General features: G+C 34.4%; 2 protein-coding genes and 1 long non-coding RNA gene across 5 annotated transcripts; 2 read left to right on the top strand and 1 right to left on the bottom strand.

Annotated features, from left to right (window-relative positions):
• Window positions 1–4,617: 4,617 nt before the first annotated feature.
• On the top strand, window positions 4,618–10,404 carry LOC125828371 (probable glucuronoxylan glucuronosyltransferase F8H). 2 transcript variants are annotated; one of them, XM_049507684.1, is made up of 14 exons: window positions 4,618–4,962; window positions 5,133–5,226; window positions 5,626–5,812; window positions 5,905–6,160; window positions 6,386–6,601; window positions 6,687–6,773; window positions 6,859–6,993; window positions 7,787–7,906; window positions 8,068–8,315; window positions 8,442–8,522; window positions 8,742–8,973; window positions 9,223–9,321; window positions 9,413–9,598; window positions 9,897–10,404. In XM_049507684.1, the coding sequence occupies exons 1-14, from the start codon at window positions 4,633–4,635 to the stop codon at window positions 9,996–9,998; spliced, it is 2,373 nt and encodes a 790-aa protein (XP_049363641.1). In that variant the 5' UTR covers window positions 4,618–4,632; the 3' UTR covers window positions 9,999–10,404. The 2 variants fall into 2 exon arrangements, with proteins under 2 accessions (XP_049363641.1, XP_049363643.1); XM_049507686.1 differs by having other exon boundaries at window positions 4,834–4,962; window positions 5,133–5,230.
• A 7,061-nt stretch (window positions 10,405–17,465) lies between these two features.
• Window positions 17,466–41,075, bottom strand: LOC125828374 (uncharacterized). 2 transcript variants are annotated; one of them, XM_049507689.1, is made up of 15 exons: window positions 40,893–41,075; window positions 40,052–40,156; window positions 39,891–39,959; window positions 38,954–39,043; window positions 33,222–33,305; window positions 32,605–32,769; window positions 30,659–30,846; window positions 28,312–28,384; window positions 25,944–25,997; window positions 25,443–25,700; window positions 18,855–19,061; window positions 18,607–18,710; window positions 18,252–18,396; window positions 18,045–18,179; window positions 17,466–17,947 (listed from the first exon to the last, which is right to left on the bottom strand). In XM_049507689.1, the coding sequence occupies exons 1-15, from the start codon at window positions 41,001–41,003 to the stop codon at window positions 17,771–17,773; spliced, it is 1,965 nt and encodes a 654-aa protein (XP_049363646.1). In that variant the 5' UTR covers window positions 41,004–41,075; the 3' UTR covers window positions 17,466–17,770. The 2 variants fall into 2 exon arrangements, with proteins under 2 accessions (XP_049363646.1, XP_049363647.1); XM_049507690.1 differs by lacking the exon at window positions 32,605–32,769 and having other exon boundaries at window positions 40,893–41,029.
• Window positions 37,684–38,446, top strand: LOC125828381 (uncharacterized). Its single transcript, XR_007443046.1, has 3 exons — window positions 37,684–37,792; window positions 37,897–37,994; window positions 38,072–38,446. It is a non-coding gene; the product is annotated as an uncharacterized LOC125828381 (long non-coding RNA).
• Window positions 41,076–72,089: the final 31,014 nt, after the last annotated feature.

Genomic DNA, 72,089 nt, shown 5'->3' with positions numbered 1-72,089 from the left:
ATTAAAAAGCAATTTTGTTCCCCCTTTTTTGTGTTTATTTTCTTTATTCATCAGTTAATGTTTTCTTTTATTTGAACAGAGAAAAAGCTATAGTTTATTTAATTAATATATTTTTTGAAAAAAAAATCAAGTTTCTATACATACATTAATTATTATTTTTAAAATAACATCAACATTCAAAGGTTGATATCTTTAGCGCAAAAAAAATGAGAAGTGCAAATTGACACTTTGGAGGTTGATTTTTTTTGCGAAAAACAAATTGAATTTGAAGAGTATTATAAAATTATATAAATTCTCTTGACTAATAATTATAATAAGTACGGTATTGTGGGTGAGTCAGGTGTAAAATATGAATTTTCTTTAATTTATTTTTTTGTGAGGTCCATGTGCAACGTGACAGAAAAATTTATTTTATATTTATCATATAGATTTATTTTACTAAATTGAGTGATTTTATTAATATAAAATAAAGATAAATGACTTTATAAGATAATTTCTCGATTAACCTTTCAAAAATTTACTCTATTTTCAATAGATAGAAGATATTGTAAGAAAGACAAAGCATGTACAATTACTCAATTACTACCAAATAATAAGAAAAATAAAATAAAAGAGGTTTCAAATAAAAAGGAAAAAACTTTAGGTAATTGATTACTTTTGGTAGTTGAACTAGTAAACCATACCAGCTATTTGTATATAATTTCACATTTAAATCATTTAACACTAACATTTTGCAAAACTGATTAAAGCCAACTCCAAAATCATTTCAAAATGATGGATATTCCTATGATAGAATATCACATTCACTACAACAAAAACAATCTTTAGCAACAATAAATATACACTTTAACAAAATCTGATAAAGTTTTTACTGGCATTAGTTAATTGTCATTGGATCCAGTGTCGCTAAAAGCTTTAGAAACATTAACAAAGAATACTAAATGCCGCTAAAAATACAATTTTAGTGACAATTAAGCTATTGTCATTAATTAATTACCGCTAAAGATCATTTTTTATGTAGTGATTGTTTATCACTGGTTTAACTTGCTCTAAATAAGTTGGAAGTACTTGGACCGTGTTTGAGATTGTTGTTGGAAGGCAAAAATATTTAGTTTGAAAAAAAGGAGTATTTATTTTTTTGAAAAAATAAGACGTTTGGCAAATTTTTAATGTTTTTAAATGGAAGCATAAGCAGTTTTTATGTTATTGGAAAATAAGCTAAAAATTCTTGATTTTAGAAAAAGCAGGAGCATAGAATTAATTTTTTTCAAGACCAAAACATCTCTTTCATATATCCCTTATTAATTAATTAGCATATATCATAAGTTTGATTAAATTCATTTAAGAATTTTATTTTTGTATGATAAATTTTTATTTTATTTTATATTTATTATTATTATTATTATTTTATATTTGATATTTTTAATTATATTTAAATCATCATGTTAGTTTTATATCAATATTTAATTTTTTTAATTAAACTATGTATTATATTGATTTAAAAATTGAATATGTATTTTAATTTAATAAAAATAAAAGTTCGATCAATTTTTTTATCATAGAAATTTAAAATTATAAAATAATCTTAATATTAAAAGTACAACGATACTTGTCCTTTTTGTAATTTGACTATTAAAAGCACTTTTTTTTAAAAAAATTTAGTCAAACACGTCATGCTTATCAAAAGCACTTTTCAAATGAATTAACCAAATACAAATTATTATTTTTTGTCAAATGCACTTCTCTAAAAAAATATTTTTAAAAAATCTTTTTAGAAATAAACAATTTTTTGCAATAATGTCAAACAGACTCTTAGACTACCTAGAACATCTATGATAGTATAGTAAAAATTGATAGATGTTAGAGATTTAAAAACAAATTTTAATATATCTTAAAAGATGCTATATTTTATACTCCTTCCATTCATTTTTACTTGTTATTGTTTGACTTGACACATTCATTAAGAAAACAATTATTGATATATGTTTTTCCCACACAATCTCTATTAAATGATATTTAATTAGGTTTTGAAAAATCTCAATAATTTCCAACTTAGGACCTCAAATCCTCAAAAAGACACCAAATCTTGAACCAACAACTCTCTTAGACCAATTTTCACATTGATGGAATCAACGGAATTCCATTCCTACACTTGAAACTCCAAAAAGACACCGAAAACTATTTTTTTAACAACTTTAGCCATTCAAAGATGAAAATCATAAAGTGCTTAATTTTTTCTCAAAGTTCGAAACCAACTTTCAAAACTCAATCTGAAATGCTTTGGGGTCGATATCGGGAGGGGAAAACAATATTTTTATGGAAATTTCCAAAAATAACCTTCCGGTTCATTGCAGAATACATAAATGAAAATAGAGAAGAGGAAGAAAAAAGTAAAGGGATAAAATTACTATAATAATAATTTATTGTAAGACTCTACGTCATCTTCTTCCAAAATTCATTTTCTCTACTTTTCTATCTTCCACAGCTTTCTTCTTCATCCCTACAAGCACAAATTAAGAATATACTTATACGATATTGTTAGTTACGTACTCCATGATTTCGTTGATCTTGAGTTTATTCAATTTAGTTTCAAAGATTAGAAAAATAAATAGTATCACATAAATTAAAATTAAAAAAGTATAATTTTAAAAATTAAAAGAAACATTCTTACTCGTAGATTATTTACGTCTTTGATGAAAGAAACCATATGATGTGATGATTAACATTTTCCTCTCACCCTTGTGTATGCTATGGTGATGGAGAAGTGAAAGAATTAACCATAATGAAAATTTTCTTGATACAAAATATGAATTTGTATAGATAAAGAAGAGGAATATTAAATGGTGTCATAAACTAACAAATTAAATTTTGGGGATTATGAAAATTAAGAAAATGAAGTTATGAATATTATTAAGAGTATATGTTGAAGAGGTGTGAGTAATTCTATGTAAACTTTTTGAGATGTTAAAAATAAAATAAATAATTAAATAAAAAAATGGTCAAAAAAGAAGAAAAAAGATAAATATGAATAGAGGCCATAGGGAAGTGTCACTTGGATGTGTTTGGTATGGAAAGTGTTTTCAATGGAAAATGTTTTCCTAAAAAATAAGTGAATTTCTGACTTATTTTCTAATGTTTGATTGATGGGTAGAAAAAAATTTCTGAAATATTTTTAGTGTTTGTTTTGTGAGTAAAAAACAATTTTCAGAAAATATATTTTATTTTTTACTAGAGAGTAGAAAATACTTTTTAGGAAAATAATTTCTAATTCAGAAACCAATCTCAATAATCAATCTAGGGCATGACCCTGACACGCGAACTAGGACACAACCCCGATGACCGATTAATCTGACCTAGGACCTGACCCTGACTTTCGATCCAAGATTCGACATTGGAATTGAGACCGGATATCCGACCCAGGATCTCACTCCGATACTCTAACTTAAACACGATCGACTAATCCGAATTTCGACTTCGACACTCGAATCAAGACTCGACTTCCAAATCAGGACCCAACCTCGGCCAACATCGATGTGAGACCCATGATTCGACTTCCTAATCAAGATTTTGACCCCAACTTCTGAATCGGGATCCAACCACACCCGACTCGGGACCTAACTTTCAAATTGAATTTTTTTTAATAAAAGAAAATTTTAAATTTCTTTTGTGTGTTGGGATGGGGGTGGGGGAGCAGGGCTAGTAAGGGGGGAGGGGTAATAAAATAAAAATCTTTAAATTTTTTTTTGGGAGTGGTTGGGGGTCGGGGTAAAAAGTTAATTTTTTCAAAAACAAAATTTTAAATTATTTCATTTTGGTGGGGGATCTGGTAGGGGGGGGGGGTCAGGGTAAAGTGGGGTAAAAAAAATATAAATCTAAAAATTTGAAAAAAAAAAAAATCAAAAACAAACTTTTAAATTATATTTTTTGGAGGGATGGTAGGAGGGTCAGGGTAGGGGCGTGGGGTAAAAAAAATTAAAAATTAAAGGAGTTTTGAAAAAATAAAATTTTATTTTTTTGGGGGGGGGGGTGGGGGATGGGGGTTGGGAGGTGTGGGTTAAAGAAAATGAAAATTTTAAATGTTTTTCATAAACAATTTTTTTAAAAAAAAAATTGGGGGTGGGGGTGTGGGGTTGGTGTAGGTGTTAGTTAAAGAAAATGAAAATTTTTATATTCTTTTCATAAAAAAACTTTTTTTTTTCAAAAATAAAGTTATAAATTGTTAATATTTTTCGGATGTGGGAGGGGCTGGTTTGGGGGTGGGGAGCCGAGGTAGGGGTAAAATAAATTGATTTTTTTTTTTGAATGGAGAGGGCCACTTACGGGGTGGAGTGATAAAAACAAATTTTAATTTGAGGTCGGAGGAGAGTTTTGGAAAATGTTATTAATTTTTGAAGAAAAGTTTTGTGGTTAACTGGTGTTGACTAAAAGCACTATAAATATGTTAGAATCTACTTCAATCTTCATCTTCATTGCAGATCCCAAACTGCTTACTTATTCTCTCTCTCTCTCTCTCTCTCTGGACATGTTTGTTGGTTAAAATTGTCGAATTGATTTGCTTTGTTATTCAAAGTTAGTTTTTCATACTTCTGGCTTTGGTTTGACTGCAATTAAATATAAAGATTTGAAGAGAAAATGATGTGGTTTAAGCAGAAACGAATGTGTTCATGGTCCAGTGTGACAATAATTGCTTCAATTGTGACATTGGTTTCAGTTGTTCATTTGTTCTTGTATCCTGTTGTGCCTTCCTTGGATTACTTTAGGCAGTATAAGAACTCTTGTATCCCTATCAATTCTACTAAGTCAACTCAACCTACCCACAACAATATTATAATATCAAATCAAACCAAATTTCCTCTTGATTTACACAATGGTGTTGTATATCGCGGTGCTCCATGGAAGAATCAGGTTGGTCAGTGGTTAGCTGGTTGCGATTCAATTACTTCTCCACTTAAAGTCATTGAGGTATGTGTGTGTACATAGTAAAATATGAAACTGTCAACTGCTTTCTTCTGAATACTTACTTATCTAAACCTGTTACCCCCTCTTTTAATATAATGGAGTAAAATCTGTATGTAATATCTAATCCAACAAAATACTGTTTCTTGAGATGATTTAGCTTATTATAAGTGCAGCATATCGGTGGCAAGAGCTGCAGGAATGATTGCAGCGGTCAAGGCATCTGCAATCGCGAATTGGGTCAATGCCAATGCTTTCATGGTTTCACTGGTTCGTAAACCTTCACTCTTTTTATATCACTGGAAATGTATTAATTCTGATTAGTGTGGTCCATGAAATGGAATGTTAAACTTGTTAAAGAGTGTGGCACATGGCATGATACAGTGGATAAGAACAAGCAAGAAAACACACCAAATATTTGGTTATATTGATATCACAAATTCTGGGCTATTGTAAAGTCATACCTCCTGTTTGATCTACAAAGATAAATAGGATTTTGTTATCTGTGGGGAGAGGAGGAGGATATCTAACAACTTCTGACACTAAGAATATCAGCTGGAAACTCTTTTTTTTCCTAGGCTGAAACACAATCAAACTTATGTCAAATTAGGCAATAGCTGAAATCTCTCATCTGATTTTCTTCATTACTAGCATGCTATATCTTTTCAGGTGAAGAATGTGCTGAGAGGCAGGAGTTGAGCTGCAACTACCCTAGATCAAAGGAGAAACCTTTTGGGCACTGGGTTGTCTCAATTTGTCCTGCTTATTGTGACACAACTAGAGCAATGTGCTTTTGTGGGGAAGGCACAAAATACCCAAATCGTCCTGTTCCTGAGACATGTGGCTTTACAATCAAGTAAGCCAATATATTTCTCATTTAACCTTTATTTGCATCTATTCCATCACAAGAACCCTGGCAGTACATAATTGCTTGTGTATGTGATTTAGTCCTCCATCCAAACCTGGTGGTGCTCCTGTGACTGACTTCACAAAAGCTGATCTCGATGTCTTTACAACAAATGGTAGCAAACGAGGATGGTGTAATGTGGATCCGGAAGAAGCATATGCCTCCAAGGTGCTTTTCAAGGAGGAGTGTGATTGCAAGTATGATGGTCTTTGGGGTCGATTCTGTGAGGTGTCTGTGCTAAGCACTTGTATAAATCAATGCTCGGGCCACGGGTTGTGTCGTGGTGGATTTTGTCAGGTAAAGTCAGTCCTCATTGTCTTTCCTGTACGGAAAGTTTAAAAAGTATTTCATTAATATTTAGAGGTTGATTGCAGAATTTAGCTGTAATCATTCATCTTCCCATTTTCACCAATATCTAGTTTCCTTCTGATAACTTTATCCTCTCCGAGAAAGTATGTTGAGAGTAACAGAGCTTTAACATGGTTTATTATAACACAAGTTCTTTTTATTTACATATTGCAGTGTGACAGTGGTTGGTTTGGAACAGATTGCAGTGTACCCTCCGTTTTGTCATCCATTAGAGAGTGGCCTCTCTGGCTACGACCAGCGCAGGTTACTGTCCCTGAGAATGTGAACAGCAACGGAAATCTTATCAATCTAGATGCTATTGTGGAGAAGAAAAGGCCCCTGATATATGTTTATGACTTACCCCCAGACTTCAACAGCCTTCTTCTGGAGGTTAGAACGATTTCTTCTTGCCACATCCTATCCGTTCACTTGGAGAGTGAAATTCTAATACCTATTAGCTTCCTGGGTATTGTAGGGACGCCATTTTAAATTAGAATGCATAAACAGAATCTATGATCAGATAAATGCTACAGTATGGACTGACCAGCTGTATGGTGCACAGGTATCATCTGACTGTAAGTGTCTCCAACTAAGAAATTGAATGTTTGGGCAGACGTTGATTAACTATGCTTATATTTTTTTTGTAGATGGCACTCTATGAAAGTATGTTAGCTAGCCCTCATCGTACATTGAATGGAGAGGAAGCAGACTTTTTCTTTGTTCCTGTTCTTGATTCATGTATTATAACTCGTGCTGATGATGCTCCACACTTGAGCATGCAGGTATTGATGCATATTATTTTTCTGTATTGTTTGGTCAAACAAATCACCACTAGGATATAAATCTTGTTTCGTTGGAGTAATTCAACAGTTGAGAACCCATGCAATAAGTAGAGTTGTCTGGCTGTTGGCACTTTCACATTGTGTGCCGACATCAAGTTAAACCATGATTTCCATTTCAGGTACCAAAAATGCCCTTTTTACCTAGAAACACCTCTGTTTGATTATCAATTCCTACCATTTTGAATCTTTTGTCAACTTTTACCTGCTTGAAGTTGGGTACTTTCTGACTACATAAAGACTTGCAGGCTGACATATACTGTTCACTCCCACGTCTGTGGGCTTTAGGGTACATGGACATCTTATATGGTCTTGGACAATACTCTGCTCAAAAGCTAGCTTTTGGGGTTGAGTTAAGCAGGAGTCCAATTATTTAAGATGGTATCATTGCCAGGCCCAGCCCAATTTATTGTTTCATCTGATGTTGAGCCCCTTATCTTATATTGTCCACACTCTAGATGTTTAGTACTGGCATGCAGTGGCATGCAGGGGGTGTTGAGTCCCACATCGGTGGGCTTTAGGTTACATGGACTCCTTAAATGGTTGAGTTAGGCTCAATGTCTTTTTTTTTAACATATACCAATGGAGTCTACTTCTACTTTAGAGAATAGATATTTTTCTATTGATTGCAAGATCTTATTTTCAACGTATATATATCTGTGTTTCTGGATCCTTATACCATACATTTCATCATGAACATGCATTTAGGTTACACCTTTCTTATGATCAATTTCAGGAACATATCCATGGTGGGTTGAGAAGTTCTCTGACACTTGAATTCTATAAAAAGGCTTACGATCATCTTATCACACAGTTTCCTTATTGGAGCCGCTCAGCTGGAAAGGATCACATCTGGGTATGTTCTCTATAAAGATGTCCGCATATTAATATTAGAGAACAGTAATTAGAGATGCATAAACTTGCATAGAGATAAAAAAAAAAGTGTACAAGAAAAGAAGCTGTAGTACTTTTATGGTATTGATTTCACCGGTGTCATCTTTTTTTCTGTTAAGGCAGTTCTTCTCATGGGATGAAGGTGCTTGCTATGCTCCTAAAGAGATATGGAACAGCATTATGTTGGTTCATTGGGGTAATACAAACTCAAAGCATAACCATTCAACAACAGCATATTGGGGTGATAATTGGGATCCAATTTCCTCAGATAGAAGAGGAAACCACACCTGTTTTGACCCTGACAAAGATCTCGTACTTCCTGCTTGGAAACGACCTGATGAAGGTTCTCTAAATGCTAAACATTGGTCCAGGTAGTTGTGCCTTTCAGTTGTCATCCATGAATCACATATAATAGGTCTCTATCAAGCTATAGTTATTTTGAAATGCAGCACTAGTTCAGATTTCATTTTATATTGACCAAGACCAAATGTGTGCAGAGCTCGTGAGGAGCGGAAAACATTCTTCTATTTTAATGGAAATCTTGGACCAGCTTATGAAAATGGAAGACCAGAAGCTACGTAAGTGATCTGAAACCTAATAAGATTTGGATTTCTACAGCAAGACGTGAAGCACTCTATGTTTGAGAACCTAACCTCTGGATCTCTGACAGCTCACTTATTAACCGTTATTGGTAGAAGAGAGCATGTTGGCATTTGGATTGTCGGTTTACAAATCATCCTTAGCAGTTAGCATGCAGCTTGTTTAACATTAATTAGGGATGTTGGTGAAATATGCAGGTATAGTATGGGCATAAGGCAAAAAGTGGCTGCAGAATTTGGATCAACCCTTAACAAAGAAGGTAAGCTTGGCAAGCAGCATGCAGAAGATGTGATAGTGACACCACTACGTGCTGGGAACTACCATGAGGAATTGGCAAGTTCCGTCTTTTGTGGGGTTATGCCTGGGGATGGTTGGAGTGGACGAATGGAAGATAGTATTTTGCAAGGATGCATTCCTGTGGTGATTCAGGTACTTTATTATGTCATGCTTTATGCCGGAGGATTGTCACAGGTAAGCGCCTTCATATGAAGCTTTGTAGATGCTATGGGCTGCTTTTGACTTATGGCCTTTTGAAGCTCTTGCATACTTGTTGTACCCTTTAAGAGTGTTTCAAACCTTGTTGAACATACTTCTGATTCATTAGAATCTTTTTCAATCTATGCTTTTGGATTCTTCTCCTATGGCTTGCGTCTCTGACTTCCATTTCTCTACGTTCAGGATGGGATATACCTACCATATGAGAATTTTCTCAACTATGAAAGTTTCGCAGTTAGGATACGTGAAGATGAAATACCCAATCTACTAAACATTCTTCGGGTAACTCAATGTTATCTTCAGTTCAATGTAGAATTCTTTGCTTCATTCATGTTTAGCTAGGATTGCTAAATAATAAATTTACTTCTTGTAGAGTTTTAATGAGACAGAAATTGAATTCAAATTGGAAAATGTGAAGAAAATCTGGCAGAGATTTCTGTATCGCGATTCAGTTGTGCTTGAAGCTGAGAGGCAAAAGGCAGTACGTGGGAGTGTTGAGGACTGGGGCCTAAAGTTTTCGCAGCTAAAGGAAGATGATGTCTTTGCCACATTCATACAGGTATATGTCATGTTTTCTCTAATATTGAGACTGAGTGAACATACTATCTTTGTTTAACTTAACATATTCACCTCGCCATTATTATCCTCCCCTCAAAGCCTTAACATCTTTTTATATTCCAGTATGGTCTTTTTAACTGAGGGATTCTGTTGAGTTTTTTCTTTTGCCAATTTGAAGTTTGACTAAACCCTTTGACCATTATCACATCACTTCTTTAATTGAAAAGAACTCTATTAGCTTCAAGCATGCGTCTTTTGTTTGGGAACGCTATTGAACGGTGTTTCCTTTATTTCGTTAGGTGTTGCATTACAAGTTGCATAATGACACTTGGAGACAACAACTTCTTCTGCAGAAAAAGGAATTTGGATTACCTAAAGAATGCTTGATTAGAAGAGAGTGAGAAACTACTTTTTACTTGGACCTGAAAGAGGATTCAACACATGGAGGGTTTTGCTGTGGATTAAATGCATTGGAAATAGATAGTGTATACAGCTGCAGTAAGGCAAAAATTTTGGTCAGTATACCAATTTTGAGTCAGTATTTTCTTTGGAGGGACAACTTAAGGCAAAAACATGTCTTCTGTTGTTCTTATTCAGACCATATTTTATACATGTAAATGAGTTAGCTTCTCTAGGAGCTATATTTTGTACAAGATCAAAATAGGGTACATGTCTTACCCTTTGTTTCATGTTTATAGAGAAGTCATATATCTGATCGATTCCCAAAGGGGAATATAGTTAGTAAATGAAAGTTGTATGATGAGATTGATGTGAAAATTTCAGGTCATTGTGTTGTCAAAGAAGTAGTATGATGAGATAGGTTCTATATCCAATAAATTTGAAGTGTTGTTTGTGTAAATGAACCTTGTACCTTATACATTTTCAAATATTATCATTTGTCTTCAATTTATTTAGATTCAATTAAGAGCTAATTATGTAAGTTAAATCCGAAGGTAGGATCGTTTGGTCGGGTTTTGAGTCGGAATATGGTCTACTCTTGGGTCCCAAGATATGGTTGGGTCTTAGGTCTCGAGTTAAGGTCAAGTCTCGAGTCTAGTGTCACGAGTGTTAGAATGAGGTTGAGGGTTGAGACTCGCATCCTGGGTTTTGAGTCAGTATTGGGTCATGGTAAGGTCTTTTAGTCTCAGACTAGGGTTGGATCAAGTGGGGTTTGGGATTGTGAGTCAGATTTGAAGGTTTGAGTCTTGATGGATGGTAGGGAAGGGAGGTGGCTCCCCTCCGGTATCTTCTCCCTCTGATCCCTCCAATTCCCTTTTTGATTGGTGACATGTGTCATCTAACAAAATAAACAACTCAGATGCCTCTTCCAAATGAGACTCTATACACATCTCCATAGGGAACCAAACCAAACCAAACCCAATTTTCATTCTTCGTTTTCTCTCAAATCTCACTGGATGAATAAAATAAAGGGTGAAATTCATTTTCACTTTTCAACTTTGTTTTAAAAATTAATTTTCTTCCTCATTTAAATAATAATTAATTTTTTCTCTTTATTTTATGCATTGTCCAATTTACTCTTGTTATATCACCTATATGTAATATTTTTATATTATATATAATTTATTTTTGGGAAAAGGGCTTGATATATCCCTCAACTCTGTCATTTGGAGTTAATATGCCCCTTATTATGAAAGTGGCTCATATATACCCTTACCGTTATACAAACGGCTCACATATACCCCTACCGTTACAAAATGAGCTCACATATATCCTTCATTTAACGGAAGTGAAAAAATTAGTTTTAAATTTTTATTTTTGACTTTTAATTTTCTTAAAAATTATTTAGGGGTATATATGATTCTTCTAGCAAAGTTCAAGGTATATTTTAATCTTTTTCATACATAAATTATTTTTTGACTTTTTGATTATAACTATTTGAGTTTCTTATTCTTATTTTATTTTTAATTTAAAACTATTTTTTTGTGGCTATATTATAATTTAAAATTATTTTTTTTGTCTATATTGTAATTTAATTTTTGTATTTGAAGAAACAAATTTGGTCATCTATAATAAGTTTTACAAGAATATTAGTGAAACATAAATAAATTTGACCATCAAAATAATAAATCTAAATTAGTCATTAAAACAAAAAAAAAGTAAAAAAAAAATGTTTGAGGAGAATTAAATATACTCAATGGGATTATATTATTTTTTTTATAAAAATTAATCTAAAATTATTATTTTTTCATTTTCGTTAGAGGAAAGGGGTATATGTGAGCCATTTGTGTATAAGTAGGGGTATATATGAGCCACTTTCATAACGAGGGGTATATCAGCTCTAAATGACAAAGTTAAGGGGTATATCAGACCCTTTTCCCTTTATTTTTTAACCTAGGTATTTAGAGTTTTTTCTTTAAGTTCATTAACATGATAAGTAGGATAATACTTTTATGAATTTGTCACAAAATTTAATATTATGTTATGACCATTATTTCAATATAATATGCATTAAGGAGAAAAGACATAAATTTCCCCTTGAATTTGTCCCGAAAAGTCAATTACACGCTTAAAGTATCATGATGACCTATTACGCACCTAAATCTTATTCAAAATGATATTAATTCCCCCTTCCGAAGACAATCTCTGTTTTTGTGTGAGAAAATGTTATACACACGTTTTGATGACATAAATAATATTATTTTATATTTTTAAAGATTTTTCCCTTAATATTTTCTCACACTTTTTCAAAATAGCTATTTCTATTCTCTGTGTTCTTCCTCCCCTCACCATCTCTTTACTTTTTTAAATTCATTTCTTCTTCCTTCTTCATAAGTTGAAGGAAAAAAGAGAAATTTGAAGAGAAAATAGGAAATAGTAAGATGATTATGAAGTAAGAAATGTTGGCGGTGGTGATATGCGGTGGGCAACACCATTGTTGCCGGTGAAACAAAAAAAACTCACAGATCTTAAAATTACTTTCAGATCTATAATTTACTTTAATAAAATATTGATAATTATGGATGCAAATTAAGCATTTCATTTGTATTATTTGTGCGTAGTGAATAATAAAATATGTTATTGATGGCAGCTTGAGACAAAATGACATTGTGATTGGTGCTCCGACAAGAATACAAACATAGAGTAGTCATTTTCTTCAATGGATTTTGAAAAATTTAGGCAATATAATCATAAATTTTATGCATAAATAGACATGGAATTTTCAATAGAAGTCATTATCTTTCTAATGATTTTTTTCTCCAATAATCTTCTTTGGTGGATCCTCCGATGAGTTTGAGCAGGAAAATTATGAAGTTTAAATTGAAAAATTATTAACCTTTCGATGAAAATCATCTTCTTTTGCACTCCTTTCTATTTCTTTTTAGAGTTCTTTTGTAAGAGTTTGAATATGTGTCCATGGGTATAAAGTGAAGGAAACAATAATTAATGGTGACAAAGTAAAGAACTGTTGAAGATGAAGATGTCAAAATAAAGAAAAATGTGAAAACATTTAAAAAAAATTGGGGGGCCACAAATAAAAAAACAAAAAAAAATTATTGTTGACATAATTAATATATTAGAAATTATAATACTTAATTATATAATGACCAATAAGATAGTGCCACATGTTCAAATTTGTCATTTTAACATTTTTTTTCTTCTTCTCACGCACCTTAAGAAAGGTGGAGACACTTTCTTTGCCATGTCATCTTCGAAGGGGGCATTAATACCACTTTAAACAAGTTTAGGTGTGTAATAGATCGTCAAGATAGTTAAAATGTGTAATTGACTTTTCGAGACCAGTTCAAGGGGGAATCTGGGCATTAATACCAGTTTAAACAAGTTTAGGTGTGTAATAGATCATCAAGATAGTTAAAATGTGTAACTGACTTTTCGAGATAAGTTCAAGGGGGAATCTATGTCTTTTCCCATGCATTAAGTGTATGTATATATGTATGCATGAATATATTTTATCTTTCTCCACTCTACTCCATGAGTTTCATATTACTTCACCCTTCTTGATATGGCACCCCTTAAATTATTAATTAGAGATGTATTTTACCAAAACTAACATTGTTAATAATGCTTTTAAATTTGACTACTACTAATTTATGTAGTTATTTAATACTAAGGGTAGAAATTAAAAAAATAAAAAATTAATCTATTGGTTTCATAAATTGCACAAATAAATTAAAATAACTATTTTTTTAGAATGAGAATCACGCAATATAAACGGCAGGGTTATCCTCTATCTCTTTTATAAACAAACAAGTTTTGATTGACATTAATGGAGTATTACACAAATTATAGTTAAAATAATTTAAAATCTATGTGGTTTGCGAGCTATTGCATAGGAGCAGGGGTTTTACCTTGTGTGCACCCAAAGAGAAGCGGCTACGGGTTTTCCTTGTCATCAAAAAATAATAATAATTTAAAATCTAACAAATACATTTTTAAAAAAGTTAAACTTAATTATTTTGTATTCCTACATCGAAATATGTTTATACAGTTATTATTCTTTGCTAGATTAGAGTTTTGATTGTTATTAATAAAATTAATTTTCTCATTATGATAATTTACTTCATTATACAACGTTATTAGCTTATATACATGATTAGTATTTTTCACTTTTTTCATCCAAAAGATAATGTTTATGCTTTCATGAAAAATTTGTTACATGAATTCAAAAATAAAATGAAAATATCGTGATTTATAAAGAAATAAAATATTAATAATAGTATAGTATACCACACACTTTAAAATATAATTAGAATAAAAGGAGGAGTTTGATTACTGTACAAAGTTAAAGAGGTAAAAACAATTTTCACCCATAAAATAAGTGACTCAGTTTTTATTATTAATTAAATATATTATTATTGGGAAATTGAGTTTGGGAAGAGAGTTGCAGGAACTTGGCACTGATTCAGTTCCTAAGAGCCAATCTATGAACCGTACAAGGTCCTACGGTATGTAGAAGATAGTTGTAGGAATGGTCTTGAAAGGTGAGGGAATTTTTGGGTTTTTGAAATTTCCTACGGACCACCGAGATGGTCCTTAGAAGATTCTACAATCCGTAGGAAGGGGTCCATAGAAAAGTCTCAAACTTGATAAAATTTTGGTAATACGGGTTCTACGAAAGAGGTTTACGGACCGTAGAAAAATGGACGACTCGTAAAAGGCTCTCGTAGAAGTTTTATAGGATTTTGGCCCCCAGTACTTGGTCCTACGACTGACCAGGATGGTCCATAGGAATTCTTACGGACCGTAGGTCCAAACTGTATACCTGTCCGGTAGAATCTTACGTCATGGAGAAACTTTTTCTTTTAGTGGGATTTGAGGTCATCCGACATTAAATCACAAGTAAGGTTATTAGCAAACTTAGCATATCATGGCATTAGATTATGTGAGACCACCTACACATGTTCATCGGGGAATGGGTCATCAATTTCAATCTCTCTCGAAGGTTTCCATTATCCTCAAGCTGAGAAAGATGGTTTGCCACTTGGTTCTCGCAACCTTTGCGATATTTGACTTCAAAGTCAAATTCTTGTAAAAGTAAAAGTCAATGAATTAATTTTAGTTTGACCTTCTTTTTTGTCATAAGGTATCGAATAGGTGCATGGTCCGTGTGCACAATTACTTTGGTACCCAACAAATAATCTCAAAATCTCTCGAAAGCATAGACAACACCCATCAACTCTTGCTCTATGATCATGTAATTCTTTTAAGCAAGACACTAAATGATTTAGGAACAAGATGTAACACCTCATAATTTAGTAACATTTAAAATAATGAGTCTACAGTTGACGCGCCAAACTATCATGTTTCGCATCATCCATCGAGAAAATGTCAAGAAAATAATCATAAATGGGTGATTATACAAAGAAATATTGATATTGAGAGTGTGTTTGGAATGGAGTGTTTTCCAATTTTCTCATGTTTGGTTGGCTTAAAATGTTCGGAAAATGTTTTCCAAATCAACTCATTTTCCTCAAATTTAAGGAAAATGACTTTCCTTCCAAAATTAGGGAAAACATTTTCCAAAACTCTATTTCATCCTTTAATTTTTTTTCTTACCCTACCCATACCCTGTGGCTGTACCCGACCCTCCCAATTAAAAAAAAATAGAATTTTTAAATTTTCTTATTTTTAAAATTTCAAATATTTATCCCTACCCCCAACCCCCCCCCCCCCCCGGCCCCCCACCCCAAATAAAGGTCACCCCCGTCAATTGTTTTTTTTAAAAAATATATATATATTTTTGGAAAGCATTTCAAATTTGAAATTTTTTACGTCACCCTCACCCCTACACGCTACACCCCCCCTGGTGCCACCCCCACCTAGGCCACCCCGGTCAAAAAAAAATTTTAAAAAATATTGTTTTGAAAAATATTTCAAATTTTATAAAATTTCATTTTTTATTCCACCCCCAAAGGCCATTCTCATCAAATTTTTATATTTTTATTTTTAAAATTGTTTTTGGAAAATATTTCAAATTTAATTTTTTTTCATTTTTACGCCACCCCCTACTCCTACCCCAGCCCCTCCACCCGCCACCCCCACCCAGGCCATTCCTGTCAAATGTGTTTTTAAGAAAAAATTATTTTTGAAAAATATTTCAAATTTAAAAAAAATTATTTTTTACACCACCCCCACCCAGGACACCCCCATAAAAAAAAATTAAAAATTATTTTTGAAAAATATTTCAATTTTTTAAAAAATTGTTTTTGAAAATTATTTTGATTTTTTTAAAAAAATCATTTTTTATGCCGCCCCCTAGCAACCCCCGTCAACAAAATTTCTTAGGAAGATTATTTTTGAAAAAAAAAATCTGGGTCAGGTCCTTGTCAAATCTCAGAGTCGAATTTTGGAACGGTCATCGAGGTCTTGTCCTAGTTTTGTGTCGGGGGCGGGTCCTAGATCAATTATCAGGGTTGATTTTCGAATTGGAAATTATTTTCCTAAAGAGTATTTTTTTTAGTCTCAAGCCAAAAATAATAGACATTTTCTGAAAAATATTTTTTATTCACCAACCAAACATTAAAAAATATTTTCTACTCACCAATCAAACATGAGAAAATAAGTTAGAAATTTACTTGTTTTCCAAGAAAACATTTTGTAGGAAAACATTTTCCATGGTACCAAACACACCCTGAGTCATTTGAAATTTTTTTGATCAAAGTTATAGGTCCAAAAATCTTAATTGATAGATGTATTGATGAAAACTTTTCATATAATCTTATCCATGGGCTGACTTGGGGCGAGCATTTCTCCCAATATATGATGGATTAGAGGAACTGTGACCTATCAAATCACCAGTATACGAGTCTAATTTCTAATACACAAAACCTCATAGTAAAATATTATGACCATTGTACCATGGATTTTTCCTGGCAGAACCAGGTCGGATCAAAGTCACTTTATAAGTGCGTTTTGATGCAATTAGAGTGAGACAATTATCTAGTGAAAAGACACCTAAAGTTATTACGTAATATTCAGCCGCAGAAAGTCATTCTAGTCTGTTTCATATCTATTTGAAATCGTTAAGTTGGATAACTTTTGCCTCAGACATCATGAGCAATCTCTTAGGTTAAGTCATCTGCAACAGTAAAGTGAAGTATGGTGAGTAATTAATTGAGAACTGGAGTGGAATACAAATTGCTTCACATGTATCGACGACAAGATACCTTACAGTGATATTGAAAACATGTCACAATTTGACTTCAACAAGCTAAATAATACCTGACAATATCCCCATGTTTTCTGAGACATCTCAGCAGTCTCACAATTTGTCAATATGCACAATAGAACCACAATCAAAGATTTCCAAATTTTCAAGTTAGTTTCTTGACGACATGCATTGGCATGCCCCTTGTTATTTTCAAGATTATACACTTAAAACTGATCAATAGGTGAAAATAAAAGGATCACTTTCCTCCGAGATAAATCAATGTAGGTACAATCACATAGACATAGTGCATCATCAAGTCAAAAATTGACTTAGATAAGGAATTGAGATTTCAAATCATGATACTGCAGTGCATAGCCAGCACAGATCACAAGAAAGGTGATTTCGGCATTTCATGACAGATCGCCCACTACCAGATGATAACCTACACCTACAAACTATAAGCATCATGGGTTTTGGAGTTCTCTTGACTGTTTGCAGCACTGAAGAACAGGCAACTAATAGTGATGCTTCTAACCAAGATTCCTATTCATTTACGTACTCTGAAGCACTCATATATTCACCATGCTCCTCAAAGTACTCAATCAATCCCTTCAAGAATTTATCACCACTGACTGTCTCAGTATCACATACAAGACAGCATTGTCTCCTTGCTCGTGTCACAGCAACATTCATTCTCCTTCTGTCACTAAGAAATCCCACCTAATCATGAAACGTTTCATATTAGATTCACTGTGCTGTTACCAAAACTGAGCAGTTTAGCTATACATGAGACAGTTTCTACAGTTGTGAAGAGTACCTCCTTCTTTGCGTTTGATCGGACCATAGAAATGATAATAGCTTCTTTTTCTCGACCCTGGAAACCATCAACAGTCGAAATCTCCATTTCTTTTAATTTGTCTACATTGCTTTTGAGTGTTTTCAAGAAAACAACCTGCACAAGCATCTGTCATATAACACTCAAACTTGAAACCAGTTCATTTTTTTATTATTAAATCACACTTACCTGTGCTGCATAAGGAGTGATTAGTCCAATATCAGAAGCCCCGACTCCACTTTCAACTAGTCTCTTTGCATGGGCAATGGCAACCTCAGCTTCACCTTCATTTAATGTGCTATCTTCCTCATCCTTTTTTTCTTCCATGTCACACCTGCAACTTATAGTGTTAAGACCTGGCAGTAACACTAAAAGGAGGTTAAAGGTAGAATTTCTACATGTACACAAACACAATCATTCCAATTTTGTTCTGGTACCCAAACCATCTTGACGTTAACTACAGAACATTCATTTAAGAAGTTATTTGAAATGGGAGAAAGAATGAGTCCAGAAAATGGTAGAGGAGAGATAGTGAGTAACAAACCCAGCTGTGTCTATGAGCAGAAGGGCTTTCTCTGTAGAAGGTGATATCTTCACATCCTCAAGGTGATATAGCAGATGGCTAGCAACACTTGAATGGGCTTCAATCTACAATCATAAATGCAGCTGAAAGGTTTAGATAAAATTAGATGCCAGTATGTTTCACTGATATTGTTATCTTAGAGTATACTGAAATTTAAAGATGGTTGAAAAAAAATTGTTTTCAACCAACAGTTACAAATGACCCAGCACCTTATTTTCATACAGCTCTCCGGATGACCAATTCATTATCAGTTCATGCATGCGGTACTGAACAGTGAGCATTGACATGATTTCATCTCCATATAAATCTGCTAAACGTTCAAAAAGTGTCTTTCCCAGTCCTTTCTTCTCAGCTTCTACACTTTGAATGGTTGGAGGAAGCTGGAGATGATCTCCAGCCAATATACACCTTGAACCCTGTAAGTAAGGAACTACATCATTAGTTTTGCAGTGTTCTCTAGAGTTGATCAACAATTTAACATGATCACTCCTTCATCTGGCTTTCAATTCTTTTATTCTTTTTCAGAAATAAGAAAAAATAAGAGCACACATACCTGCAACATTGATTAGAAACTTGATCCACAATAACCTAAAGTGCAACTCACAAATCCACCAACACAAGCAAGATTACAAAATATAGAAAAAAATTTATAAATAGTGCAAAACATAGAATAACCAATATTATCAGGGGAATTTAACCCATAAGAGCTTTAGTCTAGCCAGTTAAGCTACTTCCAATTAGCTTATTTATCCTCTTCCTCTTCATTCTTAAGGAATCCATACATCTAAACCTCCTCCAGAAAGATAAAGAGAAGCAAGTGGGGTAGGAAGACCATAACATAAGAAGTTTAGAAGTGAATTCCAGCCAGTAAAGCTGCTTCTACAAGAAAAAAATCTTAATTCACAATATATAAGTAATCACTCCGTGACATGGAAGCAAACCACTGCATAATGCTGTCACTCTTATGTACAGAGACGAATTAAAGTTTGGTCTTTGACTTGATACTTTATTCCACAAGGATATTAATGACTTATCTCACATCAGGCTTGTCCTACTAAGTGTAATGACCCTCCTGGTCATTTACTTGCTTTTGTGTGTTTTTGTTATTTGCCCCTTTCCCGTAGCTTCTTTACTGTTGTTGTGACTTGTTGGGATGGGTGGGAACGGTTCTCAAGGTGTTCAGGTGAGTTATGGGAAGGTTTCACTAGTTTTGGAGCTTTTAAGTTCAAAAGGTCGACTTCGGTCAACATTCTTAGTAAACGGGCTCGGATGAGATTTCCGCCGGCGTTGTTAGCTCCGGAATATTGATTTTGATCTAGTGGGACCTTTGGTTCAGGTCCCGGGGTTTCTAGACTCGTTTTGTGCGCTTGGTTGCTTTCTCTAATTTTAGTTAAAGTGTTGACTTCGGTCAATATTTCGTCAAGACGACCTCTGATGGTTGTTCCGTCAATTCCATTGAGTCCGGAATGTCGTTTCCAGTTGGATAGCATATTCGTTTTGAGACCACAGGACTCCGAATGAATCCTGCGCATCGAATCCAAGTTTCTGAAAAACTTGGTTGGGTTGGGCTGGTGTATGGTGCACCCCATTTGCAGTCCCTGGCACTGTGTAGCCTGACCGGTTTGGCGATGACCACATTTGCAGTATCTGGGGCTGTATTTCCAGCCTTGTTCTTCATCTTCTCTAAATGTTCCCCCATTGTTGAGGCCAAATTGGGGTGGTTTCACTCATTTGTTGTTGGGTTCTTCACCTAATAGGTAAATTCTCTTCCCCTCTTCATTCTATAGTTAATTGTAGCTTATCATTGTTTAATCCGTGATTTTAGCTCAAAATCCTTAGAAATTTCCTCATTTGTTCTTGGAACTTTCGGGTATTTGGACTCCAAATTGAGTCTCAAATGTAATGATAGTTATTATGTGATGTTTTGGGATACGTCTTCGCCCAACTTCCCGGTATAGGTTTCTTACCCTATAAGGAAGATTATTGTGACGAGGGCTGATATTTTCGGCCCAATCTTTAAAATATTAATATGGGTACCATTAGTTCCGTATTGACGAGTAAATTCTTCATATGATAGCGTGGCAGCGATCTGAGGATTTATGGGAAGGGAAGACTTTCGTATGACGGTTCATTGATTGTCATTTGGCTGCGAGGTAGGTTGCGATTTCCTTCTTCAGACTTGGCTAATTAGATATCATATTGCATAAGTTTCATGAATTGCTAGAAGTATTGATTCAATAGGATTGGGCATATTGTGAACTTTGTATAATCAGCTGTTGGGAACCTTAGAGTAGCGTTCTTCTCCTTAAGCCTTAGTTTAGGTTGATGATTATTGCCTTGTAATTAGATTAGTAGAATTCATAGTATAATCTAGAAAATGACTTAGTGGTAGAATCATTATTCATCACCTCCACTTTACTTTTTGTATGCATATTTCTCTTTTGTTGAGATTGTGGGTCTGAGGCATTGGATTCAGTCTGACTGACCTCTAGGCCAATTAGATATCATATTGCATAAGTTTCATGAATTGCTAGAAGTATTGATTCAATAGGATTGGGCATATTGTGAACTTTGTATAATCAGCTGTTGGGAACCTTAGAGTAGCGTTCTTCTCCTTAAGCCTTAGTTTAGGTTGATGATTATTGCCTTGTAATTAGATTAGTAGAATTCTTAGTATAATCTAGAAAATGACTTAGTGGTAGAATCATTATTCATCACCTCCACTTTACTTTTTGTATGTATATTTCTCGTGTTAAGATTGTGGGCCTGAGACCTTGGATTCAGTCTGACTGACCTCTAGGGAAGTACGATTATACTATGGAGGATGATTTACCCTATTTGGTGTGTGATATATATACTTAGTCGTATACTTGAGATTGGCATGTATTCATGCACATATGCATACACATTTGATCATGGCATGAACGGGAGGCAAAAAATTGATTTTTGACCTTTTGAACTTAGATGCGTCGGCATTTACTATTTTGGGCTCCGAGAGAGCATATGACTAATATTACTAATTTGGGCTCTTGAGGGAGCTTACTACTGAATTTACTAGATGATTTGGGCTCCGAGGGAGCATACCATTGATTTTACTGACTTGGGGGTTTTACGATGAAATGTATCACTTTTGATGGATTTTCAGGGTTTTTTTTTGGAGAAAGGTAACATTTACTTCTATATATCCATAGGTATACTACATCAAAGTGTAGCCCCCCTCCAAAAAGTTATACTTGCATTAGTCCTAAGATCTTCTAGTTACAACCAGTCAATAGCGTTAGAAACATCTTCAGAATTTCCTATCACTTCTTGCTTACACCAAAAATAGTAAAGACCAAGGCAGTTTTTCTTTATCTTCTGAATAGTGTTGTTCTTTCCTTCAAAACATCTCTGATTCCTTTCCTTCCAAATTGTCCACCAAATGCATGCTGTGACAATCCTCCATATCTCCTCTTTTTTTCCTGCATTTCCATCACTGTTCCAGCATTTTAGAACTTCTGTAATTCCCCCTGGTTTTGTCCACTTGATCTTCCTTTTGTGGATGAACATCTGCATAATTGATCCATCTATTTGTAGTGTAAAAAGAGATGGTTGATTGTCTCCGCCTGTTCTTTCCATAAATAGCATCTAGAGCAAAGGTTGTGTTTCCTCTTGTTCAAGTTTTCATGTGTCAAAACTTCCTCCTTTGCCAAAAGCCATGTGAAATAATTCACCTTGTATGGAATTTTTGTTCTCCAGATCATCCTCCAGGGCCATCCTGTTTGCTGCACTTCAATAGGCCTCAATTCTATATGCAGATCTTACGGTGAACTCTACCATCTCTCCCCTTTCCATATCAGTCTATCTTCCTCTTCTATTAGATTGGTAGCCATAGCCATTGTGTCATGAAATCTTGCTATAGATGTCATTTCCCAGTCATTAAGTTTCTTCTCAGATGTAGGTTCCACCCTTGTCCTGTCCATAAGTCTGCCACTGATGCTTCTTGTGCTTGACTTAGACTATGTAGCTCAGGGAATGCTTGCTTGAGTGTCTCCTGTCCGCACCAAATGTCATTCCAGAAGGCTACTTTTTCTCCATTACCAACCTTACAGTTTGTTCTGTCCTTGACCAGTAGCCATAAGTTCCTGATTGATCTCCATACACTACAATCATAAGGGTTGGTCACCACCTCTGTCATCCACTTGTCCTCCATGCCATAATTTGTTGTTATTACTTCCTTCCGTAAAGATACTTCTGGTGAGGCAAATTTCCACAACCATTTCATCATCAAGCTCTTATTCTGCGTACTCACATCTCTAATGTTGAGTCCACCCCCTCTCTTGCTAACTAGCAACTCCTCCCATTTGACCAAATGATACTTCTTATCTTCATTGCCTTTCCATTGAAAGTTCCTCCTAATTGCATCTAACCTCTTGGTTATTTTGGCTGGTATAGGGAATATTGACATCATGTACGATGGCAAGGCATCCAAGACACTGTTAACTAGAGTTTAGTCTGCCACCTGAGAATAGATATTGACACTTCCAGTTCACAAGCTTCCTTTCACATTTTTAAATTACACCACTCCATATTCCACTTGACTCACTCTTAGCCTCCAAAGGCATTCCCATGTAGGTTGTTGGTAGTTCACCTACTTTCCCTCCTAACTTGCTAGCTAAGTCCTCAATATTTGGTATTGTGTTTACTGTTTACTGGATAAATGAAACTCTAGTTCCAATTTATGTGTGAACCTGACACAGCCTCAAAAATATTTAAAATACCTCTCAAAATCAGCATGTGCTCCTTTACAACTCCACAAAATACTAGAGTGTCATCTGCATATTATTGTAGATGAGTGATCTCTAGATTGTTTCTTGTATTCTCCCCCACTTGGAAACCTTTGATCCAACCATTTGCTCTTGTAGTCTAGAATAGGTTGCTCAACCCCTCCATAGCCAAGATAAAAAGAAAGGAGATAGGGGGTCCCTTGTCTCAGACCCCTGTTTTATGGGAAAAAACCACATGGGTTTTTGTTGATCAGAATAGAGAACTTCACTGAGTTTATGCCCAGTCTGATCCACTTTGACCATCTTTGACCAAAACCCATCCTCTGCATCATCTTCATCAAAAAGTTCCAATTCAGGTGATCATATGCCTTCTGGATATCCAGCTTGCATAGGATCCCTGGCTGGTTATCCCTTTTTCTGGAATCAACACATTCATCGGCTATCAACACTGCATCCATGATCTGCCTGCACTTGATAAAGGCCATTTGTTGCCTATTCACAAGCTTATGCATCACCTTCTTTAATCTTTCGGCCAAAAGTTTTTTGAAGAGATTGTTATCCTTAAACTTACTGTTTTTCTGACTCGGAAAGATGACACTATTTTTACTTACGGTTACTTTTCCATTGATGAGTATGACGCGCTTTTCAGGTGACCCGAGGGAAAATTCTAGGTTTTACTTTTCTACATTGCATACACTATGAGCCTAAGGGCAGTTCAAGGGACCATTTTGAGTTTTACTTTTCTGCATTGCATACATTGATGAGCCTAAGGGCGGCCCGAGGGATGATTTCAGGTTTTACATTTCTACATTTCATACATATTGCATTACATCATTCCATGTTGCACCGCAACATTTATGTTTGTATGTATTTATATCCTATTGAGTAGTACTATTTCGGTTGTTAGATTGTTTCGATTTCGTTATGACTAGATTTCTAGGTGGATCTAGTTTTGTAGTTACTTTTCATGTTCTTTATGCTTTATGTTATCTTCTGAGCTCGGTCGTTCTATGATGCCTATAGAGGATCCCGTGTTTGGCACTCATACTATACTTCTGCATTTATTTTATGCAACGCCTAGTACGAGTCGTTCACTTTGATCTCCACTCGTCTGAGGCCTTCTTCTGATCGGATCATGGTGAGCTCTTGGCGTCCAGAGGCTTGCTTCTTTTCTTCTTGTATTTATTGTCTATATTTTGTATTTTGTCACAGTTATGTATTGTACAACCTTATTCTTGTATTGTTGGTAACTCTGGTATCAGTGACACCAGGTCCAGGGAGTTATCTTGTATATATTTTGTCTTTCCTTGTCCCCTTAGGGCACATGTTGTATATTTTGTACCTGTAATGTATATATCTATGCATGGTGGCCTATTTATCTCCTTTCTGTTTTCCACTTATTCATGTTTAGCACTTACTTTCTGCATTAGTTTTGATTTTTGGCTTTACCTACGGAAGGGTTATAGTAGTTGTCATCACAGCTCGATTGTCGGTCATGACAATAAGTCTTGAACACAATGCAAGAATTACTTGTCCTTGAAAAGAGGCAAGATCTGGCAGCACCGCTGAAAACCCACTTGTTTCCTACGAGCATTTTTTGGTGTACCTTTTCTGGCAACACCAAAGGTCCTTCCAGTTATGCTGGCTGAGTTTTGAAATATTGGCACTCTCATAAGTCATAACACTTGGACTCAAAGTTCTTTTTCATTTTTTGTTCTATCAGATTGGAAAAACCCGCAGATCTGCTATCCAGAACTCCGGATGCCAGCTAATTACATGGATTGACTACTCCTATTATGTAAGAAAAGACTCTTTTTTTCACAAGTAAATTGTGTAAAAAAGCTTTACGACAGAAATTCTCACTCTCCTGCAGCAGTTCGTATATAGACAGGGCGTTGATGTCAGATTCACCAATAGTCTAACAGGAGCTACCTTAAGAGCTGGTTGGCGATTTACTAACATAAACAAAAAAATCTAGCAAAAAAAAATCCATAGAGTGAATTGTTTAAGCATCACAGATAGCATGTTCACCTTCAATAAAGCAATCCAGCACGCTATTTCCAGCGCCTGAGCAGCTTCATCAATAACAACCACATCAAATGATAAGCCATCCAACTTTTTGGTCAATACCCCAGTCAATGTTGTCAGCACTACATCTGCAGTCTTAATAACATCTGTTACTGCTAGCTGCTGCCTTTTACGCTCTTCTCTGGAAAGAGACTTGAGTTCCCTCCGGATGTCCCTCTTTGCATTTCTATCTTTAGCTTTTAATAATTTCCCATTCAATGCCTGCAGAATTCATCATGAAGCAAAGGGACAATGCAATTGTAGAACAGAGAATTATCATGGTAGACATAAAAAAACATTCAAAAGTTACTGAACTGCAGAAGAGGAGAAAGGGTATCAATAGACCTATCTTGAAACTATCTTGAAAATGCGAACTGCCAAAGGAAAACCTTCTACTTAGAATTAACTTCCTCTAAAATGTTGGACAAGCTAAAGATAGAGTGGTAATAAGTAACTACACCATACCTTCATCTCCTTGCGGATGTCATTTGCAAGAGAACTATTATCACCACGTAGAACCTATTGAGAAAGAAGAGATTACAAAACGCATCTTTTAGTCACTAAAAAGAACATTAAGAAACAATACGTGCATAAAAAAAGCAACATCTAATGAATCAAATTATTTTTTCCAAGGCCAAAAAGTCATGTAAAAAGGAAGGGAAAAGCTGAGTATGAACACCGGCCTACCTTACCTAGGGAATCAACAACGTACCCAGTGAAATCTCACAAGTGGGGTTTGGGGAAGGTCAAATGTACGCAGACCTAACCACTACCGCGTGGAGGTAGAGAGGATGTTTTCAAAAAGCCCTCGACAGCAAATCAAGGTACAAAGGAGACAGTGAAGAAAATGTAGCACTAAACAACATACTAAACAATATGTAAGTATTGATAAGTCTACTAGAAAGAAGCAAAACAATAGTACAATAGTCTGATAATTGAAACACACTAAACAATAATAATACCACTAGTACAATGACAAACACTAACCACCTTACGCAAGATAATACTCTACTACCTGCTTACCTTCTACCCTAATATGTGTCCTCCACACCCTCCTATCTAAGATCATGTCCCCAGTATCTTATTACCTCTCCCCAATACTTCTTCAGCCTACCTCTATCTCTCCTCGTACCCTCTATAACTAACCTCTCGCACCTTCTCACTGGTGTGTCAGCGCATCTCCTCTTCACATGTCCAAATTATCTCAGTCTCGCTTCCCTCGCTTGTCCACCATTGAGGCCACTCCCACCTTATTGCGAATATCCTCATTCCTAATCTTATTGATCCTAGTATGACCACACATCCACCTCAACATTCTCATCTCCGCAACATGCATCTTCAAGACATGGGATTTTTTGACAAACCATCACTCCACCTTATACTACCATGTCGGTCTAATGTTCACTTTATAGAATTTACCTTTGAGTTTCAATGGTACCTTTTTATCACACAAGACTCCAGAGGCAAGCCTCCACTACATCCATGTTGCACCAACACGATGTGATATCATCATCGATGTCCCTACTCTCCTAAATTATAGACCCAAGGTACTTGAATCTATCACTATTGGGATATTTCATGTTTCGAGCCTCACTTCCACACCTACCTCATGCCTATCACTGAATTTGCATTCTACAAATTATGTCTTAGTCCTGCTTAACATGAACCCATTAGTTTCCAAAGTTTGTCACCACACCTCTAACTTAGCATTAACTCCATCGCGCATATCATCAATCAGTACTATGCCATCCGCAAGCAACATACACCAAGGCACCTCATCTTAAATGTCTCGCATCAATTCATCCATCACTAAGGCAAACATAAACGTACTAAGAGTTGATCCCTAGTTAACCCCATCTCCACAGGAAAGTGCCCTAAATCTCCTCCCACCGTTCTTACCCGCGTTTTAGCTCCTTCATACATGTCCTTTGTTGCCATAATATAGGCTACTAATACACCTCTTGCCTTCGGGAATCGCCACAAGACTTCCCTCGGTACTTTGTCGTAGGCCTTCTCAAGATCAATGAACACCATATGTAAGTCCCTCTTCCTTTCTCTATATTTCTCCATCACTCTCCTCACAAGATGGATAGCTTTTATGGTTGATTGCCCTGGCATGAATCCAAACTGACTCTCAAAAATATACATAGCTTCCTTACCCTCCTCTCCACCACTCTCCCCCAAACTTTCATATTGTGGCTTAACAACTTAATAGCCTATACTTGTTGCAATTCTGGATATCCCCTTTGTGTTTGTTCAACAAAAACATTATACTTCACCTCCATTCATTGGGCATCTTAGTCGTCTTAAAAATGACATTGAATAGACTAGTCAACCACTCCAACCCTACTCTATGTGCGCCCTTCCAGAACTCCACTAAGATCTCATTTGGCCCTGTCCCATGCTCATCCTGCTATTAGCACTTTCACCTCCTCAACCTTAAAACACCTATAGAATCCAAAATCCTGATGTCTCTCAAAGTGCTCCAACTCACCCAACACAATGTCCTTTTCCCCTTCTTCATTCAAAAGTTTGTGCAAGTACGTTTTTCATCTTTGCTTAATGAGGGTCTCCTCCACCGACACCCTGCCTTCTTCATCTTTAATGCAATTCACTTGATCCAAGTGTCGAGCCTTCCTCTCTCTTTCGCCTTTGCAAGCCTATATAGCTTCATGTAACTCGGGTGCTTTAGTCTATTTTTAACTACAACGCACTTACAGAGCAAGAAGGATACCTAATTGTTATGCTCCTATTTTCTAAAAGAAACTTACACCATACATGATAGCATTCCATGATACAAGATTCCTGCCAAATGAAAATGGTAAAATCTCACCTGGGCATCCAGAGCGCTATCCAATACTTGTGGGAGCATACGTGCAGGATGTCCCAATCTCACCAGTTTTACTCTGACAAAAATGGATAGTGCAAAACCTTTAACAATCCAAAATAACATCACAAAAATATGATAATTAAAAAGAATCATTGCATGTAGCTCACCACTAGGACATAAAAATCCTGCAGAAAATATGGTATAGTCATGTGTCTACTAGTATGAATTGCATCTATGAACTTACCGTTAACACATTATCTTTGTTAGAATAGTAATAGGTATAATACAATCCTACTTAGAATAGGAATAGTAATATGAATAGGAATAGTATATAATGTCCTACTTAAAAAAGGATTGTCTTGTAGTGTCCTATTAGGAAAAGGTGTTTATTGTAGTGTCTATAAATAGGATCTCTTTGTAATAATGTAGAGACAACAATTCAATAATATTATTTTCCAATATTTCTCACATGGTATCAGAGCCTCTACGATCTTAGTAAACAATCAAAGAGCTTCTACTGTCGACGGGCGGCTATTACCCATATATGTCGCCCATCTAGCCAATGATTATGTTAGCAAAAGTTGTAGCACCTTGCCATCTTTCTGGTGACTACTTTTTCATATTTAATTTGTGTAGCACTGTGCCATCTTTCCGGTGACTACTTTTTCATAATTAATTTGTGTAGTACCGTGCCATCATTCCGGTGACTACTTTCTCATATCTAATTTGTGTAGTATCGTGCCATCATTCCGGTGACTACTTTTTCATATCCTATGTGCAGGGCTGTGTCATCCTTCCGGTGACTATTTTTTTCTTATATCTGATTTGCGTAGCATCGTGCATCTCTTCGGACTACTTTTCATATTTAATTTGCGTAGTACCGTGGATTTTTTCGAACTACTTTGTCATATCTGAGTTGCATAGCATCGTGTGTCTTTTCGGTGACTCCTCAGATTTGATTTGCATAGTTCCTTTCGTCTTTCTGGAGACTCCTCAAATCTGATTTTTGTAGGGTTGTGCCATCATTCCGACCCTACCCCATTAATTTCTCTTTTTCAGTAGGGTTGTGCCATCATTCCGACCCTACCAATATTATCTCTTTTTCAATAAGGTTGTGCCATCAATTCGAACTTTCCTATATAATTTCTATTTTCTAGTGGGATCATGTCATCATTCGGATCCTACCCATATAATTTTATTTCTTAGATTCTGACCACTTTCAGCCATCAAATCTAATACTCTGGCATATGAGCATGTTCCAACCAATTTTCGGTGACTTTCTTGTTTAATATCAACTCTATTGATTCCAACACGATCCATATACTTTATACTAGATTTTGAGCACTTTCTGGCAACTGCTCCATTGTGAAGAAGTCTATATTTAACAGCCACCTAATTTTGTTGCTCAGGGAGAGTTTAGTAGCTTTGTATGTCAATTACGTAAGTCACTCTAGGGCCTGAAACAGTCTTTGCCAACTTGGTTTGGGAAGTTCAACATTGTAATTTTGTCACTTTGTGTTTTATTGCATTATACATTAAATTCAGTATTTCGTGAGAAGACTAAGCACATTGAGATTGACTAACATTATGCTTCAAATCCAGTATTTCATTAGAAGACTAGGCACATTGAGATTGATAGTTAATTTTGTGAAGTCAAGGGATCTACTTGCAGATATCTCACCAAGCTCCTCATCACCTCATCAGTCCTCGTATTAATTATATTTGTAACAAGCTAGATACATATGATTTGTATGCACTAGCTTGAGGGGGGTGTTAGAATAGTAATAGGTATATACAATCCTACTTAGAATAGGAATAGGAATAGAAATAGTATATAGTATCCTACTTAGAAAATGATTGTATTGTAGTGTCCTAGTTGGAAAAGGTGTCTATTGTAGTGTCTATAAATAGGGTCTCTCTCTGTAATAATGTAGAGACAACAATTCAATAATATTCTTCTCCCAATATTTCTCACAATCTTAAATAAAAACAAATGATACAGGTGTACTATAAAACAGATTGTTAGACTGAACAATATCCAACTTAAAACTCATCAAACAATAGATCAGATCTTCTGGTCAAAGAGATATAATAGTGGCAGCATTAAAATTTTAAGTAAAATTATGAAAGGTGAAGCACAAATCTGAGTCTGACCATTTCATGTTGAGCATTTGAGATCCATTCGAACAGAGATAATGTAAATTATATTACCTTTTCTGTTGTAACTTTAGGCAGTTCTTGAGAAAAGATGGTGAAAAGAAGATAAAGCTCATTCCAATAAGACATCAATGTTTCACCTTGAGGAGAAAGATGTTTACTAGAAATTATCAACCATGACAGATCATTTTACCTGTGTGGAACAAGTCTCTCAACAATGTTATCAACAGCAATATTTGAAGCAGCGCAAGCGAGAATCTTTGAACCACGTTTGACTTCCTGCAAAATTATCTCAACAACTGTTGTCGTTTTCCCAGTTCCAGGAGGCCCATGCAACAAAAATACATCCTTGGATGAAAGTGCCTTCGAAACTGCATCTTTCTTAAAAGTTTAAGAGACAAAGTATCAGTCACTAGTGTCTGGCATATACATCTGCAATCAGCAATACTTCTTAATGCTCATTTACTCCATATTAAATAAGAGAAAACCAAGGAAAATGCAGCACAATGTATCCTAAAATCATTTTTAAAACCAATCAATAAACTACACTCGATCCCAAACTAGTTGAGGTTGATAAAAACAACAAAGAATTAAAGCCAATAGTTGATATTGCTTATATGGATCTTTGCTTCCATTGAGTTCTATCATAATTAAGCTAGTATTAATTTATAACAGCCCCATATTTCGAAATCTGAGAAACAAAGATGGAAAAATTGGAACCCAATTCACAAAGATTTGTGGATATCAATCAAAAACTAAAAAATTACCCAATTTGAGTTATTCACTCAAATGATTTACTTATCATTTTTATAGCCCTATCTTCAAACATTTAAATGAAAATTCTTCGCAAATGTTGATCATTTTATGAGAAAGCAATTGCTAAAAGTGTACTAATCATTTGATGCTTGAAAATTGTGCAACTGTTTTTACTTTCAGGTGCCTAAAGAAGAACTGATTTAGTAAGGCTGTCAAACATCTGACACAAGAAATCATAATAGCGATGAAAAATTGCAGCAAACAAGCCATTTGAACATCCAATTGCCAGAAGCTACGGTAACACTATGTCGCTTTCAGTAAGCATAGGTTAGGGCTGTCAAACATCTGACACAAGAAATCATAATAGAGATGAAAAATTGCAGCAGACAAGCCATTTGAACATCCAATTGCCAGAAGCTACGGTAACACTATGTCGCTTTCAGTAAGCAAAGGTTAGGCATTAAACATTGGACATCTCTCTGTCCCTACCTAAGTTGTGCGGCCTGTCTGTCCCCTAAATTGCACTGGATATGGTCAATCGATTTAGGGTACCTTGACCAAATCGATCAAGAAAAATTCAAGACAGATATAATGATTTCTATCAAAACAAAAGTTAGGGTGAAACTAAAAATTAAGGCATATGGTTTTAATTGTTAAAAGATATATTTATATTAAAAAATCTGCAACCAGAAGGTGTTTTAAAGATATTTATCGGTCAACATCACAGTTGAATTTGCAATGGACTGAAGAAACGTATTTGTGCTTGTTAATAATTACAGAACATGCTCTCAAAAATTTGCGCATTCCTTTCCTTCCAATTAATCCACCATAATTTAGGCCTACTTTTACAACTCTATTTTTGGATATTTAAATTATTTTTAGCCTAATCCACGCACCCGTATCCATACCTGGACCCTACCCCCGAATCTTAAAAATTAGATCATGCAAGATCCGACCTCTAGATCCGCATTCGTATCGGGGACACCCGCACCCGAGTCCAAGCAACTTAGGTCCCTAAATTTCTCCAAGTGCAAATATTGCAATTGTTTTTCGTACCTAAATCATCTCTATGGTACAGATTTAGGACAGTATCAAAAAGTCTTTGGTTTCTTTAATTAAACATTGTGCATTAATTATTTATACTTGCAATTTTGTTGAAACTTCTCTAAAGACTGGCATAAGTCAAGATGGTATACATGAGAAAACGGTCAAATATAACAAGCAAGATACTTTTTGCCTCTCTACAAAGACACAGACTAGTCTGAATTCTGGTTATAAAAGAATGCACCAATAGAACACGTAAAAAGCAGAGGGAAAATGATAAAGTGGGAACTGGGGTGTGGGTAAGAAAAAAATAGTTAAAACAATTGATGACTTCACAACCTGCGAGTGATCAAGGTTGCGATTCAAAGGAGTGAAACTGACATCCTTCTTAGACATTGTTGGAGGTCTCTCCCCAAAAAGAACACGAACCAAGTCAGAGGCAGGGCCCTTCAGCACACCTTTACTCAATTGTATCAATGTGTCTTTCATCCGACGGTAGGTCACCTACAAAAGCAACTCCAATAGAAAGACTCTTTGAACTTCAGAATTCCATATATAATCTTTTCTCCACCAGCAGAATTTATAGAATTTTTAGAGCGTGACTTTTCCTTTTACCTGAACTCCAAACCATCAAAATGTACAATAATAGCATGCATAGCATTACTAACTTTGACACCATTGGAAGTTAAAGAAAAAATCTTCCTAGAGACTTAGGGAAGATACTATCTTAAATTTATTCAGGTCAGACCTTACTATTTAAAAGATAGGTGATCCTTAAAAACTCAAGTCCGATCAAATTGTATCCTATGTACTTATCAACTACACCAGAAACAGGGATTAAATGCTTTTATTTGTTATATCAAGACTGTGTCGGTACTCGTTCAGCTCTTTTAACTTTCAAATGTATTTCATACCTAGGTAACAAACATGACCTGTTTCAGATCAAGAATCTGTACCTCATTTGCCAGTTTCTCAAGGCGTAAAGGATTATTCAGACCTTCTTCTGGGACATCATCAAAAGCAACAGTAATAGATGAGTCCTGCTCCATGAGAAAACAATCATTTAAAGATCCAACCGAAAAACATTACTAATAAACTACAGTTCAGTAGAAATTCAAAAAGCAACATACCCAGTATAGTCCCACAAAGTGGGGTCTAGGGAGGGTAGAGTGTATGCAGACCTTACCCCTACCTCACGGTAGAGAGATTGTTTCGGATAGACCCTCGACTCAAGAACAAACAGTCCGCAGCAATCCCGAAACATAAATAACGAAAGTACAAGAAGCAACAAATAATAACAAAAATAGCAAATAATATCATAACAGAAACTATAACAAAACAATGAACTAATATGAATACAAGAACAACATACAATAACATAAATCGAAGGACAAGAAACTACAAAAGCACTACTACAAATAATAATATGAACGGACAACAAGACAACGGACGGCTACCTATTAACCTTCTACCCTAATTCGTGTATTCCACACCCTCCTATCAAAGGTAATATCCTTGATAAGCTGAAACTGCCTTATGTCCAATCTAATCACCTCTCCCAATTCTTCTTCGGTCTACCTCTACCTCCCCTGAAACCATCCATAGCCAACCTCTCACACCTCTACACTAGTGCATCTCCTCTTCACATGTCTGAACTATCTCAGTCGGCATCTTGTCCTCCCGTTGAAGCCTCTCCCATGTTGTCTCCAATTTTTTCATTTCTAATCCTATCTCTCCTAGTATATTGACACATCCATCGCAACATCATCATTTCCGCAACTTTCATCTTCTAAATGTGAGATTTCTTGACTAGCCAACACTCCATCCCGTACAACAAAGTTGGTCTAACCACCACACTATAGAACTTACCTTTAAGTTTTGGTGGCACTTTCTCATCACATAGGACTCCAGAAGCGAGCCTCCATTTCATCCACCTTGCACCAATACGATAAGTAACATCCATCCTTGTCAATCTGCCCATTGACTTGGATAATAGACCCAAAATACTTGAAACTTCCTCTTGTTTGGATGACCTGTATATCAAGCCTCACTTCCACATAAGTATTTTGTTTTGGCCCTACTTAATTTGAACCCTTTTAGACTCTAGAGTCTGTCTCCAAACCTCAGCAAAGCGTTACAGTTGTCGCAAGTCTCGTCAACCAAAACTATGTCATCGGCAAATACCATACATCATGGCATCTCACCTTGAATTTGTCTCGTCAACATATCCATCACTATGGGAAATAAAAACGGGCTAAGGGCTAATCCATGGTGTAACCCCATCAAAACTAGGAAATGCTCTGAGTCTCCTCCCACAGTCCTTACTCGAGTCTCTACTCCATCATACATGTCCTTGATCACCCTAGTGTATGCTACAGGTACACCTCTAGCAGTGTTCTTAATGGCGCTCGCCATTCGCCAAAGGCGCAAAGGCGAGGCGAGGCGAGCCTATCACGCCATTTCTCAGTGAGGCGCGGCGAGACCAATTAGGCGACGTGAGGCGACGTAATGGCGACCTAAATGGCGGCGCCTTTTAGTTTTAAAATTTTAAAAAGGTCTTGGACTTAATATTAGTCAAAACTAGGGTTTTTTTTTCATATTTCCAAACTTGGGACTCAGTCGCGACTCTCTCTTCAACCTCGTGATTCTCTCGATTCTCTTCAACCTCGCGATTCTCTCGATTCTCTTCAACCTCGCGATTCTCTCGATTCTCTTCAACCTCGCGATTCTCTTCTTCTCCTTCAGTCGACTCTTCTTCTCTTACTTTCTTCCTCGCGAATTGAAAGGTATGGTCTCTTTTCTTCTCTTCTTCTCTTCTGAAATCTGAAGTTCTGATACTACTGCTTTGCTGCCTTTAATGCTCTGTTTTTTTACTCTGTTTCTTCACTGCTTTCTTTTTAGAGGTACCAAAGATAAAATACAAATGACGTCAAAAGACCCATTTAACTACTATTAGAATTATTTATTTGTTTTTGAAATTTTAATTTAATTTACTTGGAAAATCAGTACTTAAGTATGCAAATTTCATTTACGTTTGGAATTTAGAAAAACATTCAAATTTTTGTTTTGATCTACAGTTCTACACCGTATTTCTCTTTTTTAAAATATATCTTACATTTTTTTATTTTTTATAAAAATGGTATCATTTAAATTACATGTCATGTTAAATCATATATCACTGCTCTGTTTTTTTCCCCTGTTTTTTTTGTTCACTGTAAAATGTTGCTGAATGCTACTGCTTTCACTGTGCTGTCTATTATTTAAAAAAAAAAAATTAATTCTTCTATAGTAATTAATATAGTATTTGTTGTATTGTATTTTATAAAAATGGTATCATTTAAATTACATGTCATGTTAAATCATATATCACTGCTCTGTTTTTTTCCTCTGTTTTCTTTGTTCACTGTAAAATGTCTACTGCTTTCACTGTGCTGTCTATTATTTTAAAAAAAAAAAAAATTCTTCTATAGTAATTAATATAGTATCTGTTGTATTGTATTTTATAAAAATGGTATCATTTAAATTACATGTCATGTTAAATCATATATCACTGCTCTGTTGTTTTCCTCTGTTTTCTTTGTTCACTGTAAAATGTTGTTGAATGCTACTGCTTTCACTGTGCTGTCTATTATTTAAAAAAAAAAAAATTAATTCTTCTATAGTAATTAATATAGTATCTGTTGTATTGTACAATAGTGAATTAAATGGCGGATGCTAGCAAAAAGAGGGATATTGGATGGAATTATGGTACTCAAGGAGCAACGAAAGATTCGGTTAATTGTAACTTTTGTGGGAGTACTTTTAATGGTGGAATAACTCGACACAAGCAACATTTAGTGGGTGGTTTCAAGAATGTTAAACAATGTACAGCTTGTCCGTCGGCGATTAGAGAAGAAGTAAGGGCTTATATGCAAAATAAAATCGCTAATAATCCCAAATTTCAAGTGAGGCTGCCGGAAGAATATATTGATATTGATGATGTTGATGATATGGATGAGTATGCGGAAATGATACCTCCCTCCAAAACTCCAAAGATATCTTCTAGTGGAGGTGCATCATCCACCGCGCGGAATGTGACAAAAGGCCCTATGAATCTCTATTTTCCGCATAAATCAACAAAAAAAGGAGGCTTTGAAAAAGGAGGAGGAATTGATGAAACAAAGAAAATTCTAAGAGAGCGTGCGGTAAGTGCTTTCGCGATATGGATGTATGATGCGGGGCTCCCTTTTAATTGTGTCAATCACAAATCATTTGATAAATTTATTGAGACAGTAGGACAACATGGCCCCGGAATGAAGCCTCCTACATTTCATGAAGTTAGAGTTACTCACCTAAAAAAAGAGGTGGAGAAAGTGGAAAAAATCGTTGATGAGCATAAAGTGCAATGGACAAAGTTTGGATGCTCCATTATGATGGACAAATGGACGGCACGAAATGGTAAAATGATCATCAATATTTTGGTGAATTCTCCAATCGGTAGTGTATTTCTTGGCTCTGTTGATGCTAGCAATGAATCTACCGATTCCACCAAAATGTATAAGTTGTTTGAAAGCACTATTGAAAGAATTGGACCGGAAAATGTTGTACAAATTGTCACTGATAATGCTAGTGAGAATGTTAAAGCGGGAAGCATGATGATGGGTGCATACCCACACATTTATTGGACTCCATGTGCCGCTCATTGCATCAACTTGATGTTTGGTGACATATTCAAGGTTAAGCCATATGCTTCTGGTAATATCACTCTCATATCCTCTAACTTTCTTTATAGTCAATATTTAATACTTATTAGCTACTAATTACTATAATCTTACCTTAACAGTTTTTAAGAAGGCCATCAGAATCCATTCTTACATTAGTCAAAGGCCATTGTTGTTAAACTTGATGAGAAAATTCACCAAGGAAAGAAATTTGGTGAAACCGGCCAAGACAAGATTTGCAACGGCCTTCTTAACTTTGAGAGCTATGTACATACAAAGAAAAAACTTGAGAACTTTAGTCCTCTCAACCGAATGGACTTCAAGTAAATTTGCAAAGGAAACTTTGGGGAAAGATGTTGCCAATCTTATTATTTCTGCCCACTTTTGGGATGATGTTGTTCGAGCACTTACAGTTTGTGGCCCTTTGACAAAAGTGCTTCGTTTGGTGGATGGGGAGAAAAAACCACCAATGGGCTATATTTATGAAGCAATGGATAGAGCCAAAGAAACTATTGAACGGGGTTTTCGTGGAATTAAGAAGCAATATGAGAAAGTGTTTGAAATTATTGATGCAAGGTGGTCAGACCAACTCCATCGGCCTTTGCATGCTGCAGGCCATGTTTTGAACCCAGGATTGTATTATAAAGCTCAAGAAGAGGGAACTTTACTACAGAGTCTGTGGACCGAGTATTATGCATGTGTTGAGAAGATGATCCCCGATACAACAATACAAGATTTACTAGTCGCTGAGCTTCCTAGGTACAAAATGGCGAATGGACTATTTGGTTGTGGTCCGGCTAAAAGAGCTAGAGACACAAGGTCACCGGGTAAGTGAGTTGATTTAGCTCTTACTTAAATTATTCGACTTATTTACACTCATTAACCTCAAAATTTATTTTATTATAGTGGAATGGTGGTCACTATTTGGTAGTGAAACACCAAACTTGCAAAAGTTTGCCATGAAAGTATTAAGCCTAACTTGTAGCTCATCCGGATGTGAGCGAAATTGGAGTGTGTTTGAACACGCAAGTAAAAAAATTATATTCTAATTTCCATATTATATTATTATCAATATCTATTAGTTAATATATGTAACTTATGTGTAGATTCATTCCAAAAAGAGGAATAGGCTTGCACTATCGCGTCTCAATGATCTAGTGTACATTAAGTACAATAGAACATTGAAACGTCGTTATGATGCTCGTGATCTCATTGATCCAATTCGCTTGGATAACATTGATGATTCAAATGAATGGTTAGTTGGATGCCCCGAAGATCAAGAAGATGAACTAGTATATGAGGATGATGATCTTACTTGGGGTAGTGTTGCTACGGCAATTGGAGCTGATGAGAGTATCTATCATCTTAGGGGACTTTCTTCAAGATCAAGAGCACTTGACAAGGGCAAAGGAGTAGAAACTTCATCTACAAGTTCAACTTCAAGTAGGACTCGGACACTAATTGATGAAGACTACGAGGAGGAAGAAGATGAGGAACAATATAATGATGTAGAGGATGTTGATCTTCAAGAGTTGGATAGTTTTGAAGAAGAATAGACTTTTAGAGTTCTAGTATTATCTTTTGAATTATTGGGTCTTTAAAGTTCTAGACTTTTAGTATCTACTTTTTGTTTTTGAATTGAAATATTTGCTAATATATGTTATTGCTATTGAGATTTTAGATATTTATATATGCAATTAAATATTTTTAATTTTTGGTATTAATTGGCGCCTTGATTCAAAAAGGCGATCGCCTCGCCGCGTGGCGAGGCAGGCCCTTGTCGCCTTTTGTCGCCTCTCACCGTCCAAAACACTGACCTCTAGCCTCCAAGCAACTCCAGCCACAGGTAAAAAAATAATAAATTGAAAACTAAAAAAAGATGGATTTTGGTCTCAGATCAACATTATATTCACTTTAGATCCTTTCTTTTTCATATTTTATTTCTCTCTCCTCTTTGTATACCAGTAAATGCTTTAGAGCTACATTACCTTTAGTCTGTAGACAACTCCCTGTCCAAGTGCAGAACAGCCTAAATCAGCTTTGTTTGGCTTCAGAACAACGACATCATGAGTGCCAAACTGCATGAGAGGAAATTATCTTCAGAAGATATAGTAACAACTAATTAAGAAGAAAACTGAAGGGATAAGCCGAAGGGAAGTAGAAAAGTTGTGATCAAAATAGTAAAACAGGATATCATTAAAACACAACCATAGTGTATGACCTAGAAACATACGAATCGAATAGCGTTAAAGTATAATTTTTTCTAAATATTTATTCTCATCGGCCTCTGTGATCCCGGTTGAGGAAAACTTAAACCCTGAAGCTAAATAAAGTGCAGGTTGTGCGCATCGTTTCTATTAGGTGATGTTTGGTGCAAGCACCAAGATATAAAGATGTGCAACTCAACAGCCACGAACTTTGTGTTAAAGAGGGCAGCACTGAGGGATATAAATAGCTGGAAAATCGATAATTAATTGTGAAACATTATAAATAAATATGTCAGTGATTATGAATAAAAAACTAAAAGTTAAGTAAAAATAAGTCACTAAGTTGAATTAGATACTCAAAAGTACCTGTATGCATTTCAGTTTAAAGTTAGAATGGTTTTGAATGACAAGGTTTATACTCCATGAATTTGATTCAGTTGAAATTTTTTAAATCCCTTGGTTCAGTAACCATTGTTTGTGATTATAATTATATTTGTGTGGTACATATACATTTTTTTTTCTTCTTCTACTTTGTCAATGAAATAAGAGCTTTAATTTTGCTTTGCACTTGATACCCAACAGACAGTGCCACAATTTTACGCTTTTAGCCTTTGACAGCATCGATCTCTAAGCGTCAAAATATCTTTTATAGTTCCGATAAAATGCCTAAAGCTTGAAAGCATCAGAAAGAAATCCCCTTAAACACATCAGCATTCACCTTGTGAGGCGGAAGGATATCCCCTTTGTTTGATTGAAACTCCAGAAGCATCTTGCCCATTAACCCTGTCTGTCCATAAAACCCAAAACTTGTGAAAAGACCCTGCAAAATTTAACTTAATGTGCCCAAAATAGCATAAGCAAGCAGCTGGGAGAGAATACCTGGATATCAACACACTTTAAATTAAGAATAGTGGAGCCCTTCTTCTGAGCAGAATCCAAACTCCTTGTCTCAGCAGAGTTCATGGAAACTGATATTTCAGCATCCTAAAAACACCATACAGGTAACACAGCATAATATCAACATTTTTATGGAAAAAGAGAGAACAACATCTCTAGCTATAACAAGTACTTCCTCTGTCCCACTTTAGGTGTCCAACCAAACCATCAACCACATCCTGTTCACAAACTAGTTAGCGCCAACTATATGAAAACTTCTGTATCCATTAATCTGTATTTAAGCATGTCAATGTAGCCCCAACTAACTCAGTGCTTACAAGATTCATTCTAATTCGACTGAAGCTATAATAGCGGTCAATCTACCACAGTCCTTCTCTTTTACATAAACATAGACTCGGCAGTCATTGCAAAGCTCACATAGGCCAAAGTTCCCACTTTTTGTGTCAGCATTTTAGCTTAATTTGCATCTTAACTCCAATTTAGGTTGTGATACTTATTGAAGTAAAATAACAGTAGCAATTTCAAAAGACAAAAATACATTGATAATCGAATTTCCTATCTTTTGACTGCCAAAAAGTCTTTAAGCATAGTTACATTGGGGGCAGCAGGGATATTTGATTAATAAATTATGCTACAATACATTGATCACCTCTTTCATATACATTTCTAATGAAAAGAAAGAAAAAAAACTTTAATCGAACAAAACCATAGATTCTGGATTCCGGTAAAACCCATCAATCCAAAAAAACTGGTGACAAGGTTGTCTTTTGCATGTATGTGAATGATATATATATATATATATATATATATATAAAGGATGTACCTTTTCCAAATCTATTAAAGGAGCCATGGTGGAAACGAATTGCTCCAGTGTTATGGCACTTGAGGATGTTGGCTTGTTCTTGTTCTTGCTGCTGCTTTTCCCTTTCTCCATTGTTACTCACACAAACAACTGAGAAGTGAGAAGTGAGAACCGATGACACTGATGAACGTTGGAAGGCAACTAGTATTTTTTTTTTACTTCAATTCAATGGGGGGTTTTCAAAGGGTTATCAAGTTTTCATTCCTAATTTCTCCTTTTTGCATTTTCCAAGATATAAATAGGATGGGGTGTGTTTGGTAAGCATGTTTTCAATTTTCTCTGATTAGCTTAAATAATTTAGAAAATATTTTTCTAATTAACTTAGTTTACTCAAATTTAAGAAAAATAACTCTCCTTCATAAATTTAGAAAAATATTTTCCTAAGCTCTCTTCCAACTTTAAATTACTTTTTTTTTCCTACCCCATCCATGTACCCCGATCCTCCCCATTCAAAAAAAAAATTTAAGAAAATCAATTTATTATGTCTCTATCCCCAACCAAAAACAAAAAAATCACAACTAAAAATTTTACTTTTGAAAAAGAATTCAAATTTTAAAATTTTCGATTTCTTTATTACCCTGCACAACTCTTGATTGCCCCAACTCCCACCCCCACAAAAAAAATTAATTTTTTTTTAAAAAAAATCAAATTTTCATTTTGTTTAAACCACCCACACCTACCCCAACCCCCTACCACCCCAAAAAATAATTTAAACGTTTTTTAAAAAAATATTTTCAATTTTAAATTTATATTTTTACCCCATCCCACCCATACCCCTCTACCAGCTCCCCTCCATACCATCCCCCTAAAAAAACAATTTAAAAGTTTGTTTTAGAAAAATATTTTCAAATTTTAAAAAATATTTTTTGTATCCACTCGACCCCCCAGCCCCCTCCCCAAAAAATAAATTAAAAGTTTATTTTTGAAAAATATTTTCAAATTTTAAATTATTTTTTTTTACCCCGTACCAGCTCCTTTCCCCACACACACACAAAAGAAATTTAAAATTATTTTTTTTTAAAAAAATCTCAGTTTGAAAGTTACGTCCCAAGTCAGGTGTGGTTGGATCCCAATTTGAGAGTTAGGGTCGAAATTTCGATTTGAAGTTGAATCTTGGATCTCACATCGATTGTTGTTTGTTGGGATCAAATCCTGATTTGGAAGTCAAGTCTCGATTCGAGTGTCAAAGTCGAAACCCCGATTGATGGATCGTGTTCAAGTTCAGGTGTCGGGGTCAGGTCCTGGGTCAGATATTCGGTCCCAATTTGAATGTTGGGTCTTGGATCAAAAGTCAGGGTCAAGTCCTGGGTCAGATATTAGGGTCAGGTTGTGTCCTAGTTCGTGTGTCGGGTCATGTCCTAGATCCATTATCGATGTTGATTTTCAGGTCAAAAATCATTTTCTACTTCTAGTAAAAAATAAAGAGATAAGGTACAAGTATCCCCTAGACTAGACCAAAATCCCGGAGACACTCCTTAACTAAACTAAGGTTATATTACCCCCTGAACTCATTTTTAAAATAATTTTAGACAGTTTTTTGGCTTACATGGCATCCAAATATCTCTCACGCGCCTCAATTGCGTGGAGTCACAGAGTGTGCCACATAAGCCAAAAGGTGTACAAAATTACAAAAAATGAGTTAGGGGTTAATAGGACCTTAGTTTTGTTAAGGTATATCTCTGGGATTTTGGTCATAGTTTAGGGGGGTACTTGTGCCTTATCCAAATATAAAAGATATTTCTTTAAAATATTTTTTCATTACAAATCAAACACTAAAAAATATTTTCTGGAAAATTTTCTACCCACCAACCAAACATGAAAAAATAAGTTAGAAATTCACTTATTTTTCATAGAAAGCATTTTCCTTCATACCAAACACACCCTTAGTATCTAATTGTTTACTTTCATATTCATCAAATTATATTGTATAACATTTGTGTTATGAGATATACTTGAATAGAAGAAAAAAAGTTTCTTTCATCTACTTATCTTGTCATCCTCTCTTTATAGTTATACTATTATACGTACCCGCACGATACGCGAATGATATTAAAGTATTATTTATAATCATTTTAAATTGTAATGGCTTGTTTAAGCAGGTTAATCGTAGTATTTTAAAAGGTTCACCTATTATATTGTTCCTCAATGAAATGTACTAATCAAATTTATAAATAGAGACAACATATCATAAATAATTTTTATGTTTCATATTTTTTAATTACATTGCTTACTATTTCAAGTTATTAGATTGTTAATATTGATTTTCATTAACTTATAAAACATATATATTTAATTATTTTATGTTATTATTTTTTTTCTTTGAAATTTAATTTTTATTGTTCACATCTCTTCAATTTCAAATTTATGAATAATAATATATGTCTTAACACTGATAGATACATGGAAATAATAGAAAAATAGGCAAAAGAAAAAAACACAGAAAATACATAAAGATACATGGTAAATGGGTCAAGAAATTGTCACGACCCAAAATGGACGTGATGACACTCGTCTTATCCCACCAAGACAAGTCAGCCTAAAACTCAATCAATATGATAAATTGCGGAAATAAAACGATAAGAATATTCCAATACTATAAAATAATGCGGAAATTTGTAATCAACTTAAATATACCCCCAAAACCTGGTTGTCACATGCACAAGCCTCTAATGTATTACACAAGAATTGAAAGAAAAATACAAGTCTCGTATGACATTGTTTCTAGAATAGAACAAGATTATAATTAAGGAGAAAGAAGGTCCGCTGAAATGACAAGCAACTACCTCACAAACCTCCACAAGAAGCCTCAGACAAGGAGAAGAGAAAATATCACAAAGGTCCGAGCAGTAACTTACAAAAATGTAGAAGCAAGGGGTGAGTACCAAACCACACGGTACTCAACAAGTAAACTTCTAAACACAAGCTAAGGGAATAGAATACAGGCACTCCTTACACCCCAACCGAACCTCCACAACTACAACCTGCATAAAAGCAGCTCAATCTAACAGTTCACAATTTACAAAACACACAACTCAACAACAACACTCTTACAATTTCATATTCTCAACAACAGACTCAATATTCATCAATCACAAGTTCCACAGAAAGGTATTCACAAGACCAACAACACACATGATCAAGTTTACCGATGATAAAGATGTGCAATGCAATGTCAAATATAGTGATGCATGTATGACCTAACGATACACTCCCGCTGTCTCTCAGTCCGGGATCCATGGGGGACATATCTGTCCATGCATCCGTCGCGGTGTACGACACGTCCCTCGAAATATAGTATCTGTCGCGGCGCACGACACGTCTCTCAAAATATAGTATTCGTCGCAGCGCGCGACACGTCCCTCAAAATGGTACATCCTCTTTAATTTCTTATTCTTCCTCAATTCACATAACACTGATCACAACTATGTCTTAGAACCAATGCAAATGACATGTGCACACAAATAATGAGGAGATGATCATTTTCATCACATTGTACAATTCACAACAATGCAATCGTGATACAACATCAACAATTAATCAATAAGCCTTTCAAACTAGTCTCAACACATCACACACCAATAATTAAGCACATTGCCTTTTATCACCTTTTTTCCATCATTAGAAATTTAGAATTATCCAACATGGACAAGTCAACCCATCACCAAGTCCCATTACTCCCCAACACATACCACAAGAAAATACACGATTCTACACACTTAACAAGGGTTTAAAAATTCACTTGCCTCAAATAATCGAACAATCACTCCGGGACTTGAGTCTTCCCTTTTCGTTGAACTTCCAACTCAAATCAATCTATTCAAATAAATGACCACAATAAGATTTTAAAACTAACAACACTCATATTACTATGTAATTAGCCTTGACCCAAAAACTCACTCAAATTTATAGTCAAGTTCCTAATCTTGATGCCAATTAACATGTCAATTCTTTCAATTTTCTCCAAATTTCAAGTCTAGGGTTAAGTCTTAATCCTTCAAATATCATAATTTAATGGTATTCGTATAATACAATACACTCAATAATTAATTAGAGAAAAGGCCCAAAATAGTCACTCATCTTTGTGTTAAGACTCAAAGTCATCCTTGAGTTTTCACATGGAGCATTAATAGTCCCTCATGTTTGCAATATTGGTGCACTTTTGGTCTTCCTTCAAAATTTTGCCTATTTTTTTAACATTGATTTTATTCATAATTTATGTATTGTTTAATCGTCATTTTATATATTTAGTAGAAATAATAACTCCATGTGAGAGATTGTGAGAAGAAAAACATCTGGTTTTGTTTAGTAGAAATCGTATTGCAGGTAAAGTCGAGAGGTTCATCACGATGATTTCACGAGCAATAGTACAAAATTTTCTTTTCTTGCAATGTCATACGTTAAAATGTTCTTAGTTTAACTGCAATAATATTTATACTGAACAGAACAATGTATTCTTCTTCTTACCTTCTCTCACAAGAGTTATTATTTCTACTAAATATATAATAAGACGATGGAACATTCCTTACATAAAATTATGAACAAAATTAATGTTAAAAAATAGGCAAAAGTTTAGGAAATGACCAAAAGTGCACCAATATTGCAAACATGAGGGACTATTAGTGCTCCATGTGAAAACTCAAGGATGACTTTGAGTCTTAACTCGAAGATGAGGAACTATTTTGAGTCTTCTCTCAATTAATTACATGTCTCAATATATTAAAACTTGAATCATAATATGATAAGAAAATCTAAAATTTGAACTAGGTACACCATCTGCAATTTTAACCACAAGTGAAAGGAGGAGTCCAACCCCAACAATGCATTTATTAACCTGTGATATGTCAATCATTGTATAATACATATATATTTAAAATTATCTCCAACCATTTTAAAGCCCACGTCTAGTAACACCCTTAATGGAAGGAAAGTGGCTCTAAAGCCAATTAGATACTTACCCTAGGATATCCTCCACTCAAAATCATATAATTAGGTGTATGGAATTAAGCAGTAGCGGCACTTTTTATTGCATATTTCCCTTCCAAATCCAATTCTAATAATATATGATTATATATATACACAGTAACTAACCCCTATAATAAATTATTCAATCATATATTTAATTTATAATATAATACTCCCAATGACATGGCCCAAATCCCAATGCCACCTCAAAATGAACAGAGTGGTACGGTGGTCAACAACAATTCCAATTCCACTTCCTCAATAATCAATTTAGTATAACATTGAGTTTCATTATATTTTCAGCAATTAGAAATTATTAGTTGCAGGCATATAGTTGCAATTCATTTAAATTTGCTTACTTGAGAGTTGAGTGTTGCCGATCTCTCTCTATTTTGTGTTCGCCGCACGCACATGTTAGGTCTTCCTTCTCTTTATTTTCTTTTTCCTAAATTAATTAAGTACTAAAAGTGTTAAATTCTATTAACTTATTTCAATTACCAATTAGTATAAGGTCTTAAATAAATTATGACATTGACCCATTAATCACCAACTAAATAAATAAATTATTTAATATATACCCATCAATTTAATAACCGTAGTTATTGAATATTTTAAAATTCTCAGACCAACTTCACCAATTGATCATAAATGACTCGGGACAACTATCGGGAGGGGTAAAACAATAATTTTATAAAACAAATTTCAAAAATGATTTTCCGAGTCATTATATTATCCACCACTAAAAACCATGTTCGTCCTCGAACATAAAGAAGAAGAAGAAGGAAGAATAAACCACGTTACCAAAAGCTTAAGTTATGACCTACTAGTTTGTGTTCATCTCTCCAAGTGAGCTCCTCCTTAAGATCATTCTATCAAGATAAACTACTAAGAGCTGAACTTTCGAATCAACTTTGGAAGATCTACAAATCAGGAGTGATTACCAAGCCACAGACTAACCCGTAAACACAATCTAAGTTGAAACCCATAAGACCTTAACACAACCATCATGACGAATCTTTTCTCACATAACCAAGATAACATTTTGAATCAATACTGGGTACAATCATAAGTGAACCTGAACCAACCACCAGATACTCATATTGCACAAACTATCATAGATTTTATCAAGATTTCCTTCTCACAACATAATCTTTCCACGAGCTTAAACTATAAAAATATGATTTTTAGACGTCAGTTCCTCATCAAGGGAGAATCAAAATTATCTAACCCAAAGAAGGAAATGATAAAGTAAACACCCAACAAACGATACACTTCAAAATGCATAACCTCTACAATACTCTTAGATAAATGTAACTCTTCATAGTAGCTCTTATATAAGTTCTCATAAGAAAGGTCGTGTGTAGAATTACTGGTATACTTCGACTATCCCAAACAACACCAAATCTATCATAACTAAAACGACCAAGTCTGTCCAAGGATCCTACACTATCAAGAGGACATAAGAGGATCAGTACATCCGATCCACCACTAGTGATTCTCATAGATATAGAAACACACGTAAACATATACAACAAATTATACTCCAAATCATGTCTGAAATGAAGTAGGCGGGTCACATAAGAATGTACGGAACCAAAATCGAATAACACAATATACTCGCTTCAAAGCGCCCATATCAAACGTTTCTATTCATATGACTCCATCTCTTTGATTTTTAGTCACCCACAATCAACCAGATCCCCATTACAATATTACAAGTACTCGATTCATCAAACCCCAAATACTTTTCATAGTACTCCATTGAAGCCAACACTCTTATAAGGAATAAATTTTACACTAAAAAAAAAGAAGAAAAAGAATAAAATATGTTTTACAGTTAAAAAAAAAGATTGAAATTAAATAAAAAGGAAATAAAAAGAGATTGAGTAGTAGTTTTTAAAAAAAAAAGAATTCAGAGAAACTAACTGGAGCATCACGTTTCATCATTTTAATTATATTTTTTTAAGAAAATTATATATATATATACAGAAAATATGGTAAATACAGTAAAAACAGAAAATACTGAAAATACAGAAAATACTGAAAAACAAATACAGAAAATATGGTAAATACAATAAAAACAGAAAATACTGAAAATACAGATTTTCAGAAAATACAGTAACAATTCTCGAAAAATGCAGAAAGTACAATGGATTTTAGATCACAGAAATGACAGAACTAATACAGAGGAATAAATACAGAAATCGGCAAATACAACAGAATAACAGAAATTCAGATTTTTGTAAATCCTACTCAGTACTCCCTCTTACTCGTGTCTGGTCATGTTTATCTCATATATATCCTGTTTTTCTCTTGTTTTTTTTTTTTTTTTTTTTTAATGTTACTACCCCGTTCATCTCTTTCTTTTAACCTGTATTCTTAAAAACTTCTTCATTAACCCCACCCCGGAGATGACCAACAAGACGTCCTGTAATTTTTGCGGACTTTTTTTAAGGCCTTAGAAACATCCTAGGAATTTACAGGTTAATCCATCGTTGTTATTAAGAAGTTAAAAGTCTAACCATATACTAAGGGTAGTTTTATATTACAAACATATTTACATATTAAAGCAAACATGATTTAGAACATACATACTTTACATATATTTTTAGGGAAAATTACAGGAAACATAAGAAACTTACATGACTTAGACGGAGAGATGTTTCCCTTTCGGGAACTCCGACTGACTCTTACACACTTAAAACAAACTTTTTTACAAACTGAATATTACAAGAGGGATTTTTAGGAGTTTTTGGATTGAGTAGTGGAGATTATTTTTCTGAACATTGGGAAGGGGAATATGTTGTGTTTTTCTCTTTTTTGGTTCTTTTTTCTTGTTTTTCTTAAGTGTGGAGGAGTGTCTTTATATAGAGGTTGAAGGAGATTTAACATAAAGCGTGGAAGAATCCTAATGGCCAAACGTGGCCGACGCACTAAGATAATGGAATGAAAAGTAACGGCCTAAAATTGGCCAACATTAGCTCAAATAATTCATGCCGGGTACACATTTGGGCCCCATCGCACATGCATTATTTTCACTTCACAAGACTTTAACACAAAATAATTCACAAGACTTTAACACAAAATAAGACGCGTGCTTATCAGTTTTTTCCTCCTTGGAGGATAGTGATAAAGTAAGCACTCACATGACAAATGTGGGCATACCCACATGGCACACTTTTATTCCTACTTTAAATTATTGTCTTGTTTTGTCTTGTTCTCCTTCTTCTTTCTTCAGTTTGTCTTCAGGTATCAAGGTTGTGAAGGGCTTTGGAATCAAAACTCATTCCTGAATCATCATCTGCATTTGGATTTTGAGCATCTTGATAATATGAATGTTCTCGATAGTCTTCTTCTCCTGAACTGTTGTATCTGGTTATGTTATTATTAGTATTTCTTGGACTAATATTAGGTCTGTTTCGTTTTGTATCTGGTACTAGTCTGTCTCCGTTTGGATCTGGATTTGGTGGAGTAATTACATGTTTATCTTGTCTCTGTTGGAAAAACTGTTCTAAAGTCTTTTTTATTATGCTCTCTATTTTATCATTCTTTTTCTTTTTATGGAGCATAGTCTTCTTTGTTGTTGTCTCTACCTGAATAAATGATCTGGGTAACCTTCGCCTGGATGAAGAACCTTCACCTTCACTTTTTGGCAAAGTGACAGCCATAAACGGGTTTGATGTGTCTTTACCGGCTACCGTTTGAACCGGACTAGCTGTATCTTTATTATCCGATACAGTGGATCTATTTGCATTCGTTGGGGAATGTACACCCTGCTCATCCATTTTTTCGAGAGATGGAAAACTCTTTTCTGAGGTCTGTGTACTGATATCAATCTTCTGAATGGAGTCTTTACCTTTGAGTGATTTTATCTGCTCCATTAGTTTAGTGTTTTCTTGGAGTAATGCTTCCACCTTTGCATTTAATCTTTTGAAGGCCTCGGTCATTGAAGAACAATGGTCACAAAAGATTATTTTGTCGGTGTCTTTTTGGATATTGTATTGAGGGGTCTTTTGGGGATTTTGTCTGAGGGCTGGAGAGATATAGTAATTTGGACCAAGTATCCCTCTTGCATAATCTAGTGCTTCAGTAAAATCATTAAAACCTTTAAAAAGAGGAGTTTTAACTCCGTTTATAGACTCTACTACTTTTATCCATGTTTGAAAAATACCGTTAGTCTTACCATGTATTACCACATAATATTTAAATTTATTCTCTCTACTTTTGTCTGTAAAGTATTGACATAAAGCATTTAATGAAGCTATAAAATATTTATTGTCTTTTTTATTATATGCCATCCATAAATTGTCTGCTAAGCATTTTTGAGGTTTGTCTAACATACATTCTGGCAATTGTCTAAAAGATAAATTTGAATTCGGGTAACATATTAAATTATGCTTACCGAAGTAAATACGATCCATCATATCTATTGATGGTGTCTGAGGTCTAAACTTCATGTTACCTAATACAGTCTGAGCGTATGTGTCTGATGCTGAGGCTACTCCTTTGCCTTTGTCTATTGAACTGGTTGGTCTCATGCTGAAAACCAAAGTATACTTAAGTTATTTTGATATTTAACCTGTTTAACTGATCCGCTAGACTATTATCTTTTCCTTTTATATATTCAAAAATAACATTTGGATAAATGGATATAGTATCCATAAAATTTAGCCATCTTCTCTTGCTACTAGTTTTTTGATTTATTTTTTGATGAAATTTAACTATGGCTTCACAGTCAGTTCGTACTAATATCTCATTTTTATTTAAAATATATAACTTAAAACTATTAAGACCATATATTATTGCTAAAACTTCGGCATCTATATTGCTCATATTTCCTTTCTCTTTATATTTTCCACTTTGATAAGCACAAATTTTTCTTCTGTCTTGTCGTTGTATTTATTAGGTCTAGCTTTTAACACAGCTCCCCATCCTTGGAAACTACCATCGGTTTCAATTATTAAATAATCAGTTTCTAGTGGTATACTTAATTCTGGAATATTTTTAACTTTTTCTTTAATTTGTTGGACTAATTTAATGTCTTCTATATTGAAATGTTTTTGCCCTTTGCTACCTGTTTTAGAGTATAGTGGTCCGGCTAGTTTTCCTAAATCTTTAATAAAATTCCTAGCATAATTTACTAGTCCTAAAATTTTTTGTAAATCTTTTGTATTGTCTAATTTATCCGGCATATCTAATACTTTTGTTGCTATATGTGGTTGTAATTTAATTTTACCTTCTCCTAATGTTACTTCTAGAAAATTTATATGGTTCTTACATAATTCAATTTTCTTTTTACTTACTATTATTCCATTTTTCACAAATAATCTAAACACTGTTTGTAGATGTCCTAAGTGTTCTCTAATATCTTTACTAAATATTAAGATATCATCTACATATACTAAAACAAACCTTTTATAGTCACCAAATATAGTGTCCATTTTTCTTTGAAATATTGGAGGGGCAGTTTTTAATCCAAATGGCATGGCTAACCATTCAAAATGTCCTTCCGGGCATGTGAATGTTGTCCATTCTATACTTTCTTCATGCATTTTTACCTGCCAATATCCTGACTTACAATCGAATTTACTAAATATTCTTTTTCCTTGGATTCGATTGATTAATTCATTTTTATCAGGTAATTTATATGCATCAGTTCTTGTATTATCATTAAGTCTTTTGTAATTAATTACCATTCTTGCTTTACCTCGCACTATCTCACTATGATTTCTAACCATAAATGCTGCTGATCTATGTTTTGATGTAGATCTTCTTATTACTCCTAAATTTAGAAATTCTTTTATTTGTACACTAAAGTCTTCCAAGTCTTGATTAGTTGCTTCAATGGCAGCTGTTTTTATTATGTATTCAGGGTTTATGATATTTAATTTACATACTACTTTATTATTTTCCCAGTATTTTAAAGGCTTTTCTCCTATTATTTCCATTTCGTCTAATATTCTTACTATGCTTTCTAAGTCCTTAGGATTTCTAATTGTACCTATCCTGTTGATTCCTGTTTGGAAATTATAGAATTCATTTTCTACTTCTATTAGAGTATAATCTTTTTCTCTTATATCATATTCTTCTTCTTCCTCGTATTGTTCTGTTTGGCCTAAATCTTTACAACATTGGCTTTTATCTTTGCAGTTTTTACAACATATCTGTGAACTATCATTTTCAGAAGTGCTTGAAGATATACCAGCTTGTCTTCCTTTTGTTTCAAATTTAATAGTTTGTACCGGTGTATAAGTAAGATGCTTAAAGAATATTACCCCATCTCTTGTAATTAATGTTCCCCCGTTATTTTGTATCATAAATTTTAATCCTAATACAAAATCTACATTTATGTTTAGATCTCTTACCCATATCCTGTCAAGTGTATACATTGGTTTATAAAATTCATTACATGTATTAATAAAACTTACCTGAGTTTTTCCGATATAATGTTGGTAGGTATTGTATGTTCCATCCATTTGCATCGCTGCAATTAGCTTGTCTAATGTTCTGATTAATTTTGGGGGTAAGATCTTTTTATTTATTATACTACCTGTACATCCTGTGTCTACTAATGCTAAAGTTTCTAACTCAATATCTTGTATTTTAAGTCTGGCTAAGACTTTAATAGTAGTGAATTTTTTATCTTCATTACATATGAAATTTTCATAATGGTTTTCTCTAGTTTCTATGTTCATTAATTCTGCTTCTTGGGTAGATGTGTTGTACATCCCCCATTCTTCTGTCTTTTGGACTGATTCTGTATTCTCTTCAGGTTTTTGTTTTTCTTTTTCTAAAGACATTACCTTTTGCTCTAGTTCGTTTATTCTATTTTCTAATGTTATTAATCGTAAATTTATTGTATCATTATTTATATCTATCTTTTCACGTCCTTTTATTTTTATTTTTAACAGGTTTTCTATGCATGTGATACATCCTTCAGCATAGCAAAACTTACATTTTGCCCTTTTTTCTCTACTTGGATACCATTTACATAGAATACATTGGTTACTATCTATTCCTTTATTCCTTTCAAATTCATGGGTACATTCTTGTAAAACATTCATCATTGTATTTATTTGTAATTCTTCTAAGTCTATATTTTTTATTCTAATCCTATCTCATTTATTAATTCTTCATTAGCTGAATCTGACTCATCAGATCGTGTTGTTTCTTCTATTTCTACACTTACTATAGAATATATGCTTTCATTGTCTGACATGTATTCATCTACATTAATTAAAGTTTCTTGAAAATCTTTTATTAATTGAGAATTTCTAGTTCTACTATTATTTCTTTTAGGACATACATTTGCTAAATGCTCTATACTTTCACATGTGAAGCATTCTAGCTTATTTTTATAATTTCTATCATTTCTGTATTTTCGAACATGTCTATCTTTATTTAGATAAGGTTTCCTGGCTGAAGATTTTCTTAAATAGTATTTTTTATTATACTGCTAATTATAGTAGGGTTTATATTTCTTGTATCTTTTCTTAGGTTTATTTTGTCCTTTATCATAACTTTGGTTTGAATACATGACATTCTTACAGAAACTCATTTCATTCTGTTTTAGTTGTTTCTGTATTTGTATATTTGTGCATTTTTCTTTTAAGACTTCCATTATATGTTGTACTTTGTGTCCTATAGACCATTTACCGTTTGAATTCTGTATTACTCCTTCTCTTTTATACCATCTTTCTTCTATTTCTCTGCCTAAGGCTCCTGGTAGTTTATTAAATAACTTTTTTCCTAATTCTTCATCAAAAGAATTTTCACTAATTGTACAGTAATAATAATAATCTTTAAGAAAATTCTCTATGTGGAACCAACTTGTAATACTTAGTTGTTCTAGGTGTATCAAAGCATTTCTTTGTAAGACTACTAAGCCACTATTTGGGTCTTCTCCTGTAATTAAACTGTGTATTTTATTTGTAAAATTATACGGGTTTGCTCCCAGGTTTACCAAAGCTTGGAATTCTTGTGGGAAATTAGATTTATATGCTTCCCATAAGGCCTTTGCAAATTCTCCTAAAAATGTTTCCATATATTTATACATTGTTTCTGCGTCTGCATCTTGGTATGTTTTTATATAGTCTGCTACTACTATGCCTTTCCATAAATCTATTACTGCATTCCACATTTGAGGGTCATGTGCTGCTATGCTTAATATTTTTCCTTTACTTCCTCCTTCCTGTAACCTAATAGGTTCTTCTATAGGCATCCTTCTACCCATTGGTCTTACGTTTTCAGTTACTGTGTCTGGGTTTACCCTATAGACTCGTCTTCTTGGTACATTTCCTATACTTGTGTCTATTGTATGGTGTTGAGTAGTTCGTTGGAACGGACTAGCACTTGAACTAGTAGATTCCATAAGCTCTTTTTGACTTATTATAGAATCTCTTTCTATTTCGTCTTCACTTTCATACAGATTTTCTAGTATATATATATATATATATATATATATATATATATAAGTGGGAATTAGAGGAGCTTGAGGTCAAGTTTCTTAATTTACAAAGAGAGGAACTAAGTTTCTTTTTATCACAAAGCTAGTCCACCTATTTTACTTCCTTTTTATCACAAAGCTGGCCCACCTATTTACAAATGCATTATAAAATTGTGTCTCCTCTAATTTTCACTTATTATATATAGTAATATTTTGTTTTTTTAATTTATTTTTATTTTAATATTTTCCTTTTTATATAGTACTAAAAAATAAACTAAAAATATTACAAATTTGGTTAACTCTCAATATTTCATGCATATTGTATAACTGGGACGAATGGAGTAGCATATATTATTTGAAAATTATATTAAAAATATCATAAATCAGTAATAAGTAACAACTTATAATATTTGAAAAACATATTAACTCTCGAAATTTCACATGTACCACATAAATTGAATATAATAAGTGGGAATTAGAGGAACTTGAGGTCAAGTTTCTTAATTTACAAAGAGAGGAACTAAGTTTCTTTTTATCACAAAGTTGGTCCACCTACTTTAGTTCCTTTTTATCACAAAGCTGGCCCACCTACTTACAAATGCATTATAAAATTGTGACTCCTCTAATTTTCACTTATTATATATAGTAATATTTTATTTTTTTAATTTATTTTTATTTTAATATTTTCCTTTTTCAATAGTACTAAAAAATAAACTAAAAATATTACAAATTTGGTTAACTCTCAATATTTCATGCATACTGTATAACTGGGACGAATGGAGTAGCATATATTATTTGAAAATTATATTAAAAATACCATGAATCAGTAATAAGTAACAACTTATAATATTTGAAAAACATATTAACTCTCGAAATTTCACATATACCACATAAATTAAAACAAATAGAGTAACATATATTATTTGAAAATTAATCACATAAACTAAGTTTCTTTTTATCACAATGCTGGTCCTCTTACTTACAAATGCATTATAAATTTGTGTTGTTGGCTGGGCAATTGCCGGTTAGCCCTTAATATTTTATTTTTTAAAATTTATTTTTTAATATTTTCCTTTTTAAATGGTACTAAAAATAAATTTAAAATATTACAAATTTGGTTAACTCTCGAAATTTCACGCATACTGTATAATTGGGACGAAGGAAGTAACATATATTATTTGAAAATTACATTAAAAATATCATAAATCATAATAATTAACAACTTACAATATTTGAAAAATATATTAACTTTCAAAATTTCACATGTACCACATACATTGAAACAAATGGGGTAACATATATTATTTGAAAATTACGTTAATAATACTATTAATTGCAACTTAAAGTATTTAAAAACATATGAATTAGAGCAGCTTGGGATCAAATTTCAAAATTTACAACGAGAGGAACTTGTATTAGGTACTTAGGGTCAAGTTTAGAAATTTATAAAGACGGGAACTAATCTAAAATTTAACCTTCATATACTACCTTATCTAATTTAATGGTTCTCTTCATTAAACCACAAGTGTGTAGTGCCTTTTCCCTAACAAACTTTTCACTTCTCTTTGCAAGTATCTAAAATTACTTCTTTATATGTCTTTCGCTTCACTTTCCCTAAAAAATTTTTTTAATATAAAACTCAAATAATCTCAAATTTAAATTAACACTAATAGTTTAGAAAAATGTGATTAACTTTCGAAATTTCATATGTACTACATAAATTGGGACAAAAAAAGTAATATATATTATTTAAAAATTACATTAAGAATATTATAAATCACACATATAAATAGACAAATAAAGTAATAATTATTGAGCACGGGCTCATTGTATCTAGTTATTATATACGTATCAATTATCAAAATCTTAGAAGCAATGAATATTATAATAAATGTTCATTAAAAAAGATCATCAAAATTTGTGGAAAAAAGTTACCGTATATTAAGTTAATTTTTTAAATGTTTTAAAATTTTGTATATCAATTAAAAACAGTTTTATAGTTACATCTTCCTAATTATTATCTATATTTGTTATGCTATAAATAAGGAGGTTATGGAACAATAGTTAAAAATATTTTTCCACGAAAAATACTAATGACACATGTTACATCACATATTTTATAGAACTATTTTAAAATTATAAAAACTACTTTTAAATAATTTTAAAAATAAAATAGTAATTTATTATTTAACCCTATTACTTGTAATTCATTTTAATTATTTAAAAAATAAACATGAAATTATTTAGTTGGTTACTTTTTTTTTTTGGTTAATTTTAGGTACAAATTTTAAAAAAATTAAATTAATTTTTGAATTATAATATTATTGAATTTTTATGGTGCTGACACTTGTCACTTTTTTCTTCTCCTATTATATATAGATATATAGATATATAGATAATAATAATGCTAAACATAAAATTAATAAACTACAAAAATGTAAGCACTTAAATATCAAATGTTGGAATGCTATTCAAAATTTTAAATTTAGTCTTTCAATTTTTCTAAAAAATCATATATCAATTATATGATATTTAATAATTTAATATTTGTATATTGTAGTTTTTGTAGACTACTTTATGAAATTACACTAAATATCTTGTTATTTATATTATTACTTAATGTAGAATTCATGTATGCCTCTTTCTATGATAAACTCTAGCAAACATATCTTTATCACAATATAAATAAATGCTCACTAAAGATCAAACAACACTATTAATTTGATTCAAAAAGAAAAAATAATGACCAAAATAAAAATTATACTATTTAACAATATTTTTAAGATATCTTTTCTTGCAAAATTCTTGCTTTGATAAAATATAACAAAATATATTCTAACTCTCACTCTTCATAAATACAACAAAGACCACTTTGTAAAAATTAAAATATATATATATTTGGCTTAAGACGATTATGGATAAAATAAAATATTATCAACACAGTTTTTCATTGTTTATAGGATTGTGTAGTAGTGGATGAGTAATGAGAAGTTATGAAACTTTTCTTTTTCATTAACATATTCATTTATATTTAAAATATAAAGAGACTTATAAAATTCATAATAATTAAAAAAATAATTATGCATAAACAAATCTCTTTGAAGCTGATTTTATTTTTACCGAAATTTCAAAAGTATTGTAGATTACTGTAATTTTGATGTGGTAAAATATCTATACACAAATAAATAATAATGTACAAAAATATTTTTATCTCCTAATTGTGGAGCAAAACTACACCTCCATTGATGTAAATTCAAAAAGAAATAAAGTATATCTTCAATTAACCGTTTCTTGTTAATTAGTGGATGGTTTTGCTATTTATTTATTAAAAAATGGCTTATGGACAATGTTTTTAAATTTATTTATTATTTTTCTTCATTTGACAGTTTTTTGTTAATTAGTGGACGGTTATGGTAATTTTTTTAAATTTAAAATGGCGGATGGACAATGTTTTTTCATTTTATTTAGTCTTTTCTACTTTTAATAAACATATAATGCAATACTATTTAAATAATGAAAGTTAATAATTTTCTAGTTTTTTAAAAATATAAATCAATACTATTCTTTTAATAAAAGATTAATTAGAAAAATTTAGAGATACAATTAAAGTGGCAATGTTTTTTTCCCTTCTTAAATTAATGTTAATCTACGTATGTTTTTTTCATCCTTTTTAAAATAGTTATTCTTTTAATAAAGTATAATTAGAAAAATTTAGCGATATAATTTAAAAGTTTTTGAGGACATGAGAAACTTAGTTTTTTTTTTTTAAAAAAAAATGTGTTTTAAAAAATATTGAATCTCTCGTATACTAAAAAATATCAAATTTTTACTAATTTTTAAATTTGATTTTAGAAATGTTGACATTTGTCGGTATTAGTGTAAGTTGATGACATGTGTCTATTTTTATTTAAGTTTTTTTATTTATAGATAGATAATAGTTATATAATAATTAATTATTAATTATTTAAAATTCTAAAAATTTGTGGCGCTGACATATGACGTTTTTTCTTCTCCTATTATATAGATAGAAGATTATTATGAGCTTAATTTTATAATACGTTATCAACATGATTGTTTTATCTTCAAATAACTGTGAAGCAAAGCAAAAACGAAAAAGGTAAATGAATTTGTTTATTCAACTCTAAAATATTATTTCGGGATAAGGCATATGTACCCCCTTAGACTATGACCAAAATTCCAGAGACACACCTAAATTTAACTAGGGTCCTATCCCCCCCTCCCCCCACCACTAAACTAATTTAAAATGGAATAAATACGCCACAAATGTTGACATGACATAGAGAGTGTGCACATTCTCTTGAAGGCAAGTGATGAGTGCACAAATTGGACACATGCCATATTTTGATTGGTAACTTTATAATTAGTTAGTACACATATTTTTTGATATTAAAACTTATATATATTTAATTATTTTTATTTCTTTGTAAAATATTTATTTTAATTCTTTTCGCTTTAAACTTTTTTAATTGATTTATTATCTTTTCACTTTTAATTATTTTAAAAAAATTATGTGTATTTTTTTTAAAAATAAATTAAAAGTGTCCTTTAATTTTAACGTTTTAATTTTTTTAATGTTTTATTTGATTTTCTTCACTTATTTTGATATTCGTTCAAAATTAACTTATTTTAAATACAAGACATTTGGAATTAAGTTTGAAATCAAATCAAAACGAAAGACAAAGAAAATAAATTCAATAGAAAAATAAAAGAGAAAAAAACAATGAATGTAGGTAAAAAAAAGTTTTGATACAAGGTAAAAAATTGTGTATTAACTTAATTTAAATACAATAACAAAAAATCAGAATTTTTTTTAAAGAAAAAGTTTAAAAAATTAAGAATTTTATTTTTTAAAAAAATTAATTTTTAGTAAAAAATAAATAAAATAAATAAATATTTTACACACGTGACAGCCGAGTGTGTACAAACACAACCAACTTGAATGGTTGAAGGTGCTACTCCAGCATAAAAGCTGCACAAAAATACGAAAAAAATGAGTTTGGGGGGGGGGGATAGTAGGACCTTAGTTAAGTTTAGGTGCGTCTCTGGAATTTCGGTCATAGTCTAGGGGGTACTTATGCCTTATCCCTATTATTTCTTACAAAGAACTTGGAAGACAACATATAAATTAATATGTTCTTGATAAAATTTGTGAAATCTACACAATTGATTTACTGCATTTTCTTATGTGAATGTGGTAGCAGTGCATAATAGGTTAAAACGATGACAAGTGGTTAAATGTATGAATATGAGCATGGTGAAATGATAATGGTCATTATTGTGGTAATTAAAAGAAAGAACATTATGGGTTCTCAAAATAGTCCTTCAAAAGGTGAAGGTAAAAATTATCATCAATTTATTTTGAAAGATATTGAGTAGACAATTATCGTGTGACCTAATTCGATAAGTTTTATAAACCCTTCGTCAAAATAAGAATATAAAGTGATGATGTATTTGAAATTTCAAAGTGATGTTGAGGTATACCATATAAAAATGACAAATTTTAAAGGCATGAAAATGAGCTTATATTGCAAATTTATAAAGTACATATGAATGATAACTTCATTTCTTGAAGAGAATATGATAGTGATAAGCATCGTGAATACTCAGCTATTCTAAAAGAGAATAAGTGAAGATGTGATAAAAATATTATGGGTTGGATACATGCCACAACTCACCTCTACGAGCGATTTGAGAGAATATCAAAACATATTTTGACATAAATGGTTATTTGGCCACGTACTTTGATTACACTACAAATATTGTGGTATGTTTTATTATGAACTATTCAAGGAAAAAAAAAGAAAGAAATAATTCTGTCCTAAAAAGTTTGTGTTATGACCACTATGAATATTATTGTGTGACCACACAAATTTGTCATTGGTTGTGTACCTATAGTAAGACAAAATATAAAGCAAGAAACAAATCTTGCATGTAATTATTTTAATCATGACAATAATAATAATTTCTCGTCAAAAGAGATGTTTATCATACGAATGGTGTTATAAAATTTGTGATAGTACACAAAATTAATTGAGAGCTTCGAAAGAGCTAATTTGTTACTATCGGGAGAAATAAAATTGTTCATAATATTGAGGTTGTAGTAAGACTCAAAAGAAACTTTTCAAGCTTTAAAGGAATTGAAAAAAATTATATTGAGACTATAAAATATGAAAAAATTGAAGATCTTTATATTACTACAACCAAAAAGGGTTATAAATTTACATGAAAGTTTACCCGTCTTTTCATGTTGTCTGTGGTACAAACATGAGCATGATGAATCACATGCAAAAGTAGACTAGAAATTTATTGGATAAAATTAGTTGCATGATTGGTTGGCCATTCCGGTTCAAATGTGATGCAAAATAATTGAGAATTCACATGACTATTGTAACACCCCGGTCTTAGAAAGAGCTAAATCTAGAAAGAACTAAACTGGAAAGAGCTAAATTGAGATTTGGTTCAAGTTACTCTTAAATTGTGAGTTCTGAATCAACTTCAAACGACCATAACTTTCGGCATAGGATGAGTTAGGTGGCCCATGAGATATCAGATCAAAGGTCGTTGAGTCCTCTTTCCAACGCCACCGAGTTTGCTAAATTCTAAGTTCGGATGAGGGAGATATGCCCGTTCGAGTACAACTTGTCTAGTTAAGGAAATTCATCCGAATTAAAGAGGGGTATTTTGGTCTTTTTCTTACCCCACTAGGCCCACACGTTTTGTTCACCTAATTAGGGGTCAAAGCTGATTAAAATAAGTTTTCATTCAAGTCTAAAGCGTTCAAGAAACTAAGGCAATGTTCAAGAGGAGAAAAGAGGAAGTTTTCAAGAAGTTCTTCAAGATTTCGGGGAAATAGCCAAGAACTTAGTTCTTTCGAGGTATGTATGTTTTCATAATGATGGGTTTGTTCACCCTCACGCTAATCATGAGTTTCCAATTTGAAGTCACCCATGAGATTGAGTATATTGAATTCTTGATTAAATTCTTTGAGGTTTTGTGCTTCATTCTTTGATAATGGAGTTTTGTTGAGTTCTTGAGGTAAGGATCTTGCGAATGAGGGTTGTTCTTGAGGGATTTTGAATAGATTTTTGTTTACTCCTGTTGGCTTAATGAATTTAAGGAAGCTTGGAAGAAATCAATCGATTCTAGGTGAATTAGGACAAAAAATCGAGAAGAAAAATTTGTCATAACATTCTGAGAATTGGTTGGGGCGGCGCGCCCCCGATGCGCTAGGAGGGCTAGTGCCCTGCGCCTGCAGCTCGCCACAAACTTGCCCCAATAAATAGATGGCTGGCGCGGCGCGCTAAGGATGCACCAGGAGCTTCATGATGAGTCTGAGATTTGGACTCATTTAGGGCTTTGTTTATATAGATTTAGTGTCCTCAAATGCTTATTTTGTGTCAATAACTGATGTTAATTCCTTGATTTTCAGGATTATGGATTAAGGAACAAAACAAGGACACTAACAAACAAAAAGGAACAAAACAGGCTGAAGAAATGAAAATGGGCGAGCCTGAGGATCTCTAAGAGCACTCGATGTGTCGCCGAGTGGCTCATCAGACCGCCTAAAGTTCCAGTGTGCCAAGCCCTAAAGGAAAGAACCATGTTGGAGATGAAAAAGAGCAGTCGGCGGATCGCCGAGTGATTTCGCGAAGCCAAGATAGATCGCCCAAAGTTATAGACCTTGAGGATGCTAAATGCCAAGGCAAAATGGGGATGGAAGAGACTAAAGGACGGCTCGCCGAGTGGTTCGGCGAGCCCGGCTTACTTCACCGAATGGGCTTTCGTAGCACATTTTTAGCGACTATAAATAGGATTTTGAACATTTTAGTTTAGTATCTTGGATCTTATTTTTATCTTTTGAATCTATCAAATAATCTTTAGACATTTGAGACAATTTTTCTCTAGAGTTCTTCCTTAGCTTTGAAGGATTGAGGAAATCCACTTTTCAAAATTTGGAAGTGGGTCTTTGAGATTCATCAAATTGGACCATTGTAAAGATGAAATCACTCTTACCTAGTTGATGGATAATCAATTTGGTAACTGTATTTACCTTTTTATGATGTCTAGCTAAAACCCCAATTCTTGGGGTGTAATCATGTGATTATGGGATGATTTAGCTTATGGGTATTGCTAATTGTTAGTTTAAATGCTATTTAAAAGTGAGTTTAATCATTAATTGTGATTTAATTTAAGAATTGTAGTTGCAAATGCAGTTCTATGTTTATGTTTTTGGCTTGCTCGAAATAGAGGTTTTAAAACTAAGGTTTTTGATTGATGGTTTTTGGGTATTGGGTTGATCTTGGTTTAGCTCGAGAGAGTAAATTCTAAACCCAATCTCACACATTTAGCTCGAAGGAGTGAATGGATTAAGGTGTGGGTTGCTTTTAATTTGCATGCTTGTTGATGTTCGAGAGAAATCACTTGATTTGGGGTAATTGTTCGAGAGAAAATTACCTCCCTTATAGTCTAGCCTACTCACTAATGTCTAGCTGTTTTCTAATAGTTACAATTACCCACATGTCTATAGTAGCCTATAATCGATCACATCCCAAGAATCCGTCTCTATATTGTTAATTCATATTGTTTGTGACTGCTGTTTGTAGTTGATAATTTAAACCAAAATCCCCCCATCTGACATTCGTGTCACCCCTTAATTTGAATGATGTCCTTATTCGATAATTTTTATTCCTATGACTGATTTGACCACATTTATACTTCCCAATTGAATGTGAAACACGTACCGCTCCCTGTGGGATTTGAGCCCAACTCATTTAGTTGGGTTTTATACTGATTTACGATCGTTGAACACCTAGAATTGGATGAGGTGTGCTTGAAACATTAAATCAAAATGGCGCCGCTGCCGGGGAGTGGTGTTGTTTGAAATTCTTTTGGTGAAGTTGAATTGTGTTCTTGTTGGTTATAGTTGAATCTACTTATTTTTAGTTTTGGTTTTTGTGTTGCTTGTTAAAACAAAGGAGGAAATAAGTGTCAACAGAAGCAATGGTAGCCACGTGGGCCACCAAGATGACATCGACAATCTCAATGATGTCAAAGACCCGAATGTAAATGACCCAAATCTAGTGGGTAGAGTTGGTGCCATTCGTTTACCTCCAGCCGAGGGAAACGCGGTGTTTCACATTACAAGCACCATATTGCAACTCTTACAATTGAAAGGTTTGTTTGGTGGGCTGGCTCATGAGGATCTAATAAGTCCACGATTTGGACTCATTTAGGGATTTATTTTGATAGATTTAGTGTCCTCAAATGCATATTTTGTCTCAATAATTGATGTAAATCCTTAAGTTTCAGGCATTTGAATTGAGAGACAAAGCATGGACGCTATCAAGCAAAAGAGGAACAAGGCGGTTGAAAGAACAAAGAAATGAAGGCCTGAGGATCGCCTAATGCATTAGGCGAGCCATCGAATGGCCTTAATCTGACCTAATGTTCTAGTGTGCTGAGCCCTGAAGGAAAAGATCAAGTTGGCGATGAAATGGAGCAGTCGGCGCATCGCCAAACTGTTCCGCGAAGCAGTACCATATCGCCCAATGATTTAAAACGCGAAAATGCTGAAGGCAAAAACTGAAAGGCAATGAACCAGACCAAAGGGCGGATCACCAAGTGTATCGGTGATCCCGACTAACTACACCGAGTGGTCCTTCGCAACATAAATTTTTGAAAACTATAAATACCCATTTAAATCTGTAGCTTAGTATAGAATTATTATTGAAGTTCTAGACATTTTTCAGTTTTTAGAGTTTTTGGAGACATTGTTCTTGAGCTTTGAAGATTTGAAGGTTTACAATTCCAAGAAATTGGAAGTGGGTCTTGAAGAATTTTCATCCTTGACATGTTTAAAGACATTTTCTATTGTACCCATATGATGGAAACACTTTTTGGTATCGATTTCTATCTCTTTATCATGTCTAGCTAAAACTCCAATTCTTGGGGTGTGATTATGTGAATATGGGTTAAATTTACTGTTAGGTATTGCTCATTGATAGTCTGTTTACTGTTTGAATGTGATTTCATTTAGTAGTTGGGTTTGAACTTAATGGGATTGTAGTTACAAATACGATTTCACCTTCGTGTTTTTGTCTTGCTCGAGAGAGAGGTTTTTAAACCAAAACTACTAAATCGATAGCCTGTGGTTATTGGGTAGTCGTGGGTTTAGCTAGAGAGAGTGAATCCTAGACCTTCTCCCACACATTTAGCTCGAGAGAGTGAATGGGCTAAGGCGAAGGCTATGCTTAATTGCTGCAAATCGGTGTTCGAGAGAAACCAATTTGATTTGAGGTAAATTGTTTGAGAGAAAATTTACCCCTACTAAAGTCTAGCTTAGTTACAAATGTTCAACGATTTACTATCAATAGCATTTACCTGGTTGCTTAGTTTAGCCCATATTCCTATCACATCCCAAGAATCCCGTCTCCCTAATTCACATCTTTATATTTACTTTAGTTGATAATTGCTTACAAAATCCCCTTTGATAACTGACACTTGTGTCACCCTTTGATTTATCATGTTTTCACTCATTAATATCTATAGCTATAATTAACTTGAACATATTTTTTCTTTTCTATTTATTCTCAATTACAAACCGCTCCCTGTGGGAATGATCCCAACCAATTTAGTTGGGTTATATTACTACACGCGATCGTTGGCACTTGAACTGGAAGTAGTGTCTTGATATGTGAAATCAAAATGGCGCCGCTGTCGGGGAATGGTGTTAATTGAGAATTTTTAGTTAAGTCAGATTTTGTTCTTGTTAGTTATAGTTCTACTTACTTAATTTTTAGCTTTGTTTTACTTGTTTGTGTTGAAAAAAAGAAGTATGAGCGTGAACAACAACAATGGCAGCCAAGTAGGCCATCAAGACGACATTAGAAATCTCAACGATGTCAACGAGCCTTATGCTAATGACCCCCATCTCATGGGCGGTATTGGTGCCATTCGCTTACCTCCGGCTGAAGGGAATGTGGTGTTCCACATCATGAGTACTATGTTGCAACTCTTGCAACTAAAAAGGCTTTTCAGTGGTTTGGCTCATGAGGATCCCCATGAGCACATTAGAAACTTTGTGGATGTATGCGGACCATTCTCCTTCAAGAATATCTCCCAAGAATTGGTCCAATTGAGGTTGTTCCCGTTCTCGTTGATGGGTGAGGCGTGCAAGTGGCTGACTGAATTGCCACATGAATCAATCACTTTGTGGGAGGAGTTGGTCATCGCATTTCAAGTGTGATTTTTCCCTTCCTCGAAGATGATGACTCTTTGGGATATCATTTAGAGCTTCAAGTGTCTAAAAGGCGAGCCTATCTATGAAACTTGGTTGCGATTCAAAAAGTTGGTGCTTCAATACCCAACCCATGGCTTGCCTGATAACGTGTTGCTGCAGTATTTTTACCGGAGTCTGGATTCAATAAATAAGGGTGTTGTTGACCAACTCTCTCTAGGAAGTTTGATGCAGCAACCTTATGTGATAGCCGCTCAACTCTTGGATGGCATGACTATCATAAACAGGGCGTGGTATACCCGTGAAGACCATGTCTCCCCTCTCACGTTCAAGTTAATTAAAGAACAAATGGAGAAGGACCAAAACATGGCCAAGATCATGACACAACTTGATATTTTGTCTAAAAATGTCATGGGAGCTGGTACTCGAAGTGTCAATGCCATGGGTGTCGGGTGTGCTAATCCGGATGAGTCCAAGTTTGAAGCCTTGTATAATGAAGAGGTAAATTTCCTAGCCAACCAAGGCGGTGGCTATTGTTCAAACTACCCGAGGCAGGGTGGTAACTAAGGTTAGGCTAGGGATGAAGGTTGGAAAGATCGAGATCTTGAATGGAGGGACCGTAATCCGAATTGGAAGGATGGGGATATAGATAGGTATGTGCCTCCCCACGAGCGCCATAAGCCAAAAGATTCGGAAGGTGGTCGGTCCGAAGATATGCTCTCTCGTATCCTCAAAGAAGTTGAAGGGTCAGATAAGATTTTAAAGGAAATGAAATAAGATGTGTCTACCCTTAGCCAGACCGTCACCTCCCATTAAGTGTCGATCAAGCAGTTGGAGACCGAAATGGGTCATATATCGTCTCATCTCAACCTGAGACAGCAGGGGGGGGGGGGGTTTGCCTAGTGATACTATGGCTAACCCCAAGAATGAGGTTTGAAGGTGGACTTGCGTCGTGCTGCGACGTTAACTGAGGCGCTGCTTGGGAGGCAATCCAAGACCTTTTTTTTTCTTTATTTTGTTTTTATAAAACATTGGTGTGTTGATTGTGTAGGTGGAAGTGTGGAAAGTGTTCGAAAAGTACAGATTGGTGAACATTATGTTCATTCAGCGAATCACCGAAGAGGTCGGCGACCCCGACCTAAACCGCCGACAGACTCAAGAAAATTTTACATTTGGAGTCTGTAAAACTCGGTGAACCCGATGGAGACCACCGTTTGGACCCACGCAATAACTGAAGGTCCTGTAAAATTTGGTGAGGTGAATGACTACTCAGCGTGTCATCGAGTAGTTCGGCGAAGCACGACTAATGTCGCCAAATGGGCGTGAACTGGACGGTTTTTCAGGCCAAAGGTTTACAAGTTTCAAATTCATTCACTTTCCCTCACTTTTAATCTTCCCAAACTCACACCCGCACTCTAGTTTCTATATTTTTTGCATTTTTAGAGTATTTTAGTCGTTGATTGGTGCTCGCATTGTGGATTACTTTGGCGCCTAACATTTCAATCTTTATTAATCGGCATCAAAGGTTGGTTTTCCGAACCCCGATATTATTTTATCAAAATTGTACTTATTTGCAATAATCTTATTGTGTTGTCGTGTGCTGGGCCTCTCTAATAGAATTAGTATGTTTGAATGCCTGATTTAATTTGATAATCTTGCCCGTAATGTTTTGATTGTCAAAATCGTGTAGGCTTGTGCTTAAAATGAAGCAAATTTCATGGGTATTATGCTTGGCTGTTATAGGTCTGAGCTTAATTTAACTAGTGCATGCTTTGATGTTGTTTTCGGGGGTTGCGGGGTTGAATTCGAGAAGTTGGGTTGAAAATAGGCATGTTGGGCCGTTTGGCGAGCTGGGTCAAGCTCGCCGAACCACTCGGTGGTTTGCCTAGTGTCCCCATCTCGCCTTTAATTTCATGCTAAATGTATTGTTGGAATCTATAACTTTCAACGAGAAGCCTGAGGTCACCGAAGGAACTTGACGACTCGCCGAAAGTCTTTTTGATCGCCCTTTGTCTGCACCCCTGAACCCTTCTTACACTATAACTTTCGGCTGGCTAACCCTGTTCACCGAAGCATTTCGGTGACCTGCCAACTATTTTGATGAGTCTGTCTGCGCCTAATTCTCTGTGTGTTCGTTTGAATGTTTCCTAACTTCTCCTCGAGGTTTTGTAGACATGACTAGATCAAAAGCAGCTAAAAGAATAATACCAGTCCAAGAGAAGGCTAAGGGGATTACGATAAATGAGGATGCAGCTACACCTAAAGGCAAAGCTACGAAACTTCCCATAACGAGTGGGAAAGGCAAGGGCAAGAGGTCCACTTATAACAGGAAGTCCACTATTAGAGACCCTAATATTCCTTCATAGGCCCGGGGATTCTGTGTAGCTGTGCATGTCTTTCTGGAGTACTCGCACGTGACAACCCCTAGTGGATTTGGCATTGTCGTTCTTCTTGAGGTGATCTCGAGCACTGATGCTCAGACTCAGAGTGATGCATCGGGCACCGATGCCCAAACAGATGGAGCGAATATGTAGACAAGACCCTCTCTTTACCTCCATCTCTGCCTTACTTTATTTCGATTGGTGGATGTTTTTATTTGCATTTGAGGACACATGTTTTTATGTGTGGTGGGGTGAGGCCCATCTTTTGTGACTCCGTTTATTTATATATTTGGGTTGACATTTTTAATTCGTGTATACATTGCTTTTTGTGGAAAGTTTGAGCTTGTGGCTCCTTGCTTTAATTGTAAATGATTTTTGACCCTTCCAAAATCTTTTTGCCACCTCTTGTATGTGTTGAATGTGGTTGTTCTCTTGCAAATTTGAGTACCGGTTTTGATCAATACCGATGACTCGAATAGTGCTCATAATCGAACATAAATGAATGCGCGGCTACGACGAGGCCAATTGAAGTTGCATAAACAATATGTGAACTCTTTGCATCTCATTGTGACTAGCCAATTATCGGATCGAGTCTCTTGTGATGAATATTGCACACTAGCGAAAGTGTGGAGTCTTGTTTTACTTTGGTGTCAATGCCTTGTGTGATGAGCTTACCGTGAACCATGCATGATGACACCTAGAATATTCCCCGTTGGTCCAGTTGACTAAGTGATGCAAATTTCTTGAGATGATCTTAGGCAACTTTAAAGGGTGTGAACCAATTTGAAATTATACCTATTTTGCGGCTTACCTTGTAAGTGTGTGAACCTCTTTTGAGCACCCTTTGAGCTTAAACCTTTTCTTGGAGGAAACTTGATAACATTGCTACCTTTTATTGACCCATTACCCATAATCCTCATGATTTGTGATTTGTTTGAATAGCCAGCTTAGGCCAAAAGCCTAAGTTGGGGGTGTGGTGAAAAGAGAAGGCAAATGAAGTAAATGCAAGGAAGTCCCTTATGCCCATGTTTTGAGAAAAATGGAACCCCTCCATATAAAAAAAAAAAAAGATTGAAAAAGAAAAAGTTATGAAATAAAGTTGTGGAAATACAAAAAAAATGGGGTTCCCAATGACTCATGGAAGATGAATAAGATGTGACTTTTGAGCTTGAATGAAATTGATAAAGAGAAGGAAATAAGGTGTTGTTCACATCACATTTCATGATGATTTTTAGCCTATAAGCCTAAATGATCATACCATTACACTCAACCCCATTACAAGCCTTGAAAATACCTTTTTGATCTTGAATCAGCTGAAGCAAACGTCAATTGGAAAATAAGGGCAAACCTATGGGTGAAATCATGCATTGTGTTTATCTTTGTAAGTGTGAGTGTTGATCTTGATTTCGAAACCTTAAATGATTGAACCATTGTATGTGAATATGGAATCATTCTTTGTGTGAGGGCATTTGAATACCTTTGTTGAGTTTGAACTTGCATTTGAAGCAAGTATAGTGAGCTTGAGATTCTCTGGTAATGGTGAGTCACAACTTGAGTCTTTGAGTACATAATTGATCCTTTCATGAGTAAGTTGAGTATTGTGTGTGCATTCCTGATTGAGTCTTGTGTAGCACTGTTTGAGACATCTTTTTTGAACTGCTGAACTTGAGTTTTACTTGAGGACAAACAAAAGTTTAAGTTGGGGGTGTTGATGAGTCCACGATTTGGACTCATTTAGGGATTTATTTTGATAGATTTAGTGTCCTCAAATACATATTTTGTCTCAATAATTGATGTAAATCCTTAAGTTTCAGGCATTTGAATTGAGAGACAAAACATGGACACTATCAAGCAAAAGAGGAATAAGGCGGTTGAAAGAACGAAGAAATGAAGGCCTGGGGATCGCCTAATGCATTAGGTAAGCCGCCGAATGGCCTTAATCTGGCCTAATGTTCTAGTGTGCTGATCCCTGAAGGAAAAGATCAAGTTGGCGATGAAATGGAGCAGTCGGTGCATCGCCGAATAGTTTCGCGAAGCAGCACCATATCACCCAATGATTCAAAACGCGACGATGCTGAAGGCAAAAGCTGAAAGGCGATGAACTAGACCAAAGGGGGGATCACCAAGTGTATCGGCGATCCCGACTAACTGCGCCGAGTGGTCCTTCACAACATAAACTTTCAAAAACTATAAATACCCATTTAAATCTGTAACCTAGTATCGAATTATTATTGAACTTCTAGACATTTTTCAGTTCTTAGAGTTTTTGGAGACATTGTTCTTGGGCTTTGAAGATTTGAAGGTTTACAATTCCAAGAAATTGGAAGTGGGTCTTGAAGAATCTTCATCCTTGACGTGTTTAAAGACATTTTCTATCATACCCATTTGATGGAAACACTTTTTGGTATCAATTTCTATCTCTTTATCATGTCTAGCTTAACCCCAATTCTTGGGGTGTGATTATGTGAATATGGTTTAAATTTACTATTGGGTATTGCTCATTGATGGTTTATTTGCTGTTTGAATGTGATTTCGTTTAGTAGTTGTGTTTGAACTTAATGGGATTGTAGTTGCAAATACGGTTTCACCTTCGTGTTTTTGGCTTGCTCGAGAGAGAGGTTTTTAAACTAAAACTACTAAATCGATAGCCTTTGGTTATTGGGTACACCGGCGAAGATCATGTCTCTCCTCTTACTTACAAATTGACAAAGGAATAGATTGAAAAAGATCAAGAGAGAGACCAAAACATGGCAAATATGATGACCCAGCTGGACATCTTGGCCAAGAACGTCATGAATGCTGGTACTAGAAGTGTTAATGCTGTCGGTGTTGGTGGTGTAAACCCCGAAGAGGCCGAATTTGAAGTATTGTACAATGAGGAAGTGAACTTCCTAGCCAACCAAGGAGAAGGTTATCATGCAAACTACCCAAGTTTGGGTGGTAATCAAGGTTGGAATAGAGATGAGGGCTGGAGAGACAGTGAGAGAGAGTGGCGTGATCGTAACGCCACTTGGAAGAAAAGAGAAGGGGAGAATGATAGGTATGTTCCTCCCCACGAACGTCAAAATACCAAAGATTCTAAGGGTGGCCGGACTGAGGATATGCTCTCACATATTCTCAACAAAGTTGAAGAGTCCGATAAAGTTTTGAAGAAAATGAAAGAAGATGTATCGACTCTCCACCAGACGGTGGCCTCTAATTCCGTCTCTATCAAGCAGTTGGAGACCCAAATGGGTCAAATTTCTTCACATTTAAACCCAAGACAACAAGGGGATTGCCTAGTGATACTATGGCAAACCCCAAGAATGAAGTTTGAGTGGGTACTTGCGTCGTGCCACGACGTTAACTAAGGCGCTTCTTGGGAGGCAACCCAAGTTTTTAATGTTTTATGTTTGTTTTTGGAATAACGGGTGTTGATTGTGCAGGTCGAAGTGTGGAATGTGTTTGAAAAATGTAGGTTGGCGAGCCAAGTGTCCAATCGGCGAATCGCTGAAGAGGTCGGTGAGCCTTACTTGGACCGCTGCTGGACTCACAAAAATAGCAGGTAGGAGTCTGTAAAACTCGGCAGGCCTTTGGATGTGTCGGTGACTCGCCGAACAAGTCAGCGAGCCCAACTTTGTCTGCCGTTTGGACCCCCAAATTAACTGGAGGTCCTGTAAAACTCAGCGAGGTAAGTAATCACTCTGCGCATCGCCGAGTGGTTCAGCGAGGACGACTAAAATCGTCGAAAGGGCCGCGAACTGAAAGGTTTTTTACATACCAAAGGTTTAAAATTTCAAACTCTTTGATATTCCCTCGTTTTAGTCTTATACAATCACACCCGCACTCTAGATTTTCCATGTTTTCCTAGTTTTATAGCTTTTTGCTCTTGATCTCGTGCTCGGAGTTGGAGTACACTGCCACCTAGCTTTACAAACTCGTATTTCGGCTTAAAGGTTGGTTTTTCGAATCCCAAACTCTTAAATAACGGTTGAAGTCGAATGCAATTGTTTAAATCTTGTTGATGTGTGCTGGACCTGTCTGAAATAGTAGTTGTTGTGCTAGTTTACCTATTTTAGTTTTGTAATTGTGCCTAAATTTATTAAAATGTTGATTTCCCAAATTTTGTGCTT

The sequence above is a fragment of the Solanum verrucosum genome, unplaced genomic scaffold (genome assembly GCF_900185275.1).
Source record: "Solanum verrucosum unplaced genomic scaffold, falcon-dt-bn FXZP01000048.1, whole genome shotgun sequence".
Taxonomy (NCBI): domain Eukaryota; kingdom Viridiplantae; phylum Streptophyta; class Magnoliopsida; order Solanales; family Solanaceae; genus Solanum; species Solanum verrucosum.
The sequence above is the reverse complement of the archived record's forward strand: the minus strand, read 5'-3'. Positions and strand labels throughout refer to the sequence as shown.

Excerpts from the sequence above, each read along its gene's own strand:
- LOC125828371 (XM_049507684.1), top strand. The coding sequence starts at position 4,633 with ATGATGTGGTTTAAGCAGAAACGAATGTGTTCATGGTCCAGTGTGACA. Across the intron at positions 6,161-6,385 it reads GTCGTGGTGGATTTTGTCAG|TGTGACAGTGGTTGGTTTGG; the intron begins GTAAAGTCAGTC and ends TACATATTGCAG. Across the intron at positions 8,523-8,741 it reads AATGGAAGACCAGAAGCTAC|GTATAGTATGGGCATAAGGC; the intron begins GTAAGTGATCTG and ends TGAAATATGCAG.
- LOC125828374 (XM_049507689.1), bottom strand. The coding sequence starts at position 41,003 with ATGGAGAAAGGGAAAAGCAGCAGCAAGAACAAGAACAAGCCAACATCC. Across the intron at positions 30,847-32,604 it reads GCAACCTTGATCACTCGCAG|AAAGATGCAGTTTCGAAGGC; the intron begins GTTGTGAAGTCA and ends TAAACTTTTAAG. Across the intron at positions 18,397-18,606 it reads CTGCTCATAGACACAGCTGG|GTGTGACATGGAAGAAAAAA; the intron begins GTTTGTTACTCA and ends TATAAGTTGCAG.